We start from the raw sequence: 72089 nt of genomic DNA, 5'->3' as shown, positions 1-72089 counted from the left end.
AGTTTCTTCATCACTCACGACACAAGAAGAAGAAAAGTTGGTGAGAGTGTTAAAGGAATACAACACAGCCATTGGATGGACCTTGGCCGATATCAAGGGAATAAGTCCTACCACATGCATGCATCGTATACTTTTGGAGGAAGGGGCTAAACCATTTCGAGAGGCTCAACGCCGACTCAACCCTCCAATGATGGAAGTCATGAAAAATGAGATTATCAAGCTACTTGATTGTGGAGTGATCTATCCAATCTTTGATAGTTGTTGGGTTTCCCCAGTCCAAGTTGTTTCGAAGAAATCTGGAGTCACTGTGGTGAAGAATGAAAAGAACGAGCTTGTGCCCACTCGTATCCAAATAGGTTGGAGAGTTTGCATCGAGGTTTTATGGATGATTTGGATGTTTTTCTGGTTTGGGAATAGATTTAGGGAGTTATGGTGATGCGGCAAGGAGATGGGAAGGTGTATGGAGGTTAGGAATGGTGGCTGGAAGGGTGAAGTGGCTGCGGCAAAGAAGAATAATGGGATGGTGGCTGCGGCTTAGGGTGAATATGGTGAATGATGAAAAGTGTCAATGAATGAATAGGCTCTAGGGTGAAATTAGGTTTATGGTGGCTGAATGATGAGAGAAAAGGGATGGAATTTGCGGCTGATATGGATGATGGATGAATGAAAATTGTGAATGAATAGAATAGCGGCTAGGGTTTGAAATATGTATGGTTTCAGAAAATAAAACCCTAGCTAATTTTTATTAACTAAAATTAATTCAAAGGCTGCTAGAATTAGGAAATAAAATCAGAAATTAAAAGGGAATTGATTAATAGGTGCGGCTAGGGTTTAGGGTTAGGGTTTAGGTGCATAAAATGGGACAAAACTACCCCTCCTTGCACGGCAAGGGAAGGGAATTAGGGGAAAGGCACGGCAAAGAGGTTTAAGGGGGCTAGGGCCTTTGCTTTGTGTCCTAAAGTGCCTACAAGGCCTTCAAAGTGGCTAGAAAATATGGACGTTTAGATTAGGAAAGGTTACCAAAACGGGAAACCTAGGGTTAACTTTCCTACTTCAAGTAGGAATCCTTGTTGAAGTAGGAATCCTCGTTTGAGTAGGAATTCATCGTTGGAGTAGGAATTCATAGTTAGAGTAGGAATTCATCGTTTCTTCAAGTCTTCAACTCATTCATTCCTCTTTTGCTCCAAAAGACTCCAATTTGCATCTTCTTGCACACTTTGGCCTTATAATCTGAAAATACACAAAAGTGACTTTAAACACTAAAATAGCTAAGGAAACACAACATAAATGCACGAGAACAAGCTAATTAAGTCACATGAATATGCTCCTATCAAATTCCCCCACACTTAACTTTTGCTAGTCCTCGAGCAAAACAAAACAACTAAAGAATAAGACGAAACAAAACAAACAAAACAAAACCTAAACCTTCCAACGTTTGCCTCAGGGATTTCCAATGAAACATGACATGTCAAAGATCATTACTCACATAGCTTTTAGTCTTCCTTCCCCTCGAGCACATACTTAATCATAGTCACCATTCACTAGTTTGTATTTAATCAATTAAAACACATTTTGAATGTAGTAACATGCCTTAGAGAATTCCCTCAATTCCTCACTAGTTATGCTACTACTTAGATGCGAGAACCAGTAACACCATATGCTCATACCAAATTCAAACTCCACAAATTGAAATGCACAACACTCAAGATAGAAGTCAAGGGTTGTAACGGGGCTTGGGGTATTGGCTAACAAGGAAAGATAGGGATAAACAAAAGTTCCTTAAGCAATAGTGATGCGAGATTTATACGCACACAAACTAAACCCTATTTGTGACAATTGTAGTAATGATCGTTCTAACCGGGGATTAACTAGGGGTGCTAAACACTTGATTCAAATAAATAAAACTAACTTTTAAAACACTTAACTTACTTAACAAGAACTCAAAACAAGTACACAAGACTTCAAATACTTGAAAACACAAAAATAAAACAAATACGAATGATTAAGACTTAACAAAAGATGGGGGGGGGGGGGGGTTGAGTTTTTGACGAAATTAACTAAATTGCACAAATTGTAATTAAAGGCAAAACGTAAATATGAATGTGATGAAAATATGGATGATGGAATAGCCAAGGGGTTCTTCTCCACACATGTTACACTTGCATACAAGATTGATTCTCAGTTGGTCTTTCGATAAATTATGAAACTCAACACTCCGGGTTAATTAGGTCCGCTTAAATTAACCGTCAAGTTTTCCTTAAGTTAATGAATTGGATGGGTTTGCGCAACGCAATTCACAACATTCTCCAAAAGTCCTTTACGTGAACAGCACAATAAAGATACAATCAAAGATCATTAAGCATTATGAAAACTATAAGTGTTGACGAGGCATTCGTTACTATGATGAGCATGAAACTCGTGCCAAGAATTCATTTAACGCGATTGTTTATAAGCAACCTCCACTACTTGTGAATATAAGTTCGTAACGATTAGGTGAAACTCACTTATATTCTAGCGTCATATTCATGCATGAAAATTAAGCGCGCATTCTTAATAAACATACATAAATAAGTTATCAATCAAACGGTTAAACAAATTGAATCCACAACTTATGAAATTCTAACGAAAGTTAATCAATTCATATTGCAAATATAAACATAGTTTCGAATCACCCCCTAGCTAAAGGGGGTTTAGTTCGTCATAACTTTGAAATCAAAGAAACACCTAAACATTCCAACAACTCAAACTTGAATTGTATGAACGTTTAGGCACTCTTCTCTTCCATTCCTCATACGTACAAAACAAAGAGAATTGAAATTAAACATTGAAATCAAAGAAACACCTAAACATTCCAACAACTCAAACTTGAATTGTATGAACGTTTAGGCACTCTTCTCTTCCTCGTTGTTGTAGCACAAGGTTTAAGGATAGGTTGTGTGATGGTGTGAAGTGTTTTGGAGGGATGGAAAGTGGTTGGATAGTGGCTGCAATGGAGGAGAAAAACTGCACAAAATGGAAGGGGATACACGGCAAGGGATGTGTGTTTGTGTTGTGTGTTGTGTGGTGAATGGAATGAATAAATTGTGGCTGCAATGGATGCTTATTTATAGGTAAATAAGAGGGAACATGACAGCTAGGAGGTGGGTGGATATGTGGCTGCAAGGTGAGTGAATGATTATGAATGAATGCATGTGAAAAACAGCTAGGAAAACTTGGTGGAATGCTGGAATTGCAAGGGTGGCCACGGCATGGGTTGTTTTTGTGTGTTGTGGCTGATTTGTTTGTTGGTTAAAGATGCATGTGGATGAATTATACAATGGGAAAGTATGTGATTGACAACTAGGGTGAATGGTGGCTGTAATGATGAATTGTGATGGCTGAAAATGGCAAGGGAAGTGCACGGCATGGATGGATTTTGGTGCATGTGGCTGCAATGTTGTGTAATGATGGAGGAATAAGTGCATGTGGTTGAATTGGTGGTGAATGTGCATGGCAAAGAATGGATTTGGCTGCAATGGTGTGTAATTGGGCTAGGGTTTAAGTGCATAAAATGGACCCAAATTGCTCCCCCTTGCATGGCAAGGAATGGTGTTTGTGTTAAGCCCATGGCAAGGTGTTATGTAATTGGGTTAGGGCCATTGTTTTGTGTCCTCAAGTGCATACAAGGCCTTCAATTTCATCCAACACTTGGGCTCCAAGCATAAGCTATCCATCCTTAGCCCAATAGTGCTCCAAAAGGCCCCAAAACACACCACAATGCATCCTTTCGTCAAACACGTCTTATGATCCTGAAAACACACAAAAGAAGCATAAAGGACTAAAATAACTAAAGAAACATAACGTAAATGTTCGAGAACAAGCCATTTAAGTCGCATGAATATGCTCCTATCAAATAGCAAGCAAAGTAATGAAATTGAGACTTAGAATTCACTTAGAATGCAGAAATCAACTTTTAGAAAAAATAGGGGAGATTCAAACAACTCTTAGGGCCTAATTCATTGTTTTGGACCCTTACTTCAACAACCAATACTTTGGAACTCTTTTTTACCTCTTTTCAACTCTTTTTCACTTCTTTTTCTTTTCTTTTCTTTTTTTTTCTTTTTTTTTTTCTAGCCGTGCCTATGGCACATAACTCACATCAATAATCCTTCCCCCACACTTATTTTCTGCAACACGTTAATCAAAGGGAATTCATTCATGCTTACTATGCTTCAAGAACAAGGGTACGGATGGTCCTAATCTAGGCTAGGTGAGGATGATATGGGTTAACAAAGAACATGGCTAACACGGCTCAATGGGGTTAAACTTAAACACAAAATGAGTGAAGGGCACACGGCTATTTGGTTTTTATGGTGGTCACTACACAACTTCATCTTGAATATGTGTTATGCAAATCAATATCATACTTTGAATGAAATGGGCATGAGTTCTAGCATTTGGAACTAAGTGATGAAACGCCTTCTAAGTAGTAACCAAGCAAAGAATAATGAGATCATGCAACGACTTTAGAAAACAATGATGCATAGATTCTTACTCTCTAAATAAACGTTTAAGCTCAAGTCTCACAGGGACGTAGCGTTAGTTTGAGTTCATTCCTTCAAGCATGTTACAAAAACTAATTTTCCTTTGTGATTACATGTGAATTCGTAAACTATAACTACAACCAAGCATAAACCAAAGAGTACATCAAACGTCCATCCATGTTTGTAACTTTCTTTAACCATCATGCAATTAAAAACCAAATCCTCATCATTGTGTTGGAAGGTAACCTACGACACAAACAAACACACAAAAACAACTCTTTTTGGGTTTTTCAAAACAATTTTTCAAATGTTTATGGGTTTTTCGGATTTTTAAGTCAACACACACTAAAACACTCTAAAATAGCTTAAAAACACTTAAAAACAGCAAGGAACAACATTGGAAGTTATGGGTGATAAAATCCCACGAATTTGCATCAACAACATTAGTTACCCCCCCACACTTAAATCAAACATTGTCCTCAATGTTTTAAGCCTAAAATCACTCCAAACAAAAGTAAACACACAAACAGCAACTAAACACACTAAGCATGGCAGAATGTAAATAACAAAGAGAAGAGGTTAGGTACGCAAATCTGGTTGTGGAGTGTAGATTCCATCTTCTCCTTGGTGATTGCATGGGTTGCCTCCCACGAAGCGCTTGCTTTAACGTCTTGCAGCCGGACGATGGTATGCTCATTCCCCAGTGGAGCCCACAGCATGCAATGGGATCTCCTCCACAACATGCTCAACAAAGTTCTCGTAGTAGGGTTTCAATCTATGGCCATTCACCTTGAATTCTTGTCCAGTTTTCAAACTTTGTATTTGGACTGCGCCATGCACAAAAACATTAGTGATAACAAATGGACCAACCCACTTAGAAAGTAACTTACCGGGGAATAACCGAAGACGAGAATTGAATAACAACACTTTCTGCCCGATTGAGAAGGTTTTGCCTCTAATCATCTTGTCATGGACGGCCTTGGTCTTCTCCTTGTAAATCCGGGCATTGTCATACGCCTCATGCCGAATCTCTTCAAGCTCGTTCAATTGTAGCTTCCTATGGGTTCCAGTCGTGTCCACATCCATATTAAAGGTCCTGACCGCCCAATGTGCCTTGTGCTCAAGCTCCACGGGTAGATGGCATGGCTTGCCATAGACTAGCCGAAATGGGGACATACCAATGGGCGTTTTGTAAGCCGTTCGATAGGCCCACAGTGCATCCTCCAAACGCAAGCTCCAATCTTTTCTATTCGGCCCAACAGTCTTTTCCAGGATTTGCTTTATTTCTCGATTTGAAACTTCGGCTTGGCCACTTGTTTGGGGGTGATAAGGTGTGGAAACCTTATGCATCACGTTGTACTTCTTGAGCAACGCCGCAATGGTGCGGTTGCAAAAATGAGACCCACCATCGCTTATGAGCACTCGAGGCATCCCAAATCTAGAGAAAATGTTAGATTTTACAAAATCTGCAACAACTCTAGAATCGTTAGTTCGGGTGGCTTTAGCTTCCACCCACTTTGACACATAATCAACGGCAAGTAGAATGTAAGTATAACCAAACGACATAGGGAAAGGACCCATAAAATCAATAGCCCAAACATCAAAGATTTCAACAACAAGGATTGGGGTTTGCGGCATTTGGTCTCTTTGGCCTAAACTTCCGGTCTTTTGACATCGATCACATGTTAAGCAAAAAGCCCTAGCATCTCTAAACAATGTAGGCCAATAAAAACCACTTTCAAGAACCTTAAACGCTGTGCGTTGTGTGCCAAAGTGTCCACCACATGCATATGTATGGCAAAAACTCAAAATGGAATTAAACTCAGTTTCATGAACACAACGACGCACAATCTGATCCGGGCATATTTTCCACAAATAAGGGTCATCCCAAACATAAAAACGTGCATCCTTTTTTAATTTATCATGTTGAGCCTTGCTTAAGGTGCTAGGAACTTGCTTAGACACCAAAAAATTAACCAAATCGGCATACCAAGGGGTACTTACCTCAACGGACAGAAGTTGTTCATCCGGAAACGTTTCTAAAATGGGAAGGTCCTCTTCTTCATGCACCATTCGACTTAGGTGGTCAGCCACTGCGTTTTCACATCCCTTCTTGTCCCTAATTTCAATGTCGAATTCTTGAAGTAGGAGCATCCAACGAATAAGCCTTGGTTTGGCCTCCTTTTTGGTGAGAAGATACTTCAAGGCTGCATGGCCAGTGAAAACAATTACTTTAGTACCGATGAGATATGATCTAAACTTATCTAATGCAAATACAACCGCCAAAAGTTCTTTTTCGGTTGTAGAATAATTCAACTGAGCATCATTTAAAGTGCGTGAAGCATAATAAATAACATGTGGCTGTTTGTTTTTCCTTTGGCCCAAAACAGCTCCAAGGGCATAATCCGATGTATCACACATCAACTCAAAGGGAATGGACCAATCTGGTGGAGTGATGATTGGTGTCGTGGTGAGGAGGTCCTTGAGGTGGTTGAATGTTTTCTCACACGCCTCGTTGAACTCGAAAACCACCTCTTTTTGGAGCAATCGGCATAGTGGCTGCGCAATCTTGGAGAAATCCTTTATGAAACGCCTATAAAAACCTGCGTGACCAAGAAACGAACGAACCTCTCTAACCGAAGTTGGAGAGCGTAAGTGACGAACAAGGTCTACCTTAGATTTATCTACTTCAATGCCTTTTTCAGAAATATTATGTCCTAGAACAATACCTTGCTTAACCATGAAGTGACATTTTTCCCAATTAAGCACAAGATTTGTTTCAACACAACGTTTCAAAATTAAGGTCAGATTATTTAAACAATGATCAAAGCAATCACCAAACACACTAAAGTCATCCATGAATATTTCAGTAATCCTCTCAACATAATCAGAAAATATGCTAACCATACACCTTTGAAACGTGGCAGGAGCATTGCACAAACCGAATGGCATGCGTCGATATGCAAACGTTCCAAAGGGACAAGTAAAAGTGGTCTTTTCTTGATCATCCGGGGCAATAACAATTTGATTATAACCAGAATATCCATCAAGAAAACAATAAAATGAATGACCCGCTAACCTCTCAAGCATTTGATCTAGGAACGGCAATGGGAAGTGGTCCTTCCTTGTGGTGGCGTTTATCTTCCTATAATCAGTGCATACGCGCCAACCGGTTTGGATTCGGGTGGGCACAAGCTCATTCTCCGCATTCTCCACAACCGTCACTCTAGATTTCTTGGGAACACATTGGATAGGTGAAACCCAACGACTATCGGAGATGGGGTAAATCACTCGACAATCAAGGAGTTTGATTATCTCCTTTTTCACCACTTCCATAATCGGAGGGTTGAGACGGCGTTGAGCCTCTCTCGTTGGTTTGGCCCCCTCCTCAAGAAATATGTGATGCATACATGTGGCGGGACTAATACCTTTGATATCGGGCAATGTCCAACCTAGGGCAGATTTGAACTCCTTCAAAACACGCACTAGTTTCTCTTCTTCTTGTGCCGTGAGTGATGAAGAAATAATGACAGGTAAGGTCTCCTCTTCCCCCAAGAAAATGTACTTTGATGCGATATTTATACGCACACAAACTAAACCCTATTTGTGACAATTGTAGTAATGATGTAAGTAGGGATCGTTCTAACCGGGGATTAACTAGGGGTGCTAATCTATTTTGAATTGACTTGAAAACACAAAAACTAAATGTAAAGACTCTTAACAAGACTACTATGACTCAGAATAGCTTTGAAAGGCTCAAACTGCTTAAAACAATCAAATTGACTCAAATAGAAGCTAGAACTTGATTTAGACGAATTTGCAAGTGTTTATGACTCCAAAAGCTTAAAGATACAAAAATAAAACAAATACGAATGATTAAGACTCAACGAAATATGGGGGAAATGTGTTTGGACGATATTAAATTAAAAAGACAGAATATAATTAAAGGCAAAATGTAAATATGAATGTGATGAAAATATGGATGATGGAATAGCCAAGGGGTTCTTCTCCACACATGTTACACTTGCATACAATATTGATTCTCAGTTGGTCTTTCGATAAGTTGTGAAACTCAATGCTCTAAGTTAATTAGGTCCGCTTAGATTAACTTTCAGATTTCCCTAAATTCGTTGGATTGAATGGAATACGCATTACAACCAAATTATTCTTAATCAAAGTCCCTAACTATGGAATACGCATGATAGAGACATTCAACAAAGATCATTAAGTTCAATGAAAATTATAAGTGTTGATGAGGCATTCGTTACTATGGAATACGCATGAAACTTATGCCAAGAATTCGTTTAACGCGATTGTTTATAAGCAACCTCCACTACTTGTGAATATAAGTTCATAACGATTAGGTGAAACTCACTTATATTCTAGCGTCATATTCATGCATGAAAATTAAGCTTGCAATCTCAATGAACATACATAAATAAGTTATCAATCAAACAGTTAAACGAATTGAATCCACAACTTATGAAATTCCAACCAAAAGTAATCAATTCATATTGCAAATATAAACATAGTTTCGAATCACCCCCTAGCTAAAGGGGGTTTAGTTCCTCATAACCTTGAAATCAAAGAAACAACTAAACATTCCAACAACTCAAACTTGAATTGTATGAACGTTTAGGCACTCTTCTCTTCCATTACAAAACAAAGAAAATTGAATTCAAACATTGAAATCAAAGAAACACCTAAACATTCCAACAACTCAAACTTGAATTGTATGAACGTTTAGGCACTCTTCTCTTCCTCGTTGTTGTGTCACAAGGTCTAAGGTGAGCTTTGGGGATTATGTGAAGTGTTTTGGAGGGATGGGAAGTGGTTGGATAGTGGCTGAAATGGAGGATAAAAACTGCACAGAAATGGAAAGGGATTTGGGGCACAAGGGTTGTGTTTGTGTTGTGTTTGTGTTGTGAATGAAAAATGAGATGCCTTTGAATGATGGGAATGCAAGGGTATTTATAGGAGGAGTGGAGATGTATATGGCTGTTTGTTTAAGGTGTTTGTGTGGAGGAATGATGGAAAAACAGCTAGGACAACATGTGAAAGCTGGAAAATAAAAGGGAAAGCTGGAAAATAAAAGGGAAAGCTGGAAAGGCATTGAAAGCCCACGGCAAAGGGGTTTTTGGTGGTGTAAATGCATGTGAATGCATGGCATTTGAAGTGATTGTTGTTTGGAAATGAATGTGATGCATGTAAGTTAGAAATGTGGCTGAAATGATGAGAGATTATGCACGGCAATGGGTTGGTTTTTTGATGATTTAAAATGTTGATGCATGATGAAGAGTTAATAAATAATGCATGTAGGGTTAGCTAGGTTGTGTGATGATGAGTGTATGTGACATTGTTTTGTGACAAAGAATGGATAGGGTGAATGATTATGTGGCTACATGTTTGAATGATTAAAGTGCATGTGGGTTGATTGAATGAATGCAAAGTGAATGAATAATGAAATGGGAAAGCATGACCAAGGTGGAAATGCATGTGAAATGTTGGAAAGGGATTGGGAATGCACGGCTTTGGGGAAAGAATGAGTGGATGTGCAAATGTGTTTTAATTAATGAAAGTGTTTGGAGAATAAATGCAATGATGAAGAGTGAATAAAGAATGCATGTAGGGTTAGCTAGGTTGGCTTTGTTTGGGTGCATGTGTGTTAATGGTGGTTTTGCATGTGAATTGATGGATTGTTTTTGATGGATTGGATGGTTCTTTGCATGGCTATAAGGGAGAGAATAAGAGAGAATGGGCTAGGCCCTTTGTTTTATGTCCAAAGTGAATACAAGGCCTTCAAATTCGTCCATCCTCTTGGCTCCATGGATAAGCTATCCAATCCATGCCCAAAAATGCTCCAAATGACCTCAAAATGCACTTTCTTGCTCCCTAGGCCCTTAGAACCTGAAAACACACAAAAGAAGCATAAAGGACTAAAATAACGAGAGAAACATAACGTAAATGCACGAGAACAAGCCATTTAAGTCGCATGAATATGCTCCTATCAAACTCCCCCACACTTATCTTTTGCTAGTCCTCGAGCAAAACAAAAAAAACAAAACAAAACCTAAACCTTCCAACAATCGTCTTAGGGATTTCCAATGCACATGACATGTTAAAAATCATCATTCCCACAGATTTTAGTCATCTTCACACTTAATTACATTCTTAATCACAGTCACCACATACTATTTCACAATTAAGTATTTAAAACCATGTTTTGAATGTAGTAACATGCCTTAGAGAATTTGCTCAATTCCTTACAAGATATGCACTCAGTTTTCACTCAGATTTTCTGACTACACACCCTAAACTAGTTATATGTGAGAAGATTGATGTAAACATAAAAACGAACACTCACATATATGTATTTCAAAGGAAGCAATTTCTGGAGTTAATAAGCATGTTTAGATATGATCTCATGAATGGAATGCTACTACTTAGACGCGAGAACCAGTGACACCATAAACTCATATCAATTCCAAACTCCACATTTTGAAACACATAACACTCAAGATAGAAGTCAAAGGGTTGTAACGGGGCTAGGGTATTGGCTAACAATGAAAGGTGAAGGATAAACAAACATTCTTAAAGCAATAGTGAGCAAAGTATTGAATTAAGCACTTAGAATTCCCTTAAGAACGCAGAAGTCAACTTTGAACACCCAAGGGAAAGTCACACAAAACTTAGGGCCATATTCAACTTTTTGGACCCTTTCTTCAACCATCAACGCTCGTGAGTTCATTCTTACTTATTTTCACTCTTTTTTTTTTTTTTTTTTTTTTTTCTTTTCTTCTTCCTTTTCTTTTGAATCTCAAAACATACATATAAACGTAAGAACAAACTTTTACTCCCCCACACTCATTTTCTTGCATAATGTAACTCAAAAGGAATTCATTTAAGTCATGCTCACTATACTTTAAGAACAAGGGTATAGGAAAGTCCTACTCTAGGCTAGGTAAGGGGTGATGTGGGTTAACAAAGAATAAAGGCTAAACGAGGCTCAACGGGGTTAAAACTTACAATAAATACGAAATATGGGAAGTAAGGCTATTTGGTTATGGTGGCAACTACACAACTTCATCTTGATATATGTTATGCAATTCAATGTCATGCTTTGAATGAAACGGATATAAGTTCTAGCATTTAGTTCTATCATGATACAATTGCATTCTAAGTAGCAACCAAGCAAGGAATAATGAGATCATGCAACAACTTTAGAAAACAAAGAATCACAGAAAATAACTCTCCAAAGAAGGTAATGGCTCGAGTCTCACAGGGTTGTAGCGTTTGTTTGAGTTCCTTCCTTCAAGCATGTTACAAAAACGAATTTTTTCTTTTATGATTGCATGTGAAGTCATACATTATAACCATAACCAAGCATATACCAAGAGTAAATCAAACTTTTCTCTATGTTAATAACTCTTTTTAATAGTCATGCAATTACAAACCAAATCCTTATCATTGTGTTGGAAGGTACCCTAAGACACAAACACACAAAAACGACTCAAAACACTTTTTTTGTTTTGGGTTTTTCAAAACATATTTTTCAAATTTTTATGTGATTTTCGGAGTTATAAAACAAAACACACTAAAACACTCTAAAACAATTTAAAAACACCTTAAAACAACAAGGAACAACATTTGAAGTTATGGGTGATAAAATCCCACGAATTTGCATTAACAACATTAGTTACCCCCCCACACTTAAATCAAACATTGTCCTCAATGTTTTAAGCATAGATTCACACAAAACATAAGTAAACACACAAAAAGCATTTAAACATACTAAACATGGCAAAATGTAATTAACAAAGAGAAGAGTTTAGGGACGCAAATCTGGTTATGGAGTGTAAATTCCATCTTCTCTTTGTTGATTGCATTGAGGCTTGATCTTGATGATTCCACAGGCTTACTCTCGAACTGGTTGCCGCCCATCATTGATTTTCCTTTGTGCTACTGGGCTGGAGGATTCTTCTGGTCTTCCCCGAAGGTCTGAGCTTACCCCTTTGGTCTGTTTCTTTGTTCAATCTTTCCAATTCGTAATGAAAAGGGTTGGAGGATAACTCAGCCTATGTTTGTCTCCACATGCTTCAATGTATCATTTTCACTTGCCTTACTCGCTCCCCTTTGCAGAAGTTGTCCCTTCTCCGGAAGTGTATCAACCGTTGAAGATGACTACTCGAGAGCAACGCTAGGTAAGCAATCAGGAATAGATTCCAGGCAGTTGGCTCCAGAACGGAAGACTGACTCCAAGTGCCGGCTGATTGCTTCTTTTACTTTGCCATGCGAGTAAGAACAAGGACAAAGAAAAAGACAGGGAAAGAGCATGATATGAGATACTTTTGCTTTTGACCTTGATGATATGAGATACCTTTGCTTTTGAAGAAGCGGTGAATGAATCAGCACATGTATTTGTTGTGCTGTTTCCTCCTGGGTCATCTGTACTCCAGACATCTGGTATCATCTTTGGGGAAGAAGAAATTGAGTATTTCAAGAGGCTTTGTTGGAAGTGCGCCTTCAGAGGTGAGAGAGAGTTGGGCATTTTCTTCAGGTTTGCCCTGCCATAAAAGACGAAGGTCGACATATATAGAGATAATAGCAAGTGGTGGTACTTTTTACCTTTGTCGACAAACGTTTTGATCCCGCAACTCCGGCTTTTTGAAATAGTGGCGCCTCTTCGATCTTTGAATACGCCTCTTCGATTTCTGAGCAGGCGCCCCTTCGATTTCTGAACGACACGTGGTAGTGCAGATGCGGCTCCTTTTGACAAAGCTGCACGCGTCTTCTGAAAAGCAGAGAAAGCGTCGCCGAACTTTGCGCTTGTCGGCTAAAGATGTGTAGTTGCGATGATGGCGTCCACGTGTTTTCAGCTTTGTCAGAAATCTTTTGACAAAGTTGAACGCGTTTTCTGAAAAGCCGAGGGAGCGTCGCCTAACTTACGCCGGAAAATCCGGCTCTTTGAATCGGTGGACGCGTCGCCTTGGCTTCTTATAGAGGTATCGATCACCGCCAACATACACACTCTGAAGATTTCCCATTCTTGAACATCGTCTCCGGCCCTTTGAAATTTTAACTTCGTCCTCCCCTTCTCTTTGAACACTTTTGAAAATGGCAAACTCATCGAACCTTAGCTTGGAATTGAGCCTTAGCAGTGATACGGGCGCGCCGCGTCAAGGTAACGTATGGCGCCCTTCTTTCTTTTCTTCTAACGGTCCTCTCACAGGTGAAGACTCCGTGATGCAGGACGCCACAACAGCTACAATAGTAGCTAGGAACCTCCTCACTCCAAAAGATAGTAGGCTGCTGTCAGGACGGTCCGATGAGTTGGCCGTTCAAGAGTCCATCGCACTTAGTGTTCAGTGTGCGAGTTCTGTGTCCAACATGGGCCAACGCCTGCTTGCCCGCTCCCGTCTGGTGGAATCATTGATGGCAGAGGTGGAAAGTCTCAAGCAGGAGATCCAGCAGCTTAAGTATGAGAATAGAAGTTTGCATGTTGATAGGAGCATATTCATGCGACTTAAATTGCTTGTTCTCGTGCATTTACGTTATGTTTCTTTAGTTATTTTAGTACTTTAAGCTATTTTCGTGTGTTTGTAGGTCCAAAGGGCTAAAGGAGCAAAAAGATGCATTTTGGACACTTTTGGAGCACTTTTGGGCTAAGGATGGATAGCTTATGCTTGGAGCCAAAGTGTTGGACGAAATTGAAGACCAAAGTGTTGGAACCTTGTTCCCTTTAGTTTTAGGACATTTAAACCTTTCCTATATCCTTAGCCGTGCATAACATTCCATCATTCCACTCTTTCATTTCAGCCACACTACCACTTATCACTTATCATTCACCACATATCATTCACCACTTATCATATCATTCACTTATCTTATCATTCACCACTTATCATATCATTCACTTATCACTTGTCATATCATTCACTTACCACTTATCATACTCATAACCATCAGATTTCCATCATATTCACATGCATTCCATCCTTTAAAACATTGCACATGCATCCATAATGATTCATTCCAGCCAAAGCACATGCACTCCCTTTAATTAATTAAGCCACATGCACTCCCATCCATTTCATCATTGCAGCCAACACATGTGATGCGTAAATTAACTTGACACACAAATTAAACCCTATGGATGACAATTGTAGTATATGAGCAAATAGGGATCGTTCTAACCGGGGATTAACTAGGGGTGCTAATCTATTTTGAATTTACTTGAAAACACAAAAACTAAATGTAAAGACTCTTAACAAGACTACTATGACTCAGAATAGCTTTGAAAGGCTTAAACTGCTTAAAACAATCAAATTGACTCAAATAGAAGCTAGAACTTGATTTAGACGAATTTGCAAGTGTTTATGACTCCAAAAGCTTAAAGATACAAAAATAAAACAAATACAAATGATTAAGACTCAACGAAATATGGGGGAAATGTGTTTGGACGATATTAAATTAAAAAGACAGAATATAATTAAAGGCAAAATGTAAATATGAATGTGATGAAAATATGGATGATGGAATAGCCAAGGGGTTCTTCTCCACACATGTTACACTTGCATACAAAATTGATTCTCAGTTGGTCTTTCGATAAGTTGTGAAACTCAATGCTCCAAGTTAATTAGGTCCACTTAGATTAACTTTCAGATTTCCCTAAATTCGTTGGATTGAATGGAATACGCATTACAACCAAATTATTCTTAATCAAAGTCCCTAACTATGGAATACGCATGATAGAGACATTCAACAAAGATCATTAAGTTCAATGAAAATTATAAGTGTTGACGAGGCATTCGTTACTATGGAATACGCATGAAACTTATGCCAAGAATTCGTTTAACGCGATTGTTTATAAGCAACCTCCACTACTTGTGAATATAAGTTCGTAACGTTTAGGTGAAACTCACTTATATTCTAGCGTCATATTCATGCATGAAAATTAAGCTTGCAATCTCAATGAACATACATAAATAAGTTATCAATCAAACAGTTAAACGAATTGAATCCACAACTTATGAAATTCCAACCAAAAGTAATCAATTCATATTGCAAATATAAACATAGTTTCGAATCACCCCCTAGCTAAAGGGGGTTTAGTTCCTCATAACCTTGAAATCAAAGAAACAACTAAACATTCCAACAACTCAAACTTGAATTGTATGAACGTTTAGGCACTCTTCTCTTCCATTACAAAACAAAGAAAATTGAATTCAAACATCGAAATCAAAGAAATACCTAAACTTTCCAACAACTCAAACTTGAATTGTATGAACGTTTAAGCACTCTTCTCTTCCTCGTTGTTGTGGCACAAGGTCTAAGGTGAGCTTTGGGGATTATGTGAAGTGTTTTGGAGGGATGGGAAGTGGTTGGATAGTGGCTGAAATGGAGGATAAAAACTGCACAGATTGGAAGGGGATTTGCGGCATAAGGGTTGTGTTTGTGTTGTGTGAAGTGTATGAAATGAGATGTTCATGAATGAATGAATGCTAGGGTATTTATAGGGGTAGTGGAGGGAACATATGGCTGTTTGTTTAAGCATTTGTGTGGAGGAATGATGGAAAAACAGCTAGGACACATGTGAAAACTGGAATTGCACAAGGGGAGCAAAGGGAACCCACGGCATGGATGGATTTGTGCATGTGTTGGCTGATTAAGATTGTGGAAATACAAGGGAATGCACGGGTTAGTTTTGAAGAAAGGGTGTGTGAATGGGGTAATTGAATGATTAAAGTGCATGTGGGTTGGATATTAAAGGATGGAATGCATGTGAATTAAGTTGGAAAGCTGGAATGATGAAGTGGGAGTGCACGGCATTGAGTGTTTGTTTGATGATGATGCATGTGATGGGTGGGAACAAAGGGGGAAACATGGCATAAGGGGGCTTGAATGAATGATTAAATGTGCATGTGGATTTAAAGAATGAGTGGTGGTGTAATGATGAAGTGAATGCATGTGACTTGTGAATACAAAGAGAAGGGGAAAAACTGGAAATGCTCAAGGAGTTCACGGCATTGGGGGGGTAAGAAATGATGGCATGAAAGTGAAGGGATTAGTGGTGCATGTGCATGTGAGTTGAAATGCATATGTTTAAATGGTTGAAATGTGTAGATGATTATGATAATGATAAGTGATAAGTGAATGATATGTTAAGTGATAAATGAATGATATGTGGTGAGTGATAAGTGAATGAAAGTGATAAGTGATAATAGGGCTAGTTTAAAGGGCTAGGGTTTAAGTACATAGAAAGGGCCTAAAATAGGTTGGTTTGCATGGCATAATATGTTTGATTGGGCTAGAGGTTTTCCATGGGTCAAAGGATTTGTTTGATTGGGCTAGGCCCTTTGTTTGATGTCCCCAAAGAGCATACAAGGCTTCAATTTCGTCCATCCTCTTTGCTCCATGATTAACCTATCCAATCCTTGCCCAAAAGTGCCCCAAATAGCCTCAAAATGCAATTTCTTGCTCCCTAAGCCCTTAGAACCTGAAAACACACAAAAGAAGCATAAAGGACTAAAATAACTAGAGAAACATAACATAAATGCACGAGAACAAGCCATTTAAGTCGCATGAATATGCTTCTATCAAACTCCCCCACACTTATCTTTTGCTAGTCCTCGAGCAAAACAGAATAAAAAAAAATAAACAAAACGACACTAAACACGTAAAACACAACCTACACCTTCCAAACAATCATTTCAGGGATTTCCAATGCACATGACAAGTTAAAAATCATTATTCCCACAGAATTTAGCCATCTTTACCCTTAAGTACATTCTTAACCATAGTCACCACATACTAGTTCGCAATTAAGCCTTTAAAACCATGTTTTGAATGTAGTAACATGCCTTAGAGAATTTGCTCAATTCCTTACAAGATATGCACTCGATTTTCACTCAGAATTTCTAACTACACACCCTAATCTAGTCATATGTGAGAAGATTGATGTAACATGAAAACGAACACTCACATATATGTATCACAAAGAACGCAATTTCTGGAGTTAATGAGCATGTTTAGATATGATCTCATGAATGGAATGCTACTACTTAGACGCGAGAACCAGTGACACCATAAGCTCATACCAAGTTCAAACTCCACAAATTGAAATACACAACACTCAAGATAGAAGTCAAGGGTTGTAACGGGGCTTGGGGTATGTGGATAACAAAGAAGGGATATGGAAAACAAAGGTTCTTAAAGAAATAGTGAGCAAAGCATTTGAATCAACTTAGAATTCACTTTTGAATGAAAACTCAACTTTTGAACAAAAAGGGAGAATTTAGACAATTTACGCCCAGAATTGGTGTTTTAGAACCTTTCTTCAATCACTTATTCTTTCATTTTTTTTTTTTCTTTTCTTTTGAATCTCAAAACACAAACACTTAAACATTCTCTCCCCCACACTTATTTTCTTTCATAATGTAACTCAAAAGGAATTCAATTAAGTCATGCTCACTATCTTTTAAGAACAAGGGTGGGGATTGTCCTAAACTAGGCTAGGTGAGGAAAATGTGGGTAAACAAAGAATAAAGGCTAAACAAGGATCAACGGGGTTAAAACTTACAACATATACGAAGTATGGGAAGTAAGGCTATTTGGCTATGGTGGTGGTCACTACACAACTTCTTCTTGAATATGTGTTATGCAAATCAATAACATGCTTTGAATGAAATGGGCATGAGTTCTAGCATTTGGAACTATATGATGAAACGCCTTCTAAGTAGTAACCAAGCAAAGAATAATGAGATCATGCAACGACTTTAGAAAACAAGAAATCACAGATTATACTCTCCAAAGAACGTTATAGGCTCAAGTCTCTCAGGGTTGTAGCGTTTGTTTGAGTTCCTTCCTTCAAGCATGTTACAAAAACGAATTTTTTATGATTGCATGTGAAGTCATACATTATAACCATAACCAAGCATTTACCAAAAGTAAATCAACTTTTCTCTATGTTTATAACTCTTTTTAACCGTCATGCAATTACAGACCAAATCCTTATCATTGTGTTGGAAGGTACCCTAAGACACAAACACAAAAAAAAAACGACTCAAAACACTCTTTTTAGGCTTTTCAAAACATTTTTTTTCAAATTTTTATGTGATTTTCGGAGTTATAAAAACAAAACATACTAAAACACTCTAAAACAACTTAAAAACACCTTAAAACAGCAAGGAACAACATTTGAAGTTATGGGTGATAAAATCCCATGAATTTGCATTAACAACATTAGTTACCCCCACACACTTAAATCAAACATTGTCCTCAATGTTTTAAGCATAGATTCACACAAAACATAAGTAAACACACAAAAAACACTTAAACATACTAAACATGGCATAATGTAAATAACAAAGAGAAGAGTTTAGGGACGCAAATCTGGTTGTGGAATGTAAATTCCATCTTCTCCTTGGTGATTGCATTGATGCTTGACTTTGTTGATTCCACAGGCTTATTCTTGAACTGGTTTCCGCCCATCGTTGATTTTCCTTTGTGCTACTGGGCTGGAGGATTCTTTTGGTCTTCCCCGAAGGTCTGAGCTTACCCCTTTGGTCTGTTTCTTTGTTCAATCTTTCCAATTCTTAATGAAAAGGGTTGGAGGATAACTCAGCCTATGTTTGTCTCCACATGCTTCAATGTATCATTTTCACTTGCCTTACTCGCTCCCCTTTGCAGAAGTGGTCCCTTCTCCGGAAGTGTATCAACCGTTGAAGATGACTACTCGAGAGCAACGCTAGGTAAGCAATCAGGAATAGATTCCAGGCAGTTGGCTCCAGAACGGAAGACTGACTCCAAGTGCCGGCTGATTGCTTCTTTTACTTTGCCATGCGAGTAAGAACAAGGACAAAGAAAAAGACAGGGAAAGAGCATGATATGAGATACTTTTGCTTTTGACCTTGATGATATGAGATACCTTTGCTTTTGAAGAAGCGGTGAATGAATCAGCACATGTATTTGTTGTGCTGTTTCCTCCTGGGTCATCTGTACTCCAGACATCTGGTATCATCTTTGGGGAAGAAGAAAGAATTAAGTATTTCGAAAGGCTTTGCTGGGAGTGCGCCCTCAGAGGTGAGGGAGAGTTGGGCATTTTCTTCAGGTTTGCCCTGCCATAAAATACGAAGGTCGACATATATAGAGATAATAGCAAGTGGTGGTACTTTTTACCTTTGTCGACAAACGTTTTGATCCCGCAACTCCGGCTTTTTGAAATAGTGGCGCCTCTTCGATCTTTGAATACGCCTCTTCGATTTCTGAGCAGGCGCCCCTTCGAGTTCTGAGCGACACGTGGTAGTGCAGATGCGGCTCCTTTTGACAAAGCTGCACGCGTCTTCTGAAAAGCAGAGAAAGCGTCGCTGAACTTTGCGCTTGTCGGCTAAAGATGTGTAGTTGTGATGATGGCCTCCACTTGTTGTCTGAAAAGAAGAAATCTTTTGACAAAGTTAAACGCGCCTTCTGAAAAGCCGAGAAAGCGTCGCCTAAATTACGCCGGAAATTCCGGCTTTTTGAATTGGTGGACGCGTCGCTTTGGCTTTTTTATTGAGCTATCGATCACCACAACAAACACACTCTGAAGATTTCCCATTCTTGAAAACCGACTCCGGCCCTTTGAAATTTAACTTCATCCTCCCCTTCTCTTTGAACACTTTTGAAAATGGCAAACTCATCGAACCTTAGCTTGGAATTGAGCCTTAGCAGTGATACGGGCGCGCCGCGTCAAGGTAACGTATGGCGCCCTTCTTTCTTTTCTTCTAACGGTCCTCTCACAGGTGAAGACTCCGTGATGCAGGACGCCACAACAGCTACAATAGTAGCTAGGAACCTCCTCACTCCAAAAGATAGTAGGCTGCTGTCAGGACGGTCTGATGAGTTGGCCGTTCAAGAGTCCCTCGCACTTAGTGTTCAGTGTGCGAGTTCTGTGTCCAACATGGGCCAACGCCTGCTTGCCCGCTCCTGTCAGGTAGAATCATTGATGGCAGAGGTGGAAAGTCTCAAGCAGGAGATCCAGCAGCTTAAGTATGAGAATAGAAGTTTGCATGTGCTTGCAAATAACTATTCGTCGGGCATGAAGAGGAAGCTTGATGAACTGCAAGAATCTGAGGGTCGAATTCACAGTGACCGTCAAAGGCTTGCGGCTTATCTCCAGAGGCACCTGTTTCATGGGTCATCCAGCGCTTGGCCAAGTATTGAGGCCTGGAATGCTCTAGCTCCGATGTCTTCTGCCCCTATGCCTCTCGCTTCTATGCCTTCTGCTTCGACGCCTCGTAGTGGGGCTTCAAGTAAACGTCCTTTGTGAAGGCTCCATCTTTCTTTGTTTAGCAGTGCCTATCAATAAATCAAACATTTTCTCAATGTTACAATCATAGACTCACACAATTAATAAACAAACAACAATAACTAAACAACCTAACAAGGCAGAAACGAAATAGCAACAAAGAGAAGAGTTTTTAGGAATCTGGAATTGGAGTGCTTTCTAGTTCTTCCTTTGTTGAATGCATGGGTTGCCTCCCAAGTAGCGCTTGCTTTTACGTCTTGCAGCCGGACGGTACCTGATAGGAGCATATTCATGCGACTTAAATGGCTTGTTCTCGTACATTTACGTTATGTTTCTTTAGTTAGTTTAGTCCTTTATGCTTCTTTTGTGTGTTTTCAGGATAATAAGACGTGTTTGACGAAAGGATGCATTGTGGAGTGTTTTGGAGCACTATTGGGCTAAGGATGGATAGCTTATGCTTGGAGCCCAAGTGTTGGATGAAATTGAAGGCCTTGTAAGCACTTGAGGACATAAAACAATGGCCCTAACCCAATTACATTCACCTTGCCTTGGGCTTAACACAAACACCATTCCTTGCCATGCAAGGGGGAGCAATTTGGGTCCATTTCATGTACTTAAACCCTAGCCCAATCCACAATCACTTCAAAGCCATGCAAAACCTTTCAACACCCTTTAATCATTCCCCTTTAAGTTATGATTTTATTTCCTAACCCTACATGCATTATTTATTAGCATCTTCACATGCATTCACACCTCTTTAATCCACATGCATTCATCATCATTCACTCTAGTTTTAATTCACATGCATTCCATCCTTTAATTCACCCACATGCCCCTTTAAATGATTCAATCACACCATCACACATTCATCCTCCAACATTGCACATGCACTTTGCCTTTCATCATTGCACAACAATCATAAGAGCCACATGCACTCTTAAACAATCAACAACATATTCTCCCATTCCCCCTATAAAAACCCATGCATTCATTGAGAAATTCATTCACTCCCCACTCCATCTCTCCATTTCTCACACCACAACTAACACAAACACTTCCCCTTAGAATCCAAAACCGTGAGTCCCCCTTCCACCATTCCTCATCCATTTCCATAATTCCCCAAACCTCACCTTAGACCTTGTGCTACAACAACGAGGAAGATAAGAGGGCCTAAACATTCATACAATTCAAGTTTGAGTTGTTGGAATGTTTAGGTGTTTCTTTGATTTCAAAGTTTAAATTCAATTCTCTTTGTTTTGTACGTATGAGTAATGGAAGAAAAGAGTGCCTAAACGTTCATACAATTCAAGTTTGAGTTGTTGGAATGTTTAGGTGTTTCTTTGATTTCAAAGTTATGAGGAACTAAACCCCCTTTAGCTAGGGGGTAATTCGAAATAAATGTTTATGCTTGCATTTTGATTTGATTACTTCTAATTGCGTTTCATAAGTTGTGAATTCAATTTGTTTAACCGTTTGATTGATAACTTATTTATGTATGTTTATTGAGAGTGCACGCTTAATTTTCATGCATGAATATGACGCTAGAATATAAGTGAGTTCCACCTAATCGTTATGAACTTATATTCACAAGTAGTGGAGGTTGCTTATAAACAATCGCGTTAAATGAATTCTTGGCACGAGTTTCATGCAATCATAGTAACGAATGCCTCGTCAACACTTATAATCTTCATAGAGCGTAATGATTCTTGCTTGTATCTCTATTATGCAATCATGTAGGGGACTTGTGGGGAATGTTTTGGGTTGTCGTATGCAATCATCCAATTCAATAACGTTAGGAAGATTTGAAGGTTAATTTAAGCGGACCTAATTAACCCGGGGTGATGAGTTTCATAATTTATTGAAATGCAATTGGAAATCTTTTTATTATGCAAGTGTAACATATGTGGAGATGACCCCCTTAGCTAGCATTCATCCATTCTATTTCATCAATTTCATATTTACATTCTGATTTAATTTGTTCATTTAATTTAATTTCGTATAAACTTAAATCCCCCTTTACTTTAATGTCAATTTAGTTAGAAATCATTTTAGTTTGTGTTTTTAAAAGCATTTTGAGTCTTTGGTTTGTCTTAGTGTTTTAAAGTTTAGTTTTACATTCTTTGAGTCTAGTTTAGTGTTTTATATTACGTTTTTATGTTTTTGAGTCAAATCCAAGTGATTAACAATCCCTCCTAATCCCCGGTCCAGAACGATCCCTACTTACATCATTACTACAATTGTCAAAAAGAGGGTTTAATTTATGCGCGTATAAATCCGGCACCAAATTTTGGCGCCGTTGCCGGGGATTAGAAAATTTGCTAATCCCTTGGATTGTTTGTTTCTGTATTGTCTTTTAGATTTAGTTTTTTTTTATTATTTTATTATTTGTGTTTTGTTTGTTAAGAACAAGATGGCACTTGATAATGCTTCTCTTTTGTCACAACTCATGGAAAGGTCCCAAATGCAAAGAGTTGATATATTTAATCTTCAATCAAGGAATAACGTGTTTTCCAATACTTACAATTCGGATTGGAGTGATCATTCAAACTCTATGCGGTGGGAACCTCAAAATGCTCAACAAGGAGGATATTGGCAGCCACCACAACCTCATATTCAATATGCCCAACCAAACTCAAGTTCGTCAATAGATTATAATCAAAAGCTTAATGAATTAATTTGTTTGGTGCAGGGCTCACAAATTCAAGACAATGAGGCTCAACAAGAAGGATATTGGCAGCCATATGAGGAGTTCTATTCTACGCCTATGCAGCCACCACAAAGGTTGGACCACTTGGATAAGCAAATTGGGCAGATCGCGGAGTTCGTAGGACAGTTTCGAGACCAAGGCGAACTCCCTAGTTCAACCATTGCAAATTCGAAGGGAGAATTTGAAACTGCCAAGGAAATCATGTTGAGAAGTGACAAGGAGGTTGGAACGGACCCTCAACCATCAAAATCAAATCACAAGGAAGAGGAATACACCCAACCCACGGCAAGGGTGGAAACACCTTTACCGGAGGCACCTATTGCTCCTATGCCATCTAATACAGGTGTGGTTGTTCCAAATTTCATTATTTTTAACCCTGTTCCAAGATTCATGACTTCCAAGGAAGAAGAAGGTGAAAAAGACATCTTGGAAGCCCTTCCAAAGGTGACAAGTAGGGAATGTCATGAATTCATCAAAGAGGACGTTCTTGAAACCACAAAATCCAAAGAAGTTAAATTTGATGACATTGGACAAGTAATAACCATCACTTGCAATCTGGCCAAGTCCAATATCCCTGAAACTTTCAAAGGAGTGGTATTTGTCATTGAGTTCTTGTCGGACAAAACAAGTAAGTATTTTTTTCCAAATTCCATTAGATTTTATACTAACTTGCTATTTTTTTTGAATCACGCACCTACACTAGAATTCAAACCAATGCCGGTTCACTTCAAGTATCACCTTCCATTCAAGGACCAATTCCATGCCGTTTGATTTTATTTATGTTAATAAAAAAAAATATAAAAAAAAAATAAATAAATAAAAAAAAAAAAAAAAAAAAAAAAAAAAAAGAAAGATACTAAACATGGAGAAAGGTGGAGCTTCACAAAGGTTGTTTGCGTGAAGCCCTACTACGAGGCGCAGAAGCGGAAGGCGCAGAAGCGGGAGGCATAGAAGCGGGAGGCATCGGAGCGGAAGCCATCGGAGCGGGAGGCATCGGAGCTAGAGCATTCCAGGCCTCAATACTTGGCCAAGCGCTGGATGACCCAGGAAAAAGGTGCCTCTGGAGATAAGACGCAAGCCTTTGACGGTCATTGTGAATTCGACCCTCAGATTCTTGCAGCTCATCAAGCTTCCTCTTCATGCCCGCCGAATAGTTATTTGCAAGCACATGCAAACTTCTATTCTCGTACTTAAGCTGTTTGATTTCCTGCTTAAGACTTTCCACCTCTGCCATCAACGATTCCACTTGGCGGGATCGAGCAAGCAGGCGTAGGCCCATGTTGGACACAGAGCTCGCACACTGAACACTAAGTGTGAGGGACTCTTGAACGGCCAACTCATCGGACCGTCCTGACAGCAGCCTACTATCTTTTGGAGTGAGGAGGTTCCTAGCTACTATTGTAGCTGTTGTGGCGTCCTGCATCACAGAGTCTTCACCTGAAAGAGGACCGTTAGAAGATAAAAAAGAAGGGCGCCATACATTACCTTGACGAGGCGCAACCGGATCGCTGCTGAGACTCAAATCTAAGCTAAGGTTCGATGAGTTTGCCATTTTCTTTCAAAAGTGTTCAAAGAGAAAGGGTGGATGAAGTTAAATTTCGAAGGGCCGGAGTCGATTTTCAAGAATGGGAAATCTTCAGAGTGTGTGTGTTGGGGTGATTGATAGCTCTATAAAAAGCCAAGGCAACGCGTCCACCGATTCAAAGAGCCGGATTTTCCGGCGTAATTTAGGCGACGTTTTCTCGGCTTTTCAGAAGACGCACGTGGAGGCCATCATCGCAACTACACCTCTTTAGCCGACAAGCGCAAAGTTCGGCGACGCTTTCTCTGCTTTTCAGAAAACGCGTGCAGCTTTGTCAAAAGGAGCCGCATCTGCACTACCACGTGTCATTCAGAAAGCGAAGGGGCGTCGTTCAGAAATCGAAGGGGCGCCTGCTCAGAAATCGAAGAGGCGTATTCAAAGATCGAAGAGGCGCCACTATTTCAAAAAGACGGATTTGCGGGATCAAAACGTTTGTCGACAAGGGTAAAAAGTACCACCACTTGCTATTATCTCTATATATGTCGACCTTCATTTTGTTTTTGGCAAGGTAAAACCTGAAGAAAATGCCCAACTCTTCCTCACCTCTGAGGGAGTACTCCCAGCAAAGCCTTTCGAAATACTCCATTCTTTCTTCTTCCCCAAAGATGATACCAGATGCCTGGAGTACAGATGACCCAGGAGGAAACGGCGGATTGAAATACGCTGATTCATTCACCGCTTCTTCAAAAGCAAAGGTATCTCATATCATCAAGGTCAAAAGCAAAAGTATCTCATATCATGCTTTTTCCCTGTCTTTTTCTTTGTCCTTGTTCTTACTCGCATGGCAAAGTAAAAGAAGCAATCAGCCGGCACTTGGAGTCAGTCTTCCGATCTGGAGCCAACTGCCTGGAACCTATTCCTGATTGCTTACCTAGCGTTGCTCTCGAGTAGTCATCTTCAACGGTTGATACACTTCCAGAGAAGGGACCACTCCTGCAAAGATTGAACAAAGAAACAGATAAAAGGGATAAGCTCAGACTTTCGGGGGAGACTAAAAGAACCATCTTGCTGCCCAGTTCAAGAAGTAGCACAAAGGAAAATCAACGATGGGCAGAAACCAGTTCAAGAGTAAGCCTGTGGAATCACAAAGATCAAAGCCTCAATGCAATTACCAAGGAGAAGATGGAATTTACACTTTATAACCAGATTTGCGTCTCTAAACTCTTCTCTTTGTTAATTACATTCTGCCATGTTTAGTATGTTTAAGTGCTTTTTGTGTATTTACTTATGCTTTGTGTGAATCTATGCTTAAAACATTGAGGACAATGTTTGATTTAAGTGTGGGGGGGGGGGGGGTAACTAAGTATGTTGATGCAAATTCGTTGAATTTTATCACCCATAACTTCAAGTGTTGTTCCTTGCTGTTTTAAATGTTTTTAAGGTGTTTTTAAACTGTTTTAGCGTGTTTTGTTTTATAACTCCGAAAATCACATAAAAATTTGAAAAACATTTTTTTGAAAAGCCTAAAAAGAGTGTTTTGAGTTGTTTTTTGTGTCTTAGGGAACCTTCCAACGTTATGATGAGGATTTGGTTTGTAATTGCATGACTGTTAAAAAGAGTTATAAACATGGATGAAAGTTTGATTTACTCTTGGTATATGCTTAGTTATGGTTATAATGTATGACTTCACATGCAATCATAAAAGAAAAATTCGTTTTTGTAACATGCTTGAAGGAAGGAACTCATAATAACGCTACATCCCTGTGAGACTCGAGCCATTACCTTATTTGGAGAGTTATATTCTGTGATTCTTTGTTTTCTAAAGTTGTTGCATGATCTCATTATTCCTTGCTTGGTTGCTACTTAGAATGCAATTGTATCATGATAGAACTAAATGCTAGAACTTATATCCGTTTCATTCAAAGCATGACATTGAATTGCATAACATATATCAAGATGAAGTTGTGTAGTTGCCACCATAGCCAAATAGCCTTACTTCCCATATTTCGTATATATTAGTTTTAACCCCGTTGAGCCTCGTTTAGCCTATTTTCTTTGCTAACCACATCACCCCTTACCTAGCCTAGAGTAGGACTTTCCTATACCCTTGTTCTTAAAGTATAGTGAGCATGACTTAAATGAATTCCTTTTGAGTTACATTATGCAAGGAAATAAGTGTGGGGGAGTAAAAGTTTGTTCTTACGTTTATATGTATGTTTTGAGATTCAAAAGAAAAAGAAGAAGAAAAGAAAAAGAAAAAAAAAGAGGAGTGAAAATAAGTAAGAATGAACTCACGAGCGTTGATGGTTGAAGAAAGGGTCCAAAAAAGTTGAATATGGCCCTAAGTTTTGTGTAATTCCCCCTTGGGTGATCAAAGTTGACTTCTGCATTCTAAAGGAAATTCTAAGTGCCTAATTCAATACTTTGCTCACTATTGCTTAAAGAACGTTTGTTATCCTTACCTTTCATTTTTAGCCAATTACCCCAAGCCCCATTACAACCCGTGACTTCAATCTTGAGTGTTATGTGTTTCAATTTGTGGAGTTTAAACTTGGTATGAGCATATGGTGTCACTGGTTCTCGCATCTAAGTAGGAGCATTCCATTCATGAGATCATATCTAAACATGCTTATTAACTCCAGAAATTGCTCTCTTTATGATACATATATGTGAGTGTTCGTTTTCATATTTACATCAATCTTCTCACATGTAACTAGATTAGGGTGTGTAATCAGAAAATCTGAGTGAAAATTGAGTACATATCTTGTAAGGAATTGAGCAAATTCTCTAAAGGCATGTTACTACATTCAAAATATAGTTTTAAATGCTTAATTGTGAATTAGTATGTGGTGACTATGATTAAGTATGTACTTAAGTGTAAAGATATCCAAAATCTGTGGGAATAATGATTTTTAACATGTCATGTGCATTGGAAATCCTTGAGGCAACGTTGGAAGGTTTAAGATTGTGTTTGGTTTGTTTCGTTTCGTTTTATTTTGTTTTTCTGTTTTGCTCGAGGACTAGCAAAAGCTAAGTGTGGGGGTATTTGATAGGAGCATATTCATGCGACTTAAATGGCTTGTTCTCGTACATTTACGTTATGTTTCTTTAGTTAGTTTAGTCCTTTATGCTTCTTTTGTGTGTTTTCAGGATAATAAGACGTGTTTGACGAAAGGATGCATTGTGGAGTGTTTTGGAGCACTATTGGGCTAAGGATGGATAGCTTATGCTTGGAGCCCAAGTGTTGGATGAAATTGAAGGCCTTGTAAGCACTTGAGGACATAAAACAATGGCCCTAACCCAATTACATTCACCTTGCCTTGGGCTTAACACAAACACCATTCCTTGCCATGCAAGGGGGAGCAATTTGGGTCCATTTCATGTACTTAAACCCTAGCCCAATCCACAATCACTTCAAAGCCATGCAAAACCTTTCAACACCCTTTAATCATTCCCCTTTAAGTTATGATTTTATTTCCTAACCCTACATGCATTATTTATTAGCATCTTCACATGCATTCACACCTCTTTAATCCACATGCATTCATCATCATTCACTCTAGTTTTAATTCACATGCATTCCATCCTTTAATTCACCCACATGCCCCTTTAAATGATTCAATCACACCATCACACATTCATCCTCCAACATTGCACATGCACTTTGCCTTTCATCATTGCACAACAATCATAAGAGCCACATGCACTCTTAAACAATCAACAACATATTCTCCCATTCCCCCTATAAAAACCCATGCATTCATTGAGAAATTCATTCACTCCCCACTCCATCTCTCCATTTCTCACACCACAACTAACACAAACACTTCCCCTTAGAATCCAAAACCGTGAGTCCCCCTTCCACCATTCCTCATCCATTTCCATAATTCCCCAAACCTCACCTTAGACCTTGTGCTACAACAACGAGGAAGATAAGAGGGCCTAAACATTCATACAATTCAAGTTTGAGTTGTTGGAATGTTTAGGTGTTTCTTTGATTTCAAAGTTTAAATTCAATTCTCTTTGTTTTGTACGTATGAGTAATGGAAGAAAAGAGTGCCTAAACGTTCATACAATTCAAGTTTGAGTTGTTGGAATGTTTAGGTGTTTCTTTGATTTCAAAGTTATGAGGAACTAAACCCCCTTTAGCTAGGGGGTAATTCGAAATAAATGTTTATGCTTGCATTTTGATTTGATTACTTCTAATTGCGTTTCATAAGTTGTGAATTCAATTTGTTTAACCGTTTGATTGATAACTTATTTATGTATGTTTATTGAGAGTGCACGCTTAATTTTCATGCATGAATATGACGCTAGAATATAAGTGAGTTCCACCTAATCGTTATGAACTTATATTCACAAGTAGTGGAGGTTGCTTATAAACAATCGCGTTAAATGAATTCTTGGCACGAGTTTCATGCAATCATAGTAACGAATGCCTCGTCAACACTTATAATCTTCATAGAGCGTAATGATTCTTGCTTGTATCTCTATTATGCAATCATGTAGGGGACTTGTGGGGAATGTTTTGGGTTGTCGTATGCAATCATCCAATTCAATAACGTTAGGAAGATTTGAAGGTTAATTTAAGCGGACCTAATTAACCCGGGGTGATGAGTTTCATAATTTATTGAAATGCAATTGGAAATCTTTTTATTATGCAAGTGTAACATATGTGGAGATGACCCCCTTAGCTAGCATTCATCCATTCTATTTCATCAATTTCATATTTACATTCTGTTTTAATTTGTTCATTTAATTTAATTTCGTATAAACTTAAATCCCCCTTTACTTTAATGTCAATTTAGTTAGAAATCATTTTAGTTTGTGTTTTTAAAAGCATTTTGAGTCTTTGGTTTGTCTTAGTGTTTTAAAGTTTAGTTTTACATTCTTTGAGTCTAGTTTAGTGTTTTATATTACGTTTTTATGTTTTTGAGTCAAATCCAAGTGATTAACAATCCCTCCTAATCCCCGGTCCAGAACGATCCCTACTTACATCATTACTACAATTGTCAAAAAGAGTGTTTAATTTATGCGCGTATAATTCTCGCACCAGTACCTCCGTTTAAGCTTGACTAGGTTCCACGGCATGGAGGGTTACCTCCTCCACGACATGCTCCTCAAACATCTCGTAATAGGGCTTCAATCGATGCCTATTCACTTTGAATTCTTGCTGCGTCCTTGAACTTTTGATTTGTACTGCACCATGAGGGAAAACATTAGTGACAATAAAAGGACCAACCCATTTGGAACGCAACTTACCCGGAAACAACCGAAGGCGAGAATTGAACAACAACACTTTCTGCCCAATAGAGAACGTCTTGGCACGAATCATCTTGTCATGAAATGCCTTTGTTTTCTCCTTGTAAATCCTGGCATTCTCATATGCTTCATTTCGGATTTCATCAAGCTCACATAATTGAAGCTTCCTATGTAAACCTGCGGCATCAAGGTCCATATTGAACGTTTTGACGGCCCAATGTGCACGATGCTCTAGTTCGACGGGAAGATGGCATGGCTTCCCATAGATGAGCCGAAAAGGTGACATCCCAATGGGGGTTTTGTAGGCAGTGCGATACACCCACAATGCATCGTTTAAGCGCAAACTCCAATCCTTCCTTGTAGGCCCCACGGTCTTCTCAAGAATCTGCTTGATTTCCCTATTCGAAACCTCGGCTTGCCCGCTCGTTTGAGGATGATAAAGTGTGGCCACCTTATGTGTGACATTGTATTTCTTGAGCAACGCCTCGATGGTTCGATTACAAAAATGGGAACCTCCATCACTGATTAGCACTCGTGGCATTCCAAACCTTGCAAAAATGTTAGTTTTCACAAAATCTGCAACCACTCGAGAATCATTAGTTCGGGTGGCTTTTGCTTCCACCCATTTCGACACATAATCCACAGCAAGCAATATATAAATAAACCCATGTGACGAAGGAAAGGGACCCATAAAATCAATACCCCAAACATCAAAGATTTCAACACTAAAAATGGGGGTTTGCGGCATTTGCTGTTTAGGACCAATATTTCCCGTTCTTTGGCATCTATCACAAGACATGCAAAATGTTCTAGCATCCCTAAAGATGGTAGGCCAATAGAAACCACATTCTAACACCTTAAGTGCTGTTCTTTGAGTGCCAAAGTGTCCCCCACAAGCATAAGTGTGACAAAAGGTTAGAATAACATTAAACTCAGAATCGTGCACACACCTACGTATAACTTGGTCAGGGCAATATTTCCATAAATACGGGTCATCCCACACATAAAACAGTGCCTCTTTCTTTAATTTATCACATTGGTGTTTAAGTAATTCTCTAGGAACATGTTTAGACACCAAATAATTCACCAAATCAGCATACCAGGGTTCACTTACCTTGACGGACATCAGTTGCTCATCTGGGAATGTCTCTATGATAGGCACGGCATCCTCTTCATGCACCATACGGCTCAAGTGGTCAGCCACCACGTTTTCACTTCCTTTCTTGTCCCGGATTTCGATATCGAATTCTTGGAGAAGAAGCATCCATCGGATAAGCCTCGGCTTTGCTTCCTTTTTCGTGAGCAAGTACCTCAAAGCTGCATGATCAGAATAAACGATTACTTTTGTTCCAATTAAATATGAACGGAATTTATCTAAAGCAAAAACCACAGCTAGAAGTTCTTTTTCCGTCGTGGAGTAGTTCAATTGGGCATCATTGAGAGTCCGAGAGGCATAGTATATGACATGCGGCCGCTTGTCTCTTCTTTGTCCTAGAACAGCTCCTAATGCATAGTCGGATGCATCGCACATGAGTTCGAACGGAAGGCTCCAATCTGGAGGTACAATAATGGGGGCCGAGACTAGTTTCTCCTTGAGTTGGTTAAATGCCGAATTACACTCTTCATCAAACTTGAATGGCACATCTTTTTGAAGCAATCGGCAAAGAGGGTTGGACATCTTGGAGAAGTCCTTGATAAAACGCCTATAGAACCCTGCATGGCCAAGAAACGAACGTACCTCTCTAACCGAAGTAGGAGAGGGTAAGTGACGTACAAGGTCTATTTTCGATTTATCTACTTCAATTCCTTTTTCTAAAACAATATGTCCTAAAACTATACCTTGTTTCACCATAAAATGACATTTTTCCCAATTCAAGACAAGGTTAGTTTCAACACATCGTTTCAAAATTAAGGTCAGATTATCCAAGCAATTATCAAATGAACTCCCAAATACACTGAAATCATCCATGAGAACCTCAATGATCTTTTCAACAAAATCGGAAAATATACTTACCATACACCTTTGGAAAGTGGCCGGTGCGTTGCATAAGCCAAATGGCATGCGACGATAAGCAAATGTTCCAAAGGGACATGTGAATGTGGTCTTCTCTTGATCATCCGGGGCTATCACAATTTGGTTATATCCAGAGTATCCATCAAGAAAACAGTAAAAAGCATGACCGGCTAACCTTTCGAGCATCTGGTCGATGAATGGCAAAGGAAAGTGATCTTTCCTAGTCATGGCATTTAGCTTCCGGTAATCGATACATACTCGCCAACCTGTTTGAATGCGGGTTGGCACAAGTTCATTCTCAGCATTCTTCACCACTGTCACTCCGGACTTCTTTGGAACACATTGCACCGGTGACACCCAACGACTATCAGAGATCGGATAAATCACTCCACAATCAAGAAGTTTGATAATCTCCTTTTTCACAACTTCCATCATTGGAGGGTTGAGACGGCGCTGAGCCTCTCGAGTTGGTTTAGCCCCCTCCTCAAGAAGTATACGGTGCATGCATGTGGTAGGGCTTATTCCTTTAATGTCGGCCAAAGTCCACCCTATGGCCGTTTTGTGCTCTCGCAGCACCCTCACAAGCTTCTCCTCCTCCATTGCTGTGAGACTTGATGAAATGATGACGGGCAATGTTTCGCCTTTTCCCAAAAACACATACTTCAAATGGTCCGGCAACGGCTTAAGTTCAAGCGATGGTGCCTGAACAACAGAAGGTAGCAACTTAGTGGAAACTGAATTTGAAAGTGAGAGTGGAACCTTACCATATTGTTGTGGCAATGACTCAAGGGCTGCCACAACCTCAATTATTTCTTCACTAGAACCCATTGCAAAGAATTCCTCCTCCTTGCCGTGGCCTTGCATTGGCCCAAATCCTTCATTTTTGCGCTCTATGGCCTTAGTGATGGTTGTTTCCAGGGCGTCCTCGTTCAATTCTTCAAGGTATACCTGCGCCAAAGAATCGATAACATCAATGGAAAAACAAGAATGGTCATCAACGGGATATCTCATAGTTTCAGAAATATTAAAATCAATCACTTCCCCATCGAATTCCATTGTCAAGGTGCCTTTGTATACATCAATCTTCGTTCGGGCCGTCTTCATGAATGGCCTACCAAGGAGAATCGGCAAAGATGTAGAATGGGCTGAATCCTCCATGTCTAGGACGTAGAAATCAGCCGGAAAAATTAAATGGTTCACCTGCACAAGCACATCTTCCAAAACTCCTTTTGGATACGCGTTAGAACGATCGGCCAATTGTATAATTACACCATCTTGTTTTAATTCACCCAAATTCATAGATGCATAAATAGAATAAGGCATGACATTTATGGATGCACCTAAATCAAGCATGGCATGTTCAAAACGAAGATTGCCCTTCACTACCTCTTTGTTTGCCCTTCTTCTCTTTGTATTGCATAGGTCCTTGAGGAATTTAGCATACTTTGGAACCTGTTTGATTGCATCGAGAAGCGGTATGTTCACTTGCACCTTCCGGACCGTTTCAAGAATGTCCTTCTCGCTTTCTTCCTTTTTTTCTTGCATGAACCTGCTAGGAAAAGGTACATTGGGCAGATTAGGACGTGAAGTACATGAATTTGAACTTAAATTACCTGATTTGGCCGAGTTAGGGTGATCTGCCTCAGGTTGTGTCGTCTCTTCATCTACTTTCTGGGCAGATTTGGGATTGTTTGGCTCGATCCCAACTTCTTTTCCACCCCTTAGGGTGATGGCCTTGGCGGATTCGAATCCTCCCTTTGGATTGACTGTGGTTGAGCTAGGAAGCTTTCCTTGCTCTCTAATCTGTCCAAGGAACTCAGAAATCTGCCCTATTTGTTTCTTCATATCCATCATCTCCTTTTTGTTATTTGCTATCCGGTTGTTTTGATTTTGCAATCCCTGCGAAATAGAGGTTAGTAATTGCATAGCTTGATCACTTTCCAAGGACGTACCTGAATGAGATGATGCCGAAGGTTGTTGGGGTTGTTGGGGTGCATACGGCTTGTAATAAAAACCAGGGGGGTTTGGCCTAAATCCTCCTTGTTGGGCAGCTTGTTGTGGCTCCCTCCATTTGAAGTTTGGATGGTCTCTCCATCCGACATTGTAAGTGTTCGAGTATGGGTTGTTTTGATTTTGTCCTTGGAAACCAATTGCATTGGCAGATTCCCACCCACCATTCTCGATTAGTTGAGGGCACTTGTCGGATGGATGCCCTTGAATTGAGCACACGCCACAAACTTGGTGTTCTTGTGCTTTTGGACCAATCACAACCTGAGAAACAAGAGAAGTAAGATTAGCAAGTTGTGATTGAATTTCAGAAATAGCACTCACCTCATTTACACTTTGTTGCCGTGGGGCTTCCCTTTGACCCACTCCTTCATATTGTTGAGCGTTGAGCGCTCGGTTGGCTATGAGAATCTTGGCATCCCTTGGTGTTTTGTCCACCAATGCTCCTCCCGATGATGCATCAAGCATTTGACGTTCGATAGGAAGGAGGCCCTCATAGAAATATTGAAGGAGAAGTTCCTCCTTCATTTGATGTTGAGGACATGAAGCTACAAGGCCCTTGAAGCGCTCATAATAAGCCGGGAATGTCTCACCATGATTCTGTTGAATACCACTAATTTTCTTCCGTAGGAGAATCACTCTCGAAGTAGGGAAGAATTTCTCCAAGAAAGCACGCTTCATACTCTCCCACGAAGTCACAGTTCCCGGGGCTAGTTCGTAGAGCCAATCTTTGGCTTTGTCCATAAGTGAAAATGGAAAGGCCTTCATCTTCAATATACTCCCATCCACATTGACGGGGGTCATGCTCGAACAAACCACCTCGAACTCCTTGAGATGCTTGTTGGGATCTTCCATGGAAAGCCCATGGTACTTCGGAATGTGGTGCAACAAGCTTGACTTCAATTCGAATTCATCGGTCTTGCCTTGGGCAGCCGCGGGGTATTGAATGCAAAGAGGGGCTGCATTGGCCAAACCTGAGGCAGAAAGCTCTTTAATGGTTCGATTGTCCACGGCCATGGTTGGTACTTCCTCTTTAACCCAATCTGTGGCTTCCTCTTCTACTTCAGGTTCGGGACTAGGAGGATTAGACTCTTGCAATTTCTTGTTCCTTCTTAAAGTCCTCTCGAAATCACCGTCAAAGTCGGAGATATGCTCACGAACAGGTTGTGATCTACGGGTCATAAACTAGTACCTACACACAAAAGTAAACAAGATAAGTAACCAACTTAATAGACTTGGCACAAGTAAGAAAACAAGTTGCCACACACGGCACAAAAACACATACACACGGTGCAAAAAAAAAAAATTAAAACAAAACAGAAACTAAACAATTTAAACAAGACTCAAGACAAGGGATTAGCAACTTTGCCAATCCCCGGCAACGGCGCCAAAATTTGATGCGTAAATTAACTTGACACACAAATTAAACCCTATGGATGACAATTGTAGTATATGAGAAAATAGGGATCGTTCTAACCGGGGATTAACTAGGGGTGCTAATCTATTTTGAATTTACTTGAAAACACAAAAACTAAATGTAAAGACTCTTAACAAGACTACTATGACTCAGAATAGCTTTGAAAGGCTCAAACTGCTTAAAACAATCAAATTGACTCAAATAGAAGCTAGAACTTGATTTAGACGAATTTGCAAGTGTTTATGACTCCAAAAACTTAAAGATACAAAAATAAAACAAATACAAATGATTAAGACTCAACGAAATATGGGGGAAATGTGTTTGGACGATATTAAATTAAAAAGACAGAATATAATTAAAGGCAAAATGTAAATATGAATGTGATGAAAATATGGATGATGGAATAGCCAAGGGGTTCTTCTCCACACATGTTACACTTGCATACAAAATTGATTCTCAGTTGGTCTTTCGATAAGTTGTGAAACTCAATGCTCCAAGTTAATTAGGTCCGCTTAGATTAACTTTCAGATTTCCCTAAATTCGTTGGATTGAATGGAATACGCATTACAACCAAATTATTCTTAATCAAAGTCCCTAACTATGGAATACGCATGATAGAGACATTCAACAAAGATCATTAAGTTCAATGAAAATTATAAGTGTTGACGAGGCATTCGTTACTATGGAATACGCATGAAACTTATGCCAAGAATTCGTTTAACGCGATTGTTTATAAGCAACCTCCACTACTTGTGAATATAAGTTCGTAACGTTTAGGTGAAACTCACTTATATTCTAGCGTCATATTCATGCATGAAAATTAAGCTTGCAATCTCAATGAACATACATAAATAAGTTATCAATCAAACAGTTAAACGAATTGAATCCACAACTTATGAAATTCCAACCAAAAGTAATCAATTCATATTGCAAATATAAACATAGTTTCGAATCACCCCCTAGCTAAAGGGGGTTTAGTTCCTCATAACCTTGAAATCAAAGAAACAACTAAACATTCCAACAACTCAAACTTGAATTGTATGAACGTTTAGGCACTCTTCTCTTCCATTACAAAACAAAGAAAATTGAATTCAAACATCGAAATCAAAGAAATACCTAAACATTCCAACAACTCAAACTTGAATTGTATGAACGTTTAAGCACTCTTCTCTTCCTCGTTGTTGTGGCACAAGGTCTAAGGTGAGCTTTGGGGATTATGTGAAGTGTTTTGGAGGGATGGGAAGTGGTTGGATAGTGGCTGAAATGGAGGATAAAAACTGCACAGATTGGAAGGGGATTTGCGGCACAAGGGTTGTGTTTGTGTTGTGTGAAGTGTATGAAATGAGATGTTCATGAATGAATGAATGCTAGGGTATTTATAGGGGTAGTGGAGGGAACATATGGCTGTTTGTTTAAGCATTTGTGTGGAGGAATGATGGAAAAACAGCTAGGACACATGTGAAAACTGGAATTGCACAAGGGGAGCAAAGGGAACCCACGGCATGGATGGATTTGTGCATGTGTTGGCTGATTAAGATTGTGGAAATACAAGGGAATGCACGGGTTAGTTTTGAAGAAAGGGTGTGTGAATGGGGTAATTGAATGATTAAAGTGCATGTGGGTTGGATATTAAAGGATGGAATGCATGTGAATTAAGTTGGAAAGCTGGAATGATGAAGTGGGAGTGCACGGCATTGACTGTTTGTTTGATGATGATGCATGTGATGGGTGGGAACAAAGGGGGAAACATGGCACAAGGGGGCTTGAATGAATGATTAAATGTGCATGTGGATTTAAAGAATGAGTGGTGGTGTAATGATGAAGTGAATGCATGTGACTTGTGAATACAAAGAGAAGGGGAAAAACTGGAAATGCTCAAGGAGTGCACGGCATTGGGGGGGTAAGAAATGATGGCATGAAAGTGAAGGGATTAGTGGTGCATGTGCATGTGAGTTGAAATGCATATGTTTAACCGTTTGATTGATAACTTATTTATGTATGTTTATTGAGAGTGCACGCTTAATTTTCATGCATGAATATGACGCTAGAATATAAGTGAGTTTCACCTAATAGTTACGAACTTATATTCACAAGTAGTGGAGGTTGCTTATAAACAATCGCGTTAAACGAATTCTTGGCATAAGTTTCATGCGTATTCCATAGTAACGAATGCCTCGTCAACACTTATAATTTTCATAGAGCGTAATGATTCTTGCTTGTATCTCTATTATGCAATCATGTAGGGGACTTGTGGGGAATGTTTTGAATTGTTGTATGCGCTAACCCATCCAATTCAATAACGTTAGGAAGATTTGAAGGTTAATTAGTGCATCACGGTTAACTTGGGGTGTTGAGAATTCATGGTTTATTGAAATGCAATTGGAAATCATTTTATTATGCAAGTGTAACATGTGTGGAGAAGAACCTTCTAGCTAGCATTCATCCATTCATTTTCATCGCATTCATATTTACATTCTGTCTAGTTTATTAAACCTGTTTCGTTATTTCAATTTTCGTCAAATTAAAATCCCCCTTTACTTTATTGTCTAATTTAGTTAGAAAGTGTCTTAGTTTGTGTTTATAAGAGTTTTGAGTCATTTTGTTACACAAATTCGTCCAAATTTGTGTTTGTGCTCAAATCTGCCCAGAAAGTGGTTTTTAGGCAGATTTGAGTGTGTTTGTGTTGTTTTGAGTCTTTTGGTTTGTTTTAGTGTTTTAAAGTTTAGTTTTGCATTCTTTGAGTCTAGTATAGTGTTTTATATTGTTATTTTACGTTTGAATCAAGCCATAATCTTAAATTCGTCCAACATTGGGTTTAAGGTCAGAAACTGCCTAGTTAGTGTTTTTAGGCAGTTTTGAGTCTTTTGAACTTGTTTTGAGTCCTTTGAGTCTTTGTGAACGTTTTTAACTTTGTTTTTATGTTTTTGAGTCAAATCCAAGTGATTAACAATCCCTCCTAATCCCCGGTCCAGAACGATCCCTACTTACATACTTACTACAATTGATAAAAAGAGGGTTTAATTTGTGCGCGTATAATTCTCGCATCACATGTGCTTGCAAATAACTATTCGTCGGGCATGAAGAGGAAGCTTGATGAACTGCAAGAATCTGAGGGTCGAATTCACAGTGACCGTCAAAGGCTTGCGGCTTATCTCCAGAGGCACCTGTTTCCTGGGTCATCCAGCGCTTGGCCAAGTATTGAGGCTTGGAATGCTCTAGCTCCGATGTCTTATGCCCCTATGCCTCCCGCTTCTATGCCTTCTGCTTCGACACCTCGTAGTGGGGCTTCAAGTAAACGCCCTTTGTGAAGGCTCCATCTTTCTTTGTTTAGCAGTGCCTATCAATAAATCAAACATTTTCTCAATGTTACAATCATAGACTCACACAATTAATAAACAAACAACAATAACTAAACAACCTAACAAGGCAGAAACGAAATAGCAACAAAGAGAAGAGTTTTTAGGAATCTGGAATTGGAGTGCTTTCTAAGTCTTCCTTTGTTGAATGCATGGGTTGCCTCCCAAGTAGCGCTTTCTTTTACGTCTTGCAGCCGGACAGTACCTCCGTTTAAGCTTGACTAGGTTCCACGGCATGGAGGGGTACCTCCTCCACGACATGCTCCTCGAACATCTCGTAATAGGGCTTCAATCGATGCCCATTCACTTTGAATTCTTGCTGCGTCCTTGAACTTTTGATTTGTACTGCACCATGAGGGAAAACATTAGTGACAATAAAAGGACCAACCCATTTGGAACGCAACTTACCCGGAAACAACCGAAGGCGAGAATTGAACAACAACACTTTCTGCCCAATAGAGAACGTCTTGGCACAAATCATCTTGTCATGAAATGCCTTTGTTTTCTCCTTGTAAATCCGGGCATTCTCATATGCTTCATTTCGGATTTCATCAAGCTCACACAATTGAAGTTTCCTATGTAAACCTGCGGCATCAAGGTCCATATTGAACGTTTTGACAGCCCAATGTGCACGATGCTCTAGTTCGACGGGAAGATGGCATGGCTTCCCATAGATGAGCCGAAAAGGTGACATCCCAATGGGGGTTTTGTAGGCAGTGCGATACGCCCACAATGCATCGTTTAAGCGCAAACTCCAATCCTTCCTTGTAGGCCCCACGGTCTTCTCAAGAATCTGCTTGATTTCCCTATTCGAAACCTCGGCTTGCCCGCTCGTTTGAGGATGATAAGGTGTGGCCACCTTATGTGTGACATTGTATTTCTTGAGCAACGCCTCGATGGTTCGATTACAAAAATGGGAACCTCCATCACTGATTAGCACTCGTGGCATTCCAAACCTTGCAAAAATGTTAGTTTCAACAAAATCTGCAACCACTCGAGAATCATTAGTTCGGGTGGCTTTTGCTTCCACCCATTTCGACACATAGTCCACAGCAAGCAATATATAAAGAAACCCATGTGACGAAGGAAAGGGACCCAAACATCAAAGATTTCAACACTAAAAATGGGGGTTTGCGGCATTTGTTGTTTAGGACCAATATTGCCCGTTCTTTGGCATCTATCACAAGACATGCAAAATGTTCTAGCATCCCTAAAGATGGTAGGCCAATAGAAACCACATTCTAACACCTTAAGTGCTGTTCTTTGAGTGCCAAAGTGTCCCCCACAAGCATAAGTGTGACAAAAGGTTAGAATAGCATTAAACTCAGAATCGTGCACACACCTACGTATAACTTGGTCAGGGCAATATTTCCATAAATACGGGTCATCCCACACATAAAACCGTGCCTCTTTCTTCAATTTATCACATTGGTGTTTAAGTAATTCACTAGGAACATGTTTAGACACCAAATAATTCACCAAATCAGCATACCACGGTTCACTTACCTGGACGGACATCAGTTGCTCATCTGGGAATGTCTCTATGATAGGCATGGCATCCTCCTCATGCACCATACGGCTTAAGTGGTCAGCCACCACGTTTTCACTTCCCTTCTTGTCCCGGATTTCGATATCGAACTCTTGGAGAAGAAGCATCCAACGAATAAGTCGTGGTTTGGCCTCCTTCTTGGTGAACAAATACTTCAATGCTGCATGGTCAGTATAAATAATAACTTTAATACCAAGCAAATAAGAACGAAATTTATCTAAAGCAAATACAACAGCAAGAAGTTCTTTTTCAGTGGTAGAATAATTCAATTGTGCATCATTTAAAGTCCGAGAGGCATAATAGATAACATGCGGCCTCTTTTCCTTCCTTTGCCCCAAAACAGCTCCTAATGCATAATCGGAAGCATCGCACATAAGCTCAAAAGGAAGGCTCCAATCCGGTGGAACTATGATAGGGGCCGAAGTTAGTGTTTCTTTGAGGTGATTGAACGCCTTCTCACACTCCTCGTTGAAGTCAAACGCCACATCTTTCTGGAGGAGACGGCAAAGAGGGTTTGAGATTTTGGAGAAGTCCTTGATAAATCGCCTATAAAATCCTGCATGACCAAGAAACGAACGAACCTCTCGAACCGAAGTAGGAGAGGGTAAGTAGCGTATAAGATCTATTTTCGATTTATCCACTTCAATTCCTCTTTCTGAAACAATATGCCCTAGAACTATGCCTTGTCTAACCATAAAGTGACATTTTTCCCAATTAAGCACAAGGTTAGTTTCTACACATCGTTTCAAAATCATTGTGAGATTTTCCAAACAACCATCAAATGAATCACCAAACACAGTGAAATCATCCATAAATACCTCAATAATCTTTTCCACAAAATCTGAAAAGATACTTACCATACACCTTTGAAACGTGGCCGGAGCATTGCATAAACCAAAAGGCATGCGACGATACGCAAAAGTACCAAAGGGGCATGTGAAAGTTGTCTTTTCTTGGTCATCCGGCGCTATGACAATCTGATTATATCCAGAATAACCATCAAGGAAACAATAAAAAGAATGACCGGCTAACCTTTCAAGCATTTGATCAATGAACGGCAAAGGGAAGTGGTCCTTCCTTGTGGTGGCGTTGAGCTTCCTATAATCAATGCACACTCGCCAACCTGTTTGGATACGGGTTGGCACAAGCTCATTCTCAGCATTCTCCACCACTGTCACTCCGGACTTCTTTGGAACACATTGCACCGGTGACACCCAACGACTATCAGAGATCGGATAAATCACTCCACAATCAAGAAGTTTGATAATCTCCTTTTTCACAACTTCCATCATTGGAGGGTTGAGACGGCGCTGAGCCTCTCGAGTTGGTTTAGCCCCCTCCTCTAGAAGTATGCGATGCATGCACGTAGTCGGGCTAATTCCCCTAATATCGGCCAAAGTCCATCCAATGGCCGTCTTGTGCTCTTTCAACACTCGAATCAACTTCTCCTCCTCTATGGCCGTGAGTGATGAGGAGACAATGACGGGCAATGTCTCGTTGTCTCCCAAGAAGACGTACTTTAAATGATCGGGCAACGGTTTAAGCTCAAGTACGGGTGCCTGAATCACTAAGGGTAACAACTTATTAGTGGAAACTGAAATTGAAATTGGGTTGGAAGGCTTACCAAAGTGTTGTGGCAATGACTCAAGTGCAGCGACCATCTCGGCCTCATCTTCACTTCTAGGCACGGCAAAACCAGATTTTTGCCCAATTCCTTGTGCAATTGTTGTTTCAAGTGTATCCCTCTCCAAAGAATCGAGAAATTCCTGCGCCAAATCATCAATTATATCAATAGAAAAACAAGAATGATCGTCCTTAGGAAATTTAATACTTTCAGAAAGATTGAAATCAATGACTTCCCCATCAAATTCCATTGTTAAAGAGCCTTTAAACACGTCTATCTTAGTTCGGGCCGTCTTCATGAATGGCCTCCCAAGAAGAATCGGCAAGGATGGAGCATGGGTGGTTTCCTCCATTTCAAGGACATAGAAATCCGCCGGGAAGATCAAATTATTCACCTGCACTAAGACATCTTCCAATACGCCATTTGGATAGACATTAGATCTATCGGCCAACTGAATAATCACACCATCATTTTTCAATTCACCAAGGTTCATTGAAGCATAAATAGAGTATGGCATGACGTTAATTGAAGCTCCTAAGTCTAACATAGCATGTTCGAACTTAGTTTGACCAATAATACAAGGGATTGTAAAGCTACCTGGATCTTTGCACTTTGGTGGTAACTTTCTTTGTAAAACAGCGGAAACGTTCTCACTTACCCTTACTATCTCTTTATGTGACGCCCTCTTCCTTGTAGTGCACAATTCCTTCAAGAACTTAGCGTATTTGGGCACTTGCTTTATGGCATCTAGGAGCGGAATATTGACCTGAACTTTCCTAAACGTCTCAAGAATGTCCTTCTCATGCTCCTCCTTCTTTGTTTGCCTAAACCTGCCAGGAAAGGGCACGTTTAGTGGAATAGAACTTGACAAAGTCGAATTTGGACTTACCTTAGGCGTGTTGGACGGTTTTGGCACAACAGGGAATTGCGGCAAAGTTTCTTTTACCCTTGCCGCGGCCTTCTTTGCTTGTTCCTCCTCTTCTTGCAGCAACATGTCCTCTTCTTGACTTGTTTTGGATGGCCTTGAGGTGGTTCCGACTTCCTTACCACTTCTCAACATGATGGCCTTGGCAGATTCGAATCCTCCTTTCGGAGTCACCTGCGTTGAGCTTGGTAACTTGCCTTGTTCTCTATTAAATTGCCCCATGAATTCAGCCATTTGTCCCAGTTGTCTCTTCAACTCCTTCACCTCTTGAGCTTGATTCTGCACCTCATTGGCGTAATTGTGCATGTCCTTTGTTTGTTTTTCTTGCCCCTGCGCCAATGTAGTTAGCAATTGAATAACTTGAGAATTATCAAAAGACGAACCTGAGTTGTTTTGGGATGATGGTGGTTGGTTGGATTGGTATGGTCGCGGGAATCCAGGTGGGTTTTGTTGAAATCCCCTTTGTGGTGCAGATTGTTGGGCAGGTTGTTGTGCATCTCTCCATCTGAAATTTGGGTGGTCTCTCCAACCTGGATTATATGTGTTAGAATATGGATCGTTTCTCGGTTGGTTTTGATTCCCATAGCCTATGGCATTGGCAGATTCCCATCCCCCATTCTCTATTAATTGAGGGCATGTCTCGGATAGATGCCCTTGCATTGTACACACGCCACACACTTGGTTTTCTTGTGGTTTTGACCCCTTGACAACCTGAGACACAAGAGAGGTAAGATTAGCCAATTGTGACTGAATATCAGAAATTGCACTTACCTCATTCACACTTTGTTGTCGTGGCCCTTCTCTTTGCCCAACACCTTCATATTGTTGTGCATTTAGAGCACGGTTTGCAATTAGGGTCTTGGCTGCCATAGGTGTTTTGTCCACCAATGCACCTCCCGCCGAAGCATCGAGCATTTGCCTTTCAATGGGAAGAAGGCCCTCATAGAAGTATTGAAGGAGAAGCTCCTCCTTCATTTGATGTTGAGGACATGATGCAACAAGGGTTTTAAAACGCTCGTAGTATGCCGGAAAAGATTCTCCTTGACTTTGTTGGATTCCGCTAATTTTCTTCCTCAAGAGAATGACTTTTGAAGTAGGGAAGAACTTCTCCAAGAAGGCTCTCTTCATGCTCTCCCAAGAAGTAACGGTCCCGGGTGCCAATTCATAAAGCCAATCCTTAGCCTTTTCCACAAGAGAGAATGGAAAAACCTTCATCATCAGAATGTTCCCATCGACATTTATGGGTGTCATGCTCGAACAAACAACCTCGAACTCCTTGAGATGCTTGTTGGGATCTTCCATGGAAAACCCATGGTACTTCGGAATGTGGTGCAACAAGCTTGACTTCAATTCGAATTCATCGGTCTTGCCTTGGGCAGCCGCGGGGTATTGAATGCAAAGAGGGGCTGCATTGGCCAAACCTGAGGCAGAAAGCTCTTTAATGGTTCGATTATCCACGGCCATGGTTGGTACTTCCTCTTTAACCCAATCCGTGGCTTCCTCTTCTACTTCAGGTTCTGGACTAGGAGGATTAGACTCTTGCAATTTCTTGTTCCTTCTCAAAGTCCTCTCGAAATCACCGTCAAAGTCGGAGATTTGCTCACGAACAGGTTGTGAGCTACGGGTCATAAACTAGTACCTACACACAAAAGTAAACAAGATAAGTAACCAACTTAATAGACTTGGCACAAGTAAGAAAACAAGTTGCCACACACGGCACAAAAACACATACACACGGTGCAAAAAGATTAAAACAAAACAGAAACTAAACAATTTAAACAAGACTCAAGACAAGGGATTAGCAACTTTGCCAATCCCCGGCAACGGCGCCAAAATTTGATGTGATATTTATACGCACACAAACTAAACCCTATTTGTGACAATTGTAGTAATGATGTAAGTAGGGATCGTTCTAACCGGGGATTAACTAGGGGTGCTAATCTATTTTGAATTGACTTGAAAACACAAAAACTAAATGTAAAGACTCTTAACAAGACTACTATGACTCAGAATAGCTTTGAAAGGCTCAAACTGCTTAAAACAATCAAATTGACTCAAATAGAAGCTAGAACTTGATTTAGACGAATTTGCAAGTGTTTATGACTCCAAAAGCTTAAAGATACAAAAATAAAACAAATACGAATGATTAAGACTCAACGAAATATGGGGGAAATGTGTTTGGACGATATTAAATTAAAAAGACAGAATATAATTAAAGACAAAATGTAAATATGAATGTGATGAAAATATGGATGATGGAATAGCCAAGGGGTTCTTCTCCACACATGTTACACTTGCATACAATATTGATTCTCAGTTGGTCTTTCGATAAGTTGTGAAACTCAATGCTCCAAGTTAATTAGGTCCGCTTAGATTAACTTTCAGATTTCCCTAAATTCGTTGGATTGAATGGAATACGCATTACAACCAAATTATTCTTAATCAAAGTCCCTAACTATGGAATACGCATGATAGAGACATTCAACAAAGATCATTAAGTTCAATGAAAATTATAAGTGTTGACGAGGCATTCGTTACTATGGAATACGCATGAAACTTATGCCAAGAATTCGTTTAACGCGATTGTTTATAAGCAACCTCCACTACTTGTGAATATAAGTTCATAACGATTAGGTGAAACTCACTTATATTCTAGCGTCATATTCATGCATGAAAATTAAGCTTGCAATCTCAATGAACATACATAAATAAGTTATCAATCAAACAGTTAAACGAATTGAATCCACAACTTATGAAATTCCAACCAAAAGTAATCAATTCATATTGCAAATATAAACATAGTTTCGAATCACCCCCTAGCTAAAGGGGGTTTAGTTCCTCATAACCTTGAAATCAAAGAAACAACTAAACATTCCAACAACTCAAACTTGAATTGTATGAACGTTTAGGCACTCTTCTCTTCCATTACAAAACAAAGAAAATTGAATTCAAACATTGAAATCAAAGAAACACCTAAACATTCCAACAACTCAAACTTGAATTGTATGAACATTTAGGCACTCTTCTCTTCCTCGTTGTTGTGTCACAAGGTCTAAGGTGAGCTTTGGGGATTATGTGAAGTGTTTTGGAGGGATGGGAAGTGGTTGGATAGTGGCTGAAATGGAGGATAAAAACTGCACAGAAATGGAAAGGGATTTGCGGCACAAGGGTTGTGTTTGTGTTGTGTGAAGTGTTGTGAATGAAAAATGAGATGCCTTTGAATGATGGGAATGCAAGGGTATTTATAGGAGGAGTGGAGATGTATATGGCTGTTTGTTTAAGGTGTTTGTGTGGAGGAATGATGGAAAAACAGCTAGGACAACATGTGAAAGCTGGAAAATAAAAGGGAAAGCTGGAAAGGCATTGAAAGCCCACGGCAAAGGGGTTTTTGGTGGTGTAAATGCATGTGAATGCATGGCATTTGAAGTGATTGTTGTTTGGAAATGAATGTGATGCATGTAAGTTAGAAATGTGGCTGAAATGATGAGAGATTATGCACGGCAATGGGTTGGTTTTTTGATGATTTAAAATGTTGATGCATGATGAAGAGTTAATAAATAATGCATGTAGGGTTAGCTAGGTTGTGTGATGATGAGTGTATGTGACATTGTTTTGTGACAAAGAATGGATAGGGTGAATGATTATGTGGCTACATGTTTGAATGATTAAAGTGCATGTGGGTTGATTGAATGAATGCAAAGTGAATGAATAATGAAATGGGAAAGCATGACCAAGGTGGAAATGCATGTGAAATGTTGGAAAGGGATTGGGAATGCACGGCTTTGGGGAAAGAATGAGTGGATGTGCAAATGTGTTTTAATTAATGAAAGTGTTTGGAGAATAAATGCAATGATGAAGAGTGAATAAAGAATGCATGTAGGGTTAGCTAGGTTGGCTTTGTTTGGGTGCATGTGTGTTAATGGTGGTTTTGCATGTGAATTGATGGATTGTTTTTTATGGAATGGATGGTTCTTTGCATGGCTATAAGGGAGAGAATAAGAGAGAATGGGCTAGGCCCTTTGTTTTATGTCCAAAGTGAATACAAGGCCTTCAAATTCGTCCATCCTCTTGGCTCCATGGATAAGCTATCCAATCCATGCCCAAAAATGCTCCAAATGGCCTCAAAATGCACTTTCTTGCTCCCTAGGCCCTTAGAACCTGAAAACACACAAAAGAAGCATAAAGGACTAAAATAACGAGAGAAACATAACGTAAATGCACGAGAACAAGCCATTTAAGTCGCATGAATATGCTCCTATCATACTTCAAATGGCTAGGTAGTGGTTTGAGACCAAGGGTAGGTGCCTGAACTATGGATGGAAGCAATTTGTTAGTCGAAATGGGAATTGATTCAAAGTTAGGAAACTTACCCTCGTGCTTAGGCAATTACTCGAGGGCAGCAACCAATTCAAGGAACTTCTCCCTAGGATGCACGGCATGCAATGGAGTGTGTGTGCCGTGGGTTATCAACAATCCTCCTCCCTTGGTTTTGAGTTCCATGCTTCGTGTAATGACGTTTTCAAGTGCATCGGCGTTCAAATCTTCAAGGTATCCCTGCACCAAAGAGTCAATTATGTCAATGGAGAAACATGAATGATCCTCACTAGGATACTTAATAGAATCAGAAAGATTAAAATTAACAACTTCCCCATCAAATTCCATGGACAAGGTTCCATTAAACACATCGATTTTCGTCCGAGCCGTCTCCATGAATGGCCGTCCAAGGAGGATTGGCAACGTAGGGGCATGGTCAGATTCATCCATCTCGAGCACATAGAAGTCCACCGGAAAGATTAAATGATTTACCTGCACTAACACATCTTCCAAAACTCCCTTTGGATAGGCATTAGATCTATCGGTCAATTGTATGATTACACCATCATTTTTCAATACTCCTAGGTTCATAGATGCATAAATTGAATATGGCATGACATTTATAGAAGCACCTAGGCCTAACATGGCAGATTCGAAACGAGTGTTACCTATCACACAAGGAATGGTAAAACTACCCGGATCTTTGCATGTGGGGGGTAGTTTGGGTTGCAAGATGGCGGAGACATTTTCACCCACCTTTACCACCTCTTTGGTCGACATCCTCTTCCTAGTGGTGCAAAGCTCCGTTAGAAACTTGGCGTACCTCGTGACTTGCTTGATTGCATCCAAAAGGGGTATGTTTACTTGAACTTTCCGAAATGTTTCAAGTATGTCCTTCTCGGCTTCTTCTTTCTTTGTTTGCATGAACCTACTAGGAAAAGGCACATTCGAAGGAAAAACATTAGTAGGAACCAAATTTGAAACATTCTTACCCTTTTTGGACAAATTGGACAATTTGGGGTCACTTAAGGCTTCCGGCAAAGGTGTTTCCACCTTTGCCGTGGGTTGGCTTGATTCCTCCTCTTCAATTCTCAGTTTTTCGTCCTCGTTAGGAGCTGATGGTGATGGTGTAGGACCTGCCCCAACTTCTTTTCCACTTCTCAAGAGTATGGCCTTTGCACTTTCGATACCTCCCTTTGGGTTTGGAATGGTAGAACTAGGAAGTTGGCCTTGCTCATGAAACTTCCCTACAAAATCTGCAATCTGCCCAATTTGTTTCTCCAATTGCTCCACCCTCTTGTCTTGGTTTTGCATGGCTTTGGCTTGATTTTCTTGCCCCTGAGACAAATTAGTTAGTAACTTAAGAAGTGTATCATTGTCTAAAGTGTTACCTGAACTTGTTTGGGCAGATTGTGGAGATGCTTGTGTGGGTGCGTATGGCTTGTTGTAGAAGCCCGGGGGTTGTTGCCTAAAGCCTCCTTGTTGTGGTGGTTGTTGGGGCTCCCTCCACTTGAAGTTCGGGTGGTCTCTCCAACCTGGATTATAGGTGTTAGAATACGGATCGTTCCTTGGTTGGTTTTGGCCTTGAAATCCAATTGCATTTGCGCTTTCCCTTCCACCATTTTCGATGAGTTGTGGGCATTTCTCAGAAGCATGTCCTTGGATAGAACACACACCGCATACAATTGGTCCTTGTATCCTCATTCCTTCGGCCATCTGAGACACAATGGAAGTAAGATTAGCTAATTGTGAATGAATGTCGGGTGTGGAACTTACCTCATTTACTTGCTGCCGTGGGGGTCCTCTTTGGCCTACTCCTTCGTATTGTTGAGCGTTCAACGCTCAGTTAGCAATCAAGACCTTGGCAGCCATGGGTGTCTTGTCCACCAATGCTCCACCCGCCGAGGCATCGAGCATTTGACGTTCAATTGGTAGGAGCCCCTCGTAGAAGTATTGTAGAAGTAACTCCTCCTTCATTTGATGATGTGGACAAGAAGCAACAAGGGATTTAAAATGTTCATAATACGTAGGAAAAGACTCACCTTCTTCTTGCTGAATTCCACTTATCCTTTTACGTAAAAGGATGATTCGAGAAGTTGGGAAAAACTTCTCCAGAAATGCCCTCTTCATACTCTCCCATGATGTGACTGTTCCGGGAGCTAATTCATACAACCAATCTTTGGCTTTGTCCATTAAAGAGAATGGAAAAGCCTTCATCTTCAATATACTTCCATCGACGTTGACGGGAGTCATGCTTGAACACACCACCTCGAATTCCTTCAGATGCTTGTTCGGATCCTCCATGGACAACCCATGGTACTTTGGAATATGGTGGAGCAAACTTGACTTCAACTCGAACTCTTCGGTCTTCCCTTGGGCAGGTGGGGGATATTGGATACACAAAGGTGTGGCATTATCCAATCCCAAAGCAGAAAGCTCCTTAAGTGTCCGGTTGGCCATGGCCATGCCTTGTGGTTCTTCAAAAACCCTTGCCGTGGGTTCCTCCTCCTCTTCTAGGACTTGTTCTTCGAGGTCAGGTTCCGGGCTTGGTGGGTTTGATTCGTGTTGCTTCCTCTTTCGTCTCAAAGTCCTCTCAAAATCGCTGTCAAAGTCCAAGATATGCTCACGAATCGATTGAGAACTCCGAGTCATGCACTAGTACCTAAAACAAGAAAAACAAAACAAGGTCAGAAACTTAAACAAACTAAAATAAACAGAAAATAACAATCCAAGGGATTAGCAAAGTTGCTAATCCCCGGCAACGGCGCCAAAAATTTGATGCGGAATATATAAGCACACAAATTAAAACCCTCTTTTGACAATTGTAGTATATGAATAAGTAGGGATCGTTCTAGACCGGGGATTAGGAGGGATTGCTAAATCACTTGAAAACTGACTCAAAAACGTAAAACAAAAGTTAAAACACTAAACTAGACTCAAAGAATGCAAAACTAAACAATAAAACACTAAAACAAACCAAAAGACCCAAAACATCCCCAAAACACTCAAAACTGCCTTAAAAACACAATCTGGGCAGTTTTGAGCACTTGTACTATTTTGGACGAATTTGGGTAATAACTTGAATCAAAACACTTAGAAACACAAATTAAGACACTTTCTAACTAAATTGGACACTAAAGTAAAGGGGGATTTAGTTTTTGACGAAATTAAATAAAATGCACAGATTGTAATTAAAACAGATTGTAAAGATGAATTTGATGAAAATATGGATGGAATGCTAGCTAGAAGGTTCCTCTCCACACATGTCACACTTGCATACAAGATGATTTTCAGTTGGTCTTTCGATGAATCATGAAACTCAACACCCCGGGTTAATTAGGTCCGCTTAAATTAGCCTTCAAGTTTTCCTTAAGTTAATGAATTGGATGGGACAGCGCATACACAATTCAAAACATTCTCCAAAAGTCCTTTACGTGAAAAGCACAATAAAGATACAATCAAAGATTATTAAGCAACATGAAAACTATAAGTGTTGACGAGGCATTCGTTACTATGATGAGCATGAAACTAGTGCCAAGAATTCATTTAACGCGATTGTTTATAAGCAACCTCCACTACTTGTGAATATAAGTTTGTAACTATTAGGTGAAACTCACTTATATTCTAGCATCATATTCATGCATGAAAACTAAGCGTGCACTCTCAATAAACACATACAAATAAGTTATCAATCAAGCAGTTAAACAAATTGAATCCACAACTCATGAAATTCCAACCAAAGGTAATCAATTCATATTGCAAGCATAAACATGGTTTTGAATCACCCCCTAGCTAACTAGGGGTTTAGCCTATCATGTTCACAGAAAAAGAAACAAAATTAAAATTATAAATAGAGAACAAAAGATTGATTACACCTAAAACACCCAACGAATCCACTTTGAATTTCTGCACGTTTCAAGCTCCTCTTTCTCCTTTCTTCTTGCTGCGGCAGAGAGGTTTTATGGATGATTTGGATGTTTTTCTGGTTTGGGAATGGATTTAGGGAGTTATGGTGATGCGGCAAGGAGATGGGAAGGTGTATGGAGGTTGGGAATGGTGGCTGGAAGGGTGAAGTGGCTGCGGCAAAGAAGAATAATGGGATGGTGGCTGCGGCTTAGGGTGAATATGGTGAATGATGAAAAGTGTCAATGAATGAATAGGCTCTAGGGTGAAATTAGGTTTATGGTGGCTGAATGATGAGAGAAAAGGGAAGGAATTTGCGGCTGATATGGATGATGGATGAATGAAAATTGTGAATGAATAGAATAGGGTGCGGCTAGGGTTTGAAATATGTATGGTTTCAGAAAATAAAACCCTAGCTAATTTTTATTAACTAAAATTAATTCAAAGGCTGCTAGAATTAGGAAATAAAATCAGAAATTAAAAGGGAATTGATTAATAGGTGCGGCTAGGGTTTAGGGTTAGGGTTTAGGTGCATAAAATGGGACAAAACTACCCCTCCTTGCACGGCAAGGGAAGGGAATTAGGGGAAAGGCACGGCAAAGAGGTTTAAGGGGGCTAGGGCCTTTGTTTTGTGTCCTAAAGTGCCTACAAGGCCTTCAAAGTGGCTAGAAAATACGGACGTTTAGATTAGGAAAGGTTACCAAAACGGGAAACCTAGGGTTAACTTTCCTACTTCAAGCAGGAATCCTTGTTGAAGTAGGAATCCTCGTTTGAGTAGGAATTCATCGTTGGAGTAGGAATTCATAGTTGGAGTAGGAATTCATCGTTTCTTCAAGTCTTCAACTCATTCATTCCTCTTTTGCTCCAAAAGACTCCAATTGCATCTTCTTGCACACTTTTGCCTTATAATCTGAAAATACACAAAAGTGACTTTAAACACTAAAATAGCTAAGGAAACACAACATAAATGCACGAGAACAAGCTAATTAAGTTGCATGAATATGCTCCTATCACCACCACCAATCCCTTGTACGACAGCAAAGGAGAAGAAGGAGAGCTCTTAGACATTTTGGCATTCATGTTGGATTAATGGAGCATTCTTAGGTGTTTTCTTTCTGTTGTTTTCAATGTATAAATTTATTCATCTGTGTTTTGCGAATATGAGGAACTAAACCCCTTTTTGGCTAGGGGGAGATTCAAAGCCATGATGATACTTGCAATATGAATTGATTACTTCCAGTTGTGATTTTATGAAACATGGATGCAATTTACTTAATTGTTTGATTGATAACTTATTTTTGTATGTTGATTAAGGGCGCACACTTAGTTTGCATGCGTGAATTTGATGCTAGAATATAAGGGAGTCTCACCTAATCATTATGAATTGATATTCACAAGTAGTGGAGGTTGCTTATAAACGATCGCGTTAAGTACATTCATGGCAGGAGTATCATGCAGTTCATAGTTACGAATGTCATGTCAATGCTTATGATTTCTGTAGAACTTAATGATTCTTGATATGTATCTCTATTATGCAGTTCATGTAGGGAACTATTAAGGAATACTTTGGGTTGTTGTATGCATTCATCCAATTCAATAAACTTAGGGAATTCTGATGGTTAATTTGTGCATCACGGTTAACCTGGGGTAATGAGGTTCATAATTCATTGAAAAAGCAATTAGAAATCGATTTGTATGCAAGTGTGTCATGTGTGGAGAAGAACCCTTTAGCTAGCCTTCCATTCTTTGATTTACATCAATTTCGTGCCTTGTTTAATTTCTACAAGTTTTTTATTTTTAAGTTTTTAAATTTGTCAAAACAAAACCCCCCATAATTTCATTGTGCTAGTGAAGTTAGAATCTGTTCAATTTGGGTTATTTTGAGTCTTTTGAGTCAATATAGGTTAAAATTGGTTTGTTTTCATTATTTTGAGTCTTTATATTTCAATTTTCGTCCAAAATCATCCTTAGAGTCTGTTTTGAGTCAATTAGCTTGTTTTGAGTCATTCTAGTTCGTTTTGAGTTATTTGAGTCTAGTTAAGAGTCTTTAGCCTAATTTTGTGTTTTTAAGTCTTGTTTAGTATTTTTAAGTCAGTTTTACATAGATTAGCAATCCCTCATAATCCCCAGTTTAGAACGATCCCTACCTGCATCTTTACTACAATTGTCAACAAGAGGGTTTAATTTGTGTGCTATTATATATCACATCAAGTTTTTGGCGCCGTTGCCGTAGAGTAGCAAAATTGCTAATCCCTTGGTTTATTTTTGGTGTGTTTTTGTTTCTATTTCTGATTTTGTTTTGTTTTCCTTGTTATAGGTACTAGTTTATGACTCGGAGTTCTCAACCTGTTCGTGAGAATATCTTAAAGTTTAACGACGATTTTGAATGAACATTGAGAAGGAAAAAGAAGAATCCAAGCCCGAATCCATCTAGTTCTAACTCTGAACCCGAGATAGAAAGGCTAGAGGAGGAAGAAGACACCACGGCTCAGAACTTAGAGCAAGAACGCGTCATGGCAGCAGACAATTGAACAATTAAGGAGCTTTCTGCCTCGGGATTGCACAATAATACGAAGGAATTGGGCAAAGGGATCTCCCAAGACAGCAAGTAAATGAGGTAAGTTCCACGTCTGACATTCAATCTCAATTAGCTAATCTTACTTCTAATGTATCTCAGATGGACGAAGGGATGAGGATGCAAGGACCAAATGTATGTGGCATGTGTTCTATCCAAGGACACTCCTCTGAAAGGTGTCCTCAATTGATTGAGAATGGTGGATGGGAAAGCGTAAATGCTATTGGATTTCCAAGCCAAAATCAGCCACGGAATGATCCATACTCCAACACATACAATCCGGTCTGGAGCGATCACCCAAATTTCAAGTGGAGGGAGCCTCAACAACCCCAACAACAAGGAGGATTTAGGTAGTAACCCCCGGGCTTCTATACAAAGCCATTCGTACCAAATCAACCTCAAACACAACCTGCCCAAACAAATTCAGGTACGTCTTTGGATAATGATATGCTTATTAAGTTACCCACCAATTTGTCTTAGGGGCAAGAAAATCAAAACAAAGCAATGCAAAATCAAGACAAAAGGGTGGATCACTTGGAAAAGCAAATTGGGCAGTGATGCGAAATTTATACGCACACAAAGTAAACCCTCTTTTCGTCAAATTGTAGTATATGTATAAGTAGGGATCGTTCTAGACCGGGGATTAGGAGGGATTGTTAACCACTTGGATTTGACTCAAAAGCGTAAAATAACAATATGAAACACTATACTAGACTCAAGGAATGCAAAACTAAAGTTTAAAACACTAAAACAAACCAAAAAACTCAAAACAGCACCAAAACACTCAAAACTGCCTTAAAATCACTTTCTGGGCAGTTTTGAGCACCTTGAGTACTTTGGACGAATTTGGGAAACAAAATGAATCAAAACACTTACAAACACAAACTAAATGTATTTCTAACTAATCTAACACTTTAAAAGAAATGGGGGATTGGTTTTGAATGAAACTTGAAATAAAAACAGAAACTTGGAAACAAACAGATTGTAAATTAAAGCATAAGGAAATGAAGTAAACACAAGATGAATGAATCAACAACTAATAAAATAAGATAGTACCAATGAAGATGAAGCTAGAGATTCAATTTCACCATTGCTAAGCCAAGTCCATGCTTGTTAAGTCAGATTATACTCATCCCTCTACTTATTTCTTGGGTTTGTTTCACTTAGATATGATCAGCCATATGATGTGTGGATTTGATCAAATGTCTCTAATTATGAGCCTAATTGTGATGTGCAACTTTGGTTCCTAATCAAGACTATGTAGTGCACAAGAAACTTTCACAAAACCAAAGGGAACACTCGGCAGGATGTTTGCAAAACATTCCCTTCATTCATTCACATATCTACCAAGATTATGCATGATGTGTGCTTTAATCTTGGCTAAACAACCTGTGGTTAATTCAAATGATGATCAAGCATTAAAATCAACACACTAAGTCACAATTAAATCGGAGAATGAAGCAAGAAATAGATAGATTAAATGAGAATTCCGAATTAACTACATGGCAAACTTTGCAAGGCTACATCGAATCCCTAGAGGAGGATTAGTTACAATTCATGTTTGCAAAGGATTTAACATAAAACTATAAAACATGAATGAACATAGAATTAATAAGAAGAAAGAACCCTTGAAGCAAAACTGATGTAGAATCAAAGAAACACCTAAACATTCCAACAACTCAAACTTGAATTGTATGAACGTTTAGGCCCTCTTATCTTCCTCTTCGTCGTAGCACAAGGTCTAAGGGATGTTGTTGGTGTGTTGAATGGATTGAGGAATTATGGAAATGGATGAGGAGTGGTGGAAATGGAAGGATGGTGTTTGGATTGTAAGGGAGAGTCACGGCAAGGGTGGTTTATGGTCTACATTTCTGCAATGGATGAGTGTATGAATGGAATGGATGGACTTTGTGAAGGGCACGGCCCCAAGGGACCAATTTCTGTTGTGAAATGAATTGTGAATGAATGAGAATGAATGAATGAGTATTTATGGGTGAAATGGGGGGGAACATGACAGCTAGGTTGCATGTGCTAATGCTTGTGTGTGCATGTGAAATCTGCCAAGATGCATGTGAAAGTGTATGAATGTGCACGGCATGGGATGTTTGTGGAGTGGATTGTGCATGTGGGTTGCTGGAACAAAGATGGAATGCATGTGATTAAAGGGTGGAATGAATGGAATGCAATCTGAAATGCATGTGAATTAAAACTAGAGTGATGATGTGAGTGGAAATGTGGCTGCAATGATGAAGTGAATGCATGTGAATTATTTATGAAGGGAATGCATGTGCAAGGATGGAAATGGGATGCTGGAAAGTGGAGGGAGAGCCACGGCAATGATGATTTCTGGTGGTGTATGTTTGAATGGTGCATGTGGAGTGGTTTTGTGAATGAGTGGATGGAATGATGAAAGAATAAAGGGTGCATGTGGGTGAATGTGTTTGCATGTGCACGGTTTTAGGGAGAAAGGTGGATGAATGTGCATGTGAGTTGGATTGTGAAAACATGTGAATGCATGTGTTTGATGAATGATAAGTGGTGAATGATAAGTGATAAGTGGTGAATGATAAGTGATGAATGATAAGTGGTTATGATAAGTGATAAGTGGTGATGATAAGTAATGGAAGCATGTGAGGGAATGAATAATGAATGCATGTGTATGGTTTTGGGAGAAAGGTGGAGATGCACGGCATAAGGGAAATGGAAAGGTTTAAATGTCCTAAAACTAAAGGGAACAAGGTTCCAACACTTTGGTCTTCAATTTCGTCCAACATTTTGGCGCCAAGCATAAGCTATCCATCCTTAGCCCAAAAGTGCTCCAAAAGTCTCCAAAATGCATCTTTTTGCTCCTTTAGCCCTTTGGACCTACAAACACACGAAAATAGCTTAAAGGACTAAAATAACTAAAGAAACATAACGTAAATGCACGAGAACAAGCCATTTAAGTCGCATGAATATGCTCCTATCAGGCAGATAGTGGAGTTCGTAGGACAGTTTCGAGACCAAGGCATACTCCCTAGTTCAACCATTTTAAATCCGAAAGAAGGATTTGAAACTGCCAAGGCAATCATCTTGAGAAGTGGTGATGCAAAAATTACTTAACACACAAATTAAACCCTCTTGTGACAATTGTAGTAGATATGTAAGTAGGGATCGTTCTTAAACCGGGGATTAGGAGGGATTGCTAAATCACACTAAACTGACTCAAAATCGTAAAAACAAAGTTTAAACACTCAACTAGACTCAAAGAATGCAAAACTCAACTATAAAACACCAAAACGAACCAAAAGACTCAAAACAGCAAACAAACACTCAAAACTGCCTTAAAAACACTTTCTGGGCAGTTTTGAACACTTTACTCAAATCTGGACGAAATTAAGTTATCACTTGACTCAAAACACTTAAAAACATCAACTAAATTGATTTCTACTAATCTAACACTTTAAATTAATGGGGGAATTGGTTTTGACGAAAATTGAGTAAATTAAAACAAGGACAAAGAAAACAGATTCTTTAGACTAAATTAGGTGCATTGATGAATGATGGGCTAACTAGAGGGTTCTTCTCCACACATGACACACTTGCATTCAAATTGATTTCCAATTGCTTCTTTCAATAAATCATGAAACTCAATACCCCAAGTTAACCGTGAACAGCACTTTTTTAACTCTCAAGTTTTCCTTAAGTTATTGAATTGGATGGGAATGCGCATACAACAACTCAAAACATTCTCTAAAAGTCCCTTACGTGAAAAGCACAATAAAGGTACAATCAAAGATCATTAAGTTTCATGAAAACTATAAGTATTGACGAGGCAATTGTTACTATGAAAAGCATGAAACTTTTGCCAAGAATTCACTTAACGCGATCGTCGATAAACGACCTCCACTACTAGCAAATATAAGGTTATAACTATTAGGTGAAACTCCCTTATATTTTAGCTTCAAATCCCTGCATGAAAGACTAAGTGGCCACCTTAATCAACACACAAGAATGAGTTATCAATCAACTAGTTAAGCAAATTGAATTCACAACTTATAAAATAACAATTGGATTTAATCAATTCATCTTGCAAGCATAGTCATGGTATTGAATAGCCCCCTAGCCAAAAGGCTTAGTTCCTCATGTTCACAAAACAAAGGAAAACAGATTTATACATTGTAAATATAAGAAAGAGAACACCTAAATACTCCAACGATCCAATGTTGAATAGCTAGAATCTTCAAGCAATCTTCTTCCTCTCCTTTGCTACGGCACAAGAGGTTCTGGTGAGTTTAGGGGGTTATGGATGATGTAGAATGATGGATTTAGGTTTGGGATGGATGTAGGGGACGGCAAGGGTTGGTTTTGGGCAGAAAATATGGAGAATGGTGAAGTATGGATGTGTTAGAGGGATCGGATGATTTTCTGGCGTGAATGGTGAATGAATGAAACTTTGTGGCTGCTATAAGGAAGTTTCTTTATAGGATTTCAGGAATTAAAACCCTAGGCTATTTAGGTAAACAGAAATTAAGTCAAAAGCTTCTAGAAATAGGAAATCAAATCAGAAATTTAAAGGAAACTAATTAAAAGTTGCAGCAATGGTATAAAACAGAAAAGGAATGTGTTTTAATGCAAGGAAATAGGAAAGAATCATCTCCCTTGAACGGCAAGGAAGAGGAAAGGTCAAGGGAGGTGCGGTTGTGATGTAGGAACGGTTTAAATGTCCTAAAACTAAAGGAAACAAGGTTCCTTTGCACGGCAAGGGTTTGTAAGAAAAGGAATGCTTTTTATTTCTGAAATTAGGCAAAAATTTTGGAATGGAAAAGGGTATGTCATTTATGGCTGAAATTGGTATGAAAAAGGAAGGTGTTTAAGTATTTAAAATAGGGAACAAGGCCCTTCCTTGCACGGCAAGGAAGGGAGACACAAGGAAACACACGGCATTGTCCTAAGGTTGCAAGGGATGTTGTTTTTGTGACCTAGAATAGATAGGAGCCTTTGATCTTGCTGAAATATGGAGTCTTTAAGGATTAGGATAGATTAAACCAAAATAGGAAACCTTGGCTTAACTTTCCTACTTCAAGTAGGAAACCTTCTTTGACTAGGATTCCTCATTTGATTAGGAATCCTCTTGTGATTAGGAATCCTAACTCAATTGGGTCTTCAATTTCGTCCATTTCTTTTGCTCCACACATAAGCTATCCATTCCAAGTCCAATTTTGCTCCAAAATGCTCCAAAATGCACCATTTTGCTTCCTTAGCCATATGAACCTAAAAACACACAAAAGAAGCATAAAGGACTAAAATAACTAAGGAAACACAACGTAAATGCACGAGAACAAGCCAATTAAGTCGCATAAATATGCTCCTATCAAATTCCCCCACACTTAGCTTTTGCTAGTCCTCGAGCAAAACAAACAAACTAAACAAAACAAAACGAAACAAAACAAACAAAAGACAATCTAAACCTTCCAACGTTGCCTCAGGGATTTCCAATGCATATGACATGTTAAAATTCATTATCTCCACAGATTTTAGTCATCTTCACACTTAAGTACATTCTTAATCATAGTCACCACATACTAGTTCACAATTAAGCATTTAAAACCATGTTTTGAATGTAGTAACATGCCTTAGAGAATTTTCTCAATTCCTCACAAGATATGCACTCAATTTTCACTCAGATTTTCTAACTACACACCCTAATCTAGTTATATGTGAGAAGATTGATGTAAACATGAAAATGAACACTCACATATATGTATCACAAAGAAAGTAATTTCTGGAGTTAATAAGCATGTTTAGATATGATCTCATGAATGGAATGCTACTACTTAGACGCGAGAACCAGTGACACCATATGCTCATACCAAATTCAAACTCCACAAATTGAAACACATAACACTCAAGATTGAAGTCAAGGGTTGTAATGGGGCTTGGGGTATTGGTTAACAATGGAAGGATAGGGATAATGAACATTCTTGAAGCAATAGCAAGCAAAGTAATGAAATTGAGACTTAGAATTCACTTTAAAACACAGAAATCAACTTTTAACACAAAGGGAAGATCTAAGCAACACTCAGGGCCATATTCAACATTTTGGACCCTTTCTTCAACTACCATAAACATGTGAACTTATTTTCATTTATTTCATACTCTTTTTTTCTTTCTTTTCACAACTTTTTCTTTTCTTTTTCTTTTTTCACGAATTTTTTTTTTCTTTTTTCTTTTCCACCCGTGCCTATGGCACACTAACTCACATGAGAAGTACTTCCCCCACACTTGTTTTCTACCATACATTAATCAAAAGGAGTTCAATTCAAATCATGCTTTGCTATGCTTCAAGAATAAGGGTATGGATGGTCCTAATCTAGGCGAGGTAAGGATAATGTGGGTTAACAAAGAATGTAAGCTTAACAAGGCTCAATGGGGTTAACTTAAACATATAATGAAGTAGGATACATGGCAATTTGGCTTTGGTGGTGGTCACTGCACAACTTCTTCTTGAATATGTGTTATGCAAATCAATAACATGCTTCGAATGAAATGGGCATGAGTTATAGCATTTGGAACTATATGATGAAACGCCTTCTAAGTAGTAACCAAGCAAAGAATAATGAGATCATGCAACGACTTTAGAAAACAATAATGCACAGATTTTAACTCTCCAAATAACGTTTAGGCTCAAGTCTCACAAGGTTGTAGCGTTTGTTTGAGTTCCTTCCTTCAAGCATGTTACAAAAACTAATTTTTCTTTTATGATTGCATGTGAAGTCATACATTATAACCATAACCAAGCATATACCAAGAGTAAATCAAACTTTTCTCCATGTTTATAACTCTTTTTAACAGTCATGCAATTACAAACCAAATCCTCATCATTGTGTTGGAAGGTACCCTAAGACACAAACACACAAAAACGACTCAAAACACTCTTTTTAGGCTTTTCAAAACATGTTTTTCAAATTTTTATGTGATTTTCGGAGTTATAAAACAAAACACACTAAAACACTCCAAAACAGCTTAAAAACACTTTAAAACAGCAAGGAACAACACTTGAAGTTATGGGTGATAAAATCCCACGAATTTGCATCAAATATACTTAGTTACCCCCCCCCCCCCCAACACTTAAATCAAACATTGTCCTCAATGTTTTAAACATAAATTCACAAAAAACACAAGTAAACACACAAACAGCAACTAAACAACATAACATGGCAGATTAGAAACAACAACAAAGAGAAGGGTTTGAGGAATGCAAATCTGGAATTTGGGGGATTCCTAGGGCTTCCTTTGTTGAATGGATGGGTTGCCTCCCACATAGCGCTTGCTTTAACGTCGTACAGCCGGACGAAGAACATCTTCACTCCAATTTGGAACCCACGGCATGCAAGGGAACCTCTTCCACAACATGCTCCACAAAGTGCTCATAGTATGGTTTCAATCTATGTCCGTTCACCTTGAATTCTTGCCCTGTTCTCAAACTCTTAATTTGGACTGCACCATGCACAAAAAGATTAGTAATAACAAAAGCACCAACCCACTTGGAACGTAACTTACCAGGGAAGAGACGAAGACGGGATTTGAACAGCAACACTTTCTGCCCTATTGTAAAAGTCTTGCCTCTAATCATCTTATCATGGAATGCCTTGGTCTTCTCTTAGTAAATTCTAGCATTCTCATAAGCTTCATGCCTTATTTCATCAAGTTCACATAATTGAAGCTTCCTATGAATTCCAGCTTGGTCCACATTCAATTTGGATGTTTTGATAGCCCAATGAGCTCTATGTTCTAATTCCACAGGGAGATGACATGGTTTACCATAAACAAGACGAAAAGGAGACATACCAAGGGGAGTTTTGTACGCTGTTCTATATGCCCAAAGAGCATCATCCAAACGCAAGCTCCAATCTTTTCTATTTGGCCCAACGGTCTTCTGCAAAATCTGTTTGATCTCTCTATTGGACACCTCGGCTTGGCCATTGAAGGCTTCAATGGTACGATTGCAAAAGTGAGACCCCCCATCACTGATTATCACCCTAGGCATCCCAAATCTTGAGAAGATATTAGTTTTCAAAAAATCCATAAAATCAATTCCCCACACATCAAAAATTTCACCAACAACAATGGGTACCTGCGGCAATTGATCTCTTTGGCCTATATTACCTGTCCTTTGGCATCGATCACAAGCTAAACAAAAGTTCTTGCATCTTTAAACAAAGTAGGCCAATAAAAACCACATTCAAGAACTTTTAAAGCTGTCCTTTGGGTGCCAAAATGACCCCCGCTAGCATATGTGAGACAAAAACTTAAAATTGAATGAAAATCTGATTCATGCACACATCTCCCTATAATCTGATCTGGGCAATGTTTCCACAAGTATGGGTCATCCCAAACATAAAATCTAGCATCCTTTTTAAGTTTATCACGTTGGAATTTGTTTAGGGTGCTAGGAACTTGCTTAGATACCAAATAATTGACCAAATCGGCATACCAAGGGGTACTTACCTAAATGGACAGAAGTTGCTCATCCAGAAACGTATCTAAAATGGGGATGGGCTCTTCCTCACGCACCATTCTACTTAGGTGGTCAGCCACCACGTTTTCACACCCTTTCTTGTCCCTAATTTCAATATCGAACTCTTGAAGTAGGAACATCCAACGAATGAGTCTTGGATTGGCCTCCTTTTTGGTGAGAAGATACTTCAAGGCTGCATGGTCAGTGAAAACAATTACTTTAGTGCCAATTAGATATGATCTAAACTTATCTAATGCAAATACAACCGCCAAAAGTTCTTTTTCAGTTGTAGAATAATTCAATTAAGCATCATTTAAAGTGCGTGAAGCATAATAAATAACATGTGGCTGCTTGTTTTTCCTTTGGCCCAAAACAGCTCCAAGTGCATAATCCGATGCATCACACATTAGTTCGAAGGGAATGGACCAATCTGGTGGAGTTATAATTGGTGCCGTGGTGAGGAGTTCTTTGAGATGGTTGAATGCTTTCTCACACGCCTCGTTGAACTCGAAAGGCACTTCCTTTTGGAGGAGACGGCATAGGGGCTGTGCAATCCTGGAAAAGTCCTTGATAAATCGTCGATAGAATCCTGCATGACCAAGAAAAGAACGAACCTCTCTCACCGAAGTAGGAAAGGGTAAGTAGCGTACAAGATCTATTTTAGACTTATCAACTTCAATTCCTTTTTCAGAGATTATATGACCCAAAACAATACCTTGTTTAACCATAAAATGGCATTTCTCCCAATTTAACACAAGGTTTGTTTCAACACATCGTTTCAATTAAAGTGAGATTATCCAAGCAATTATCAAATGAACTACCAAATACACTAAAATCATCCATGAATATTTCAATAATCCTTTCAACATAATCAGAAAAAATGCTAACCATACACCTTTGAAACGTGGCTGGAGCATTGCACAAACCGAATGGCATGCGTCGATATGCAAACGTTCCAAAGGGACAAGTAAAAGTGGTCTTTTCCTGATCATCCGGGGCAATAACAATTTGATTATAACCAGAGTATCCATCAAGAAAACAATAAAAGGAATAACCGGCTTACCTTTCAAGCATTTGATCCAAGAATGGCAAGGGGAAGTGATCCTTCCTTGTGGTGGCATTTATCTTCCTATAATCAATGCATACTCTCCAACCGGTTTGAATGCGAGTAGGTACAAGCTCATTCTTGGCATTTTCCACAACCGTCACACCGGATTTCTTAGGCACACATTGGATAGGTGAAACCCACTTACTATCCGAGATTGGATAGATGACTCCACAATCTAGAAGTTTGATTATCTCATTTTTCACAACTTCCATCATCGGAGGGTTAAGACGGCGTTGAGCCTCTCTAGTTGGTTTGGCCCCCTCCTCAAGAAATAGGTGATGCATGCATGTTGTAGGGCTTATACCTTTGATATCGGCCAATGTCCATCCTAGGGCAGATTTGAACTCTTTCAAAACGTGAACTAGTTTCTCCTCTTCTTGGGCTGTGAGGGATGAGGAGATGATGGCAGGTAGGGTCTCATTTTCTCCCAAGAAAATGTACTTCAAATGGCTTGGTAATGGTTTTAGTTCAAGGACGGGTGCCTGAATTATGGACGGAAGCAACTTGTTAGTCGAAATAGGAATTGACTCACGATTAGGAAACTTACCATCATGCGTAGGCAACAACTCAAGGGCAGCAACCATCTCCCTAACTTCCTCACTAGGAGACACGGCATGAAGTGCTTTAGGTGTGCCGTGGGTTAACATAGGTGCTACCTCCTCGTTGTTGCGTTCCATGCCTCTTGTAATGACTTTTTCAAGCGCATCATCATTCAAATCGTCAAGATATCCCTGCGCCAAAGAGTCAATTATATCAATAGAGAAACATGAATGGTCCTCACTAGGGTACTTAATAGAATCAGAAAGATTGAAATTAACAACTTCCCCATCAAATTCCATGGACAAAGTTCCATTAAACACGTCAATCTTGGTCCGGGCCGTTTTCATGAATGGCCTTCCAAGGAGGATGGGCAATGAAGTGGCATGATCCGATTCATCCAAGTCGACAACATAGAAATCCGCTGGGAAGATTAAATGATTAACCTGCACTAAAACATCTTCCAAAACTCCCTTTGGATAGGCGTTAGATCTATCGGCCAATTGTATGATTACACCATCATTTTTCAACACTCCTAAATTCATAGATGCATAAATTGAGTATGGCATAACATTTATAGAGGCACCTAAGTCTAACATGGCAAATTCAAAGCGAATATTACCAATGACACAAAGAATTGTAAAACTACCTGGATCTTTGCATTTTGGGGGTAGTTTTCGTTGCAAGATGGCGGAGACATTTTCGCTTACCTTGACAACCTCCTTGGTCAAAATCCTCTTCCTAGTGGTGAACAACTCCTTTAAAAACTTGGCATAGCATGGAACTTGCTTGATTGCATCCAAAAGTGGTATGTTAACTTGAACTTTCCAAAATGTCTCAAGAATGTCTTTCTCATGCTCCTCTTTCTTTGTTTGCAAAAATCTGTGAGGAAAAGGAACATTGGGTGGAATGGGGTTAGAATTAATCGAATTTGAACCCAACTTACCCTTGGTGGCTGATGCAAAAATTACTTAACACACAAATTAAACCCTCTTGTTGACAATTGTAGTAGATATGTAAGTAGGGATCGTTCTTAAACCGGGGATTAGGAGGGATTGCTAAATCACTCTAAACTGACTCAAAATCGTAAAAACAAAGTTTAAACACTCAACTAAATTGATTTCTAACTAATCTAACACTTTAAATTAATGGGGAAATTGGTTTTGACGAAAATTAAGCAAATTAAGACAAAGACAAAGAAAACAGATTCTTTAGACTAAATTAGGTGAATTGATGAATGATGGGCTAACTAGAGGGTTCTTCTCCACACATGACACACTTGCATTCAAATTGATTTCCAATTGCTTCTTTCAATAAACCATGAAACTCAATACTCCAAGTTAACCGTGAACAGCACTTTTTTAACTTTCAAGTTTTCCTTAAGTTAAAAAAGTCCCTTATGTGAAAAGCACAATAAAGGTACAATCAAAGATCATTAAGTTTCATGAAAACTATAAGTATTGACGAGGCAATTGTTACTATGAAAAGCATGAAACTTTTGCCAAGAATTCACTTAACGCGATCGTCGATAAACGACCTCCACTACTAGCAAATATAAGGTTATAACTATTAGGTGAAATTCCCTTATATTTTAGCTTCAAATCCCTGCATGAAAAACTAAGTGGCCACCTTAATCAACACACAAGAATGAGTTATCAATCAACTAATTAAGCAAATTGAATTCACAACTTATAAAATAACAATTGGATGTAATCAATTCATCTTGCAAGCATAGTCATGGTATTGAATAGCCACCTAGCCAAAAGACTTAGTTCCTCATGTTCACAAAACAAAGGAAAACAGATTTATACATTGTAAATATAAGAAAGAGAACACCTGCACCCATCACCCAAAACAAGTCCATGCCGTGAGCTTCCCTTGCATTTTCAGCTTTCCTCCTTGCAACTCCACATGCAATTCCAGCTTTCCAACCTAGCCACATTCACATGCATTCACTCATAATCATTCACCAAACTTGCAGCCACATTTCCACCTATTCCTAGCTGTCATGTTCCCTCTCATTTACCTATAAATAAGCATGCATTGCAGCCACAATTCATTCATTCCATTCACAACACAACACACAACACAAACACTTCCCCTTGCCGCAAATCCCCTTCCATTTCTACACCATTTCTTCTCCTCCATTGCAGCCACTCCAACCATTCCCCACTCCATTCCACATACACCTAAAGCCCTAAACATCTCCTTAGACCTTGTGCTACAACAACGAGGAAGAGAAGAGTGCCTAAACGTTCATACAATTCAAGTTTGAGTTGTTGGAATGTTTAGGTGTTTCTTTGATTTCAATGTTTAATTTCAATTCTCTTTGTTTTGTACGTATGAGGAATGGAAGAGAATAGTGCCTAAACGTTCATACAATTCAAGTTTGAGTTGTTGGAATGTTTAGGTGTTTCTTTGATTTCAAAGTTATGAGGAACTAAACCCCCTTTAGCTAGGGGGTGATTCGAAACTATGTTTATATTTGCAATATGAATTGATTAACTTTCGTTGGAATTTCATAAGTTGTGGATTCAATTTGTTTAACCGTTTGATTGATAACTTATTTATGAATGTTTATTAAGAATGCGCGCTTAATTTTCATGCATGAATATGACGCTAGAATATAAGTGAGTTTCACCTAATCGTTATGAACTTATATTCACAAGTAGTGGAGGTTGCTTATAAACAATCGCGTTAAATGAATTCTTGGCACGAGTTTCATGCTCATCATAGTAACGAATGCCTCGTCAACACTTATAGTTTTCATAATGCTTAATGATCTTTGATTGTATCTTTATTGTGCTGTTCACGTAAAGGACTTTTGGAGAATGTTGTGAATTGCGTTGCGCAAACCCATCCAATTCATTAACTTAAGGAAAACTTGAAGGTTAATTTAAGCGGACCTAATTAACCCAGAGTGTTGAGTTTCATAATTTATCGAAAGACCAACTGAGAATCAATCTTGTATGCAAGTGTAACATGTGTGGAGAAGAACCCCTTGGCTATTCCATCATTCATATTTTCATCACATTCATATTTACGTTTTGCCTTTAATTACAATTTGTGCATTTTAGTTAATTTCGTCAAATCAAACTCCCTCCCCATATTTTGTTAAGTCTTAGTCATTTGATTTGTTTTAGTATTTTACGTTTGTTTAGTTTTGCATTCTTTGAGTTTAGTTTAATGTTTTAAACTTTATTTGATGTTGTTTAGTTTTGCATTCTTTGAGTCTAGTATAGTGTTTTATATTGTGTTTTTACGTTTTTGAGTCAAATCCAAGTGATTAACAATCCCTCCTAATCCCCGGTCCAGAACGATCCCTACTTATACTTATACTACAATTGTCAAAAAGAGGGTTTAATTTGTGTGCGTATAAATTTCGCATCACATCCCTTCGTCATTAGGACCTGTTTTAGATGGTTTAGGACCTGCCCCAACTTCTTTTCCACTTCTCAAGATGATTGCTTTGGCCGTTTCGAACCTTCCCTTTGGGTTTAGAATGGTAGAGCTTGGGAGCTTGCCTTGGTCTCAGAATTGCCCTACAAAATCTGCAATCTGCCCAATTTGTTTCTCCAATTGATCCACCTTTTTTTCTTGATTTTGCATTGCTTTGGCTTGATTCTCTTGCCCCTGAGACAAGTTAGTTAGCAATTTAAGAAGTGTATCATTGTCTAAAGTGTTACCTGAACTTGTTTGGGCAGATTCTGGAGGTGCTTGTGTTGGTGCGTATGGCGTGTTGTAGAAGCCCGAGGGTTGTTGCCTAAAGCCTCTTTGTGATTGGGGTTGTTGTGGCTCTCTCTACTTGAAGTTTGGGTGATCTCTCCAATCGGGATTGTAGGTGTTGGAATATGGATCGTTCCTTGGTTGACTTTGGCTTTGAAATCCAATTGCATTCGCGGTCTCCCATCCACCATTCTCAATAAGTTGAGGACACTTGTCAGAAACATGTCCTTGTATAGAACATACTCCACACACCATTGGTCCTTGGATCTTCATACCTTCAGCCATCTGAGACACAATAAAAGTAAGATTAGCTAATTGAGATTGAATATCGGATGAAGAGCTTACCTCATTAACTTGTGGCCGTGGGTTATCCCTTTGTCCCATGCCTTCGTATTGTTGTGCATTCAATGCACGGGTTGCAATGAGTGTCTTGGCTGCCATGGGTGTTTTATCTACCAAAGCTCCTCTCGCCGAGGCATCTAGCATTTGACGTTCGATTGGTAGAAGGCCTTCATAGAAATATTGAAGGAGCAACTCTTCCTTCATTTGATGATGTGGACAAGAAGCAACAAGTGATTTAAAACGTTCATAATAAGTAGGAAAAGATTCACCTTGCTTTTGTTGTATGCCACTTATTTGTTTCCTCAAGAGAATGATTCTTGAAGTGGGGAAAAATTTCTCCAAGAACGCTCGTTTCATACTTTCCCAAGATGTCACTGTCCCTGGTGCTAGCTCATATAACCAATCTTTAGCTTTGTCCATTAGAGAGAATGGAAAAGCCTTCATCTTTAAGATGCTACCATCGACATTGACAGGGGTCATGCTTGAACAAACCACTTCAAATTCCTTCAAGTGCTTGTTAGGGTCTTCCATGGACAGCCCATGGAACTTTGGGATGTGGTGCAACAAGCTAGACTTCAATTCAAACTCCTCGGTCTTGCCTTGAGCTACCACGGGATATTGAATACATAAAGGTGCGGCATTGTCCATTCCCGAAGCCGAAAGCTCCTTGATTGTTCGATTGTTGGCTGTCATGATGGGTACTTCCTCAAAAGTCTCTACCGTGCCCCTTTCTTCCTCTTCTAAAACTTGTTCTTCAAGGTCAGGTTCAGGGCTAGGTGGGTTAGACTCTTGCTGGTTCTTTTGTCGTCTCAAAGTCCTCTCAAAATCGTCGTCAAAGTCCAAAATATTCTTATGAACAAGTTGGGAACTTCGAGTCATACACTAGTACCTAAAAACAATGAAACAAACAAATCAGTAACTAAGATAGAAAACAAACAAAAAAAAATAAGTCATTGGATGGACCTTGGCCGATATCAAGGGAATAAGTCCTACCACATGCATGCATCGTATACTTTTGGAGGTGGGGGCTAAACCATCTCGAACGCCGACTCAACCCTCCAATGATGGAAGTCATGAAAAATGAGATTATCAAGCTACTTGATTGTGGAGTGATCTATCCAATCTTTGATAGTTGTTGGGTTTCGCCAGTCCAAGTTGTTCCGAAGAAATCTGGAGTCACTGTGGTGAAGAATGAAAAGAACGAGCTTGTGCCCACTCGTATCCAAATAGGTTGGAGAGTTTGCATCGATTATAGGAAGCTAAACACCACCACAAGGAAAGATCACTTCCCTTTGCCGTTCATTGATCAAATGCTTGAAAGGTTAGCCGGTCATTCTTTTTATTGTTTTCTTGATGGTTATTTGATAGGAGCATATTTATGCAACTTTGTTAGTTTAATTCCTTGCATTTACTTAGTTAGTTCTTAGTTATTTTAGTATTTTAAGTTATTCTCGTGTGTTTGTAGGTCCAAAGGGCTAAAGTAGCAAGAAAGTGCATTTTGGACCAGTTTTGGGCTAAAGAGTTTAGAATTCAAAATTGGAAACCAAAGTTTCTAAATTTGAAAGTTTCTATTCTTGGCTTAGAAGTTTCCTAATCCTACCTCACCTATGTTCCAGCTAAAAAAGGGTTCCAAAACATGTTAGGTTGCTAAATAACATGTTTCTAGAAATCTTAGACCCTGCCATAGAGGTTGCCGCACCTACCTATGGATCCCTTGTTCCTTGCCGCACAAGGTAGCCTAAATCCTTACCTAATTTCAGCCTTAAAACACATTCATATTCTATTCTAAGTCCTTGCCGTGCAAGGGAATTGTTTTTTCCCTATTTTGTGTCCCAAGATCACATTCCCTTTTAATCCTAATCTTTCCCGCACCCTACATTCGTTTTCTCTCCTACTTTCTGGCTTTAATCTTCCTTTCCCTTTTCTTGCCACATTTCATCTTCCTATTATCTTTAATTTCTGATATTTCTTACTTATTTTGATTAATTTCTGACCCTTAATTCTCTTGGACAAAATAGCTAAGTCTCATTTATTTTCCCTAAGAACTTTGCCGTGTCCTGGACCCTATTTCTATCACTTTTGGCCGCACCATTATACATCATTCATTCTCTAGACAATCCATGACCCCTCTCCACGCTCTGTCGCATACATCCCTCACAATCCTCCATAGTTTTTGACCTTTATCACTTTTGGCCGCACCATACACCTATCCTAATCATAACCATACCTTCTCCTATCCATTCTTCCATACAACCAACCATCCAAACCACCACCAATCCCTTGTACGAAAGCAAAGGAGAAGAAGGAGAGCTCTTAGACATTTTGGCATTCAAGTTGGATTAAAGGAGCATTCTTAGGTGTTTTCTTTCTGTTGTTTTCAATGTATAAATTTATTCATCTTTGTTTTGCGAATATGAGGAACTAAACCCCTTTTTGGCTAGGGGAAGATTCAAAGCCATGATCATACTTGCAATATGAATTGATTACTTCCAGTTGTGATTTTATGAAACATGGATGCAATTTACACTGTTTGATTGATAACTTATTTTTGTATGTTGATTAAGGGCGCACACTTAGTTTGCATGTGTGAATTTGATGCTAGAATATAAGGGAGTCTCACCTAATCATTATGAATTGATATTCACAAGTAGTGGAGGTTGCTTATAAACGATCGCGTTAAGTACATTCATGGCAGGAGTATCATGCAGTTCATAGTTACGAATGTCATGTCAATGCTTATGATTTCTGTAGAACTTAATGATTCTTGATATGTATCTCTATGATGCAGTTCATGTAGGGAACTATTAAGGAATACTTTGGGTTGTTGTATGCATTCATCCAATTCAATAAACTTAGGGAATTCTGATGGTTAATTTGTGCATCACGGTTAACCTGGGGTAATGAGGTTCATGATTCATTGAAAAAGCAATTAGAAATCGATTTGTATGCAAGTGTGTCATGTGTGGAGAAGAACCCTTTAGCTAGCCTTCCATTCTTTGATTTACATCAATTTCGTGCCTTGTTTAATTTCTGCAAGTTTTTTATTTTTAAGTTTTTATTAGTATGCAAGTGTGTCATGTGTGGAGAAGAACCCTTTAGCTAGCCTTCCATTCTTTGATTTACATCAATTTCGTGCCTTGTTTAATTTCTGCAAGTTTTTTATTTTTAAGTTTTTAAATTTGTCAAAACAAAACCCCCCATAATTTCATTGTGCTAGTGAAGTTAGAATCTGTTCAATTTGGGTTATTTTGAGTCTTTTGAGTCAATATAGGTTAAACTTGGTTTGTTTTCATTATTTTGAGTCTTTATATTTCAATTTTCGTCCAAAATCGTCCTTAGAGTCTGCTTTGAGTCAATTAGCTTGTTTTGAGTCATTCTAGTTCGTTTTGAGTTATTTGAGTCCAGTTAAGAGTCTTTAGCCTAATTTTGTGTTTTTAAGTCTTGTTTAGTATTTTTAAGTCAGTTTTACATAGATTAGCAATCCCTCATAATCCCCAGTTTAGAACGATCTCTATTTGCATCTTTACTACAATTGTCAACAAGAGGGTTTAATTTGTGTGCTATTATATATCACATCAAGTTTTTGGCACCGTTGCCGTAGATTAGCAAAATTGCTAATCCCTTGGTTTATTTTTGGTGTGTTTTTGTTTCTATTTCTGATTTTGTTTTGTTTTCCTTGTTATAGGTACTAGTTTATGACTCGGAGTTCTCAACCTGTTCGTGAGAATATCTTAGAGTTTAACGACGATTTTGAATGAACATTGAGAAGGAAAAAGAAGAATCCAGGCCCGAATCCATCTAGTTCTAACTCTGAACCCGAGATAGAAAGGCTAGAGGAGGAAGAAGACACCACGGCTCAGAACTTAGAGCAAGAACGAGTCATGGCAGCAGAC

At 39.2% G+C, this 72089-nt stretch overlaps 1 pseudogene; it reads right to left on the bottom strand.

The window, feature by feature from the left end:
* Nucleotides 1-43451: 43451 nt before the first annotated feature.
* LOC148695075 (uncharacterized) lies at nt 43452-50157 on the bottom strand (annotated as a pseudogene).
* Between the last annotated feature and the right edge of the window lie 21932 nt (nt 50158-72089).

Source organism: Pyrus communis, chromosome 8, assembly GCF_041283825.1.
Source record: "Pyrus communis isolate YQ-2024b chromosome 8, ASM4128382v1, whole genome shotgun sequence".
NCBI lineage: Eukaryota > Viridiplantae > Streptophyta > Magnoliopsida > Rosales > Rosaceae > Pyrus > Pyrus communis.
This window is presented reverse-complemented; position numbering and strand designations above follow the sequence as displayed.